At 33.6% G+C, this 72,089-nt stretch overlaps 2 protein-coding genes and 1 long non-coding RNA gene across 3 annotated transcripts; 2 read left to right on the top strand and 1 right to left on the bottom strand.

The window, feature by feature from the left end:
• Positions 1-37,035: 37,035 nt before the first annotated feature.
• Positions 37,036-39,417, top strand: LOC139872115 (caffeoylshikimate esterase-like). The gene is made up of 2 exons (XM_071859932.1): positions 37,036-37,646; positions 38,827-39,417. Exons 1-2 carry the CDS (start codon positions 37,134-37,136, stop codon positions 39,280-39,282), a joined length of 969 nt encoding a protein of 322 aa, XP_071716033.1. The 5' UTR covers positions 37,036-37,133; the 3' UTR covers positions 39,283-39,417.
• Positions 39,418-40,480: 1,063 nt separating this feature from the next.
• Positions 40,481-41,672, top strand: LOC139872536 (caffeoylshikimate esterase-like). Its single transcript, XM_071860426.1, has one exon. The coding sequence runs from the start codon at positions 40,633-40,635 to the stop codon at positions 41,611-41,613; it is 981 nt and encodes a 326-aa protein (XP_071716527.1). The 5' UTR covers positions 40,481-40,632; the 3' UTR covers positions 41,614-41,672.
• A 405-nt stretch (positions 41,673-42,077) lies between these two features.
• Positions 42,078-44,812, bottom strand: LOC139869988 (uncharacterized). Its single transcript, XR_011766513.1, has 3 exons — positions 44,687-44,812; positions 44,070-44,118; positions 42,078-42,291 (listed from the first exon to the last, which is right to left on the bottom strand). It is a non-coding gene; the product is annotated as an uncharacterized lncRNA (long non-coding RNA).
• Between the last annotated feature and the right edge of the window lie 27,277 nt (positions 44,813-72,089).

A 72,089-nucleotide genomic window follows, 5' to 3' on the forward strand; every position in this document is an offset into this window, starting at 1 on the left:
CCGAACACTCATGTAAGTATCACATTAGAATGAAACTAGTTAGTTTAATACATGAGAATCTAGTTACTAGTTTGGTTATTCATCCTTCCCATGTAAACACCCCCATTAACCAACTTTTAAAGACCATTACATGCAAGACCTTGTGGACATCTTCCCTCTCCCTCTTTTCTCCCAAAAGCCGTCGGCCTTGAAGGCCTTTTAGTGGAGTTTTAATTTTTTTTTTTTTTACTACTACATTTACTTGTATTACTCTTCACATTTCAAACACACACTTACATCTCACTTTCTCTCAAACATTTCCTCTCTTATTCTATCAACTTGTAAGTAATATGTTCAAGTTTTTCTTCTTCCTTTCTTGACCAAAACAGAAGCTAAACATAAGCATCATCATCATTCTTTTGTTGTTTGTTACTTGTTCTTGTTTGTTACTTACTTACTAGTTGTTGTTTATGGTTATTTACTTACTAGTTTTCAAGAACCAAACTTGTTAGTTTGTTCTTCATTTATCTTGTATTTACAAGAACACACAAGAACATAAACTTTCTAGTTTATGTTCTACACTTAATATGTTAAAAGATTTTAAGTTCATGGTTGTAGAATCATTACTTGTAAGTCATGTTTGTAAACTTAAAGTTTACATTCTTAAAGATCAAACTTTGGTTTGAATCTTTAAAGTATGAACAACCCATGAACTAGTTACTTATTTACTTAGCTTGTTTCTTTATATTATGCACTTTAAATTCATGTTTGTTGGTTAAGATTGGTCAAGTGTTACTAGTTAACTTTGATCTCATTAATCTTGAACTAAAAGTTAACTTTAAAAAGTTCAAGAACATAGAAGTGTAACTCTTTAGTTATAACTTCATATACTTGTAATGGATCTAAGTTCTATAGCTTATGGTCTACTTATTTTGTCATAAACAAGAGCTTTAAAGCTTACATACTCTTTACAAGATGATAATCTAAGTTTTGTAGCTTATGGTTTCATTGAAGTAAAGATTCAAGTGTTATTACTTAGGATTTAACTTAATAACTTTAGATCAAGACTTTTGAGTCTTGGATCTTCAAGATCAAACTAAGAACTATGTTCTACATCATAAGATCTTGATTAATTAGTTTACTTTCAAGTTGATAGTTCAATATTACTTTTACCTTTCATGTATGTGGTAAATCTAAGACTTTGACGTAACTTTGGTTCATCAAAACACTTGCAACACTTAAGTGAGTTGTGCTTCATGTCTTAGACTTGCACTTGGGTTATGATGGTCAAACCTTGGTGAAAATGATGCAAACACATCAACGAGTCGTACACTTGAAGCTATATGCAACAAGGACGAGAACCGTGATAAGCATCGAGCACCAAGAACCACCGGAACCTACTGACCTTTCTGTTTTCTGTATTCTGGGTCTGATCAGTACGACCTGGGCTACTGTAAACATGATTTTCAGATAGCTCTGTTCTATTAGATAACTTTTCATTTAGGACTCGTCTTAATCCGAGTTACGGTTTAGGATTTATGGCCCTCCGATCGTCACTATGTCCTTTTAACGTTGTGCAGAAAATTCTGACCTACTCGCACTTAGACCGTCGCCACGGTCAAACGAAGAAGAGTTTACTTCTGGGATTTTAACCACAACTAAAGGACTCATATATGGAGCCATGGCCACTGGTCTCACCTTATTTCCGTGGGTATTGATGCCGTGGTGACTGACCGAACTCAGCCTTTGTTTTAAACACTATACTTGAACGAAACTTACTTTACACCTTTTGTTTAATGATGAATGATGATGACCTTTAAGACCTAATTTACATACATTTAAACCTATTGAGACGATTTACTGACTTAGTACTATTTGACTTAGGTTGAGGACCCGTTTGGACAACCTACATACTTGCTTACTTTCCGACTCATACTTTACCGCTACTTTATCATTGTGAGTTATAGCATTCCCTTTTTACTTTAACTTATTTTGGGAACTGAGAATACATGCGCATTTTACGTATTACATACTAGGCACGAGTACTTAAAATTTATATATATGTGGGTTATACAACGGCATAAACATTCCCTTTTGCTCGGTAACGTTTAGTCATTGGTTTTTGAACCGGTGAACGCGAATCTTAAATATGGATCCATAGGGTTTGACATCCCCACTCGGGCTAGTAGCACTAGCATTTAACGAGTGTTTAATACTTCGTAAACAACGCACTTGCCAAGTGTACTTTCAGGGGGTATAAACGTTAAGTTAGTTACCAAGTGCCCACGGTTAACATATACTTTATCATACTGTTTTGAAACGCTCTTTGTAGCACTGAAATCTCGTGGCCTACCTTACATACTGTTATACTTAAACTATAGCTCACCAACCTTTGTGTTGATGTTTTTAAGCATGTTTTTCTCAGGTGCTTAAGGTTGCTTCCGCTGTGTACTAGTCTTGCTATAGACACTCGCTGCTCTAGAGTTATCACCGCATGAACTGTTTATCTTGCATTCATAACTTTAAATACTTTTGAACAATGATTTGTAACTACCTAAGGGTCACGTACTACTACTATTTGCTTCCGTTCATTGAAGCATACTTTTGGATGTAAAACATTTGACGTTGTTTATGACGTCACCTTTTATCATGAATGCAACTTGTTTTGAAAACGCATATAGTATTTGACCTTGTAATGATCCTGCTGTTGATGGTCCGTACATGATGATTTAGTACGGGGCGTCACATTTGGTGTCAGAGCATTGGTTGTAGGGAATTAGGTTGCATTAGTGAGTCTAAGACCGACTCGAGTAGGATTCACTAATAGGACTAATCTACAACTTGCTAGTTTACTTGTTTCTGCTGAACTTACTGCATGATGCGGCTTACTTTTACTGCTATATGTCGTATGCTATTACATGATTTCACTACTGCATGCTATTATCTGCTTTCAATTGCATGATACTTGTCGTTATTGCCATGCTACTTACTGTTACACATGATTTAGACTGTTGGCCTAATACGTACTTGCTTTATGACTTACTGACATGGAAAATTTATTTTTCCTTGTTCAGATGTCGGATATTCCACCTGCAATCATTTTGGGCAGTTCAGACTCGTCAGCCACCCCACCTACTGCTTCTTCCGACACACCGATCCCGTTGCCTACTAGTGACCCTGGCGCTTCATCTTCCGGAGCTAGCAGCCATGCGCCTGCCCCAGTAGTTACTTCTAACAGAACCCAGGACCCTCCGGAGATTCCAGCTCCATCTGCCCCCGAACCCTCGGTGTCACAGCCCCGCTCCGGTGAGATTGTGATTCTCGCGGAATTCGGGGAAGGTCCATTCCGTAACCGGTATCGCCATTGGTGCCGACGCGCCCCTGATGGACGTCTCATTCCGATCGGATCCACCCGTTACCTACAGATGATAGCCGCCCAAGGAGGGCCGCCCGTGCAGTCACCACCACATGATTCGGACGACCCATCATCCGCTGATTCTTCATCCGATGACTCATCCACAGATGACTCGAGTGACGATGACACCGACGAGGAGGACCCTGATGCACCTGTACAGCCACCCTCCACCCCGCTGAAGAAGCGGTATCGCTTCGACGGTACTATTATTCCAGGGATCAACGGAGGACGAGCATTCACTGACGCATTTGGTCGGCGTCGTAGGGTTACTGCCCGTAAGCGGCTTGTGCCGTACCCTGCCAACCCACTAGTGCATAAGGCACCCCGTTACGTACTGACTATTTCTGGAGCTGGACCGTCTACATCTGCACCACCGGCACCACCTGCACCGCCTGCCCCACCATCTCTCACTGTCGAGGAATTGACAAGGGAGGTGGGGATCCTCCGAGCTCGAGTTTCTGAGCTCGAGGACCAGATGTCTCATGTATTGGATTTCCTACACCCACCTTCACCGTAGGGCTTTTGTATTTAGATTTCATTATGTAATCTAGTTGTAGTCTTATGTTTCATTTATGTATTGTACGAACTTATTCAGATGTATGCAACTTATTATTATTAATGGAACTTTGCGTTATTTAATTCTTGCACAGTGTTCTATTTACGTTACTGTATGATTCTGTGGTATTTGTACCTGGATTGCATTACTTAATAAACATGTGATGTGTTGATTCCATGTTGGTTACATATACTGTATTATTACTATTTGAATACTGGATTTTGACTTGAGTCAAAATTTTTGTTTAGAACATCATGGCCAATGGACGATCAACACCTACCACCGCCTAAATCGAAGAGATGATTGCCGAAAGGGTAGCCACAGCCATTGCGGAAATGCAACCCCAAGCTCCACCGCCACCGCCACCGGTTATTCAGCCCGTTCGTAATGGGTGTACGTACAAAGAGTTCCAAAGCTGTAAACCACATAACTTTAGCGGAACCGAGGGGCCAGTTGGTCTCACTAGGTGGTTTGAAAAACTTGAATCTGTATTCCAAGTCAGGAACTATTCCGAGTCCAACAAAACCAAATTTGCTTCGTGTACACTGGCGGATGGCGCCCTCACTTGGTGGAACACAATGGCACAAGCAAGGGGTATCGATGAGGCGTTTGCTACGCCATGGGAAGAGTTTAAGTGTGCCATGATTGAGGAATATTGTCCGAGAACCGAGATACAAAAGATGGAGATGGAATTCATGCAGTTAAAGGCCGTTGGGAACGACCTTGATGGTTACAACAGGAGGTTTTTGGAATTAGCCCTGATGTGTCCGACAATGGTCACCCCGGAATTCAAGCGAATGGAAAGGTACTTCTGGGGACTTCCTAAGAGCATTAAGGGAAACGTCACATCGTCCAAACCACCCAATGTCCCGAAGGCAATGCGCATGGCGCATACTTTAATGAATCAAATAATCATCGATGAACCGGAGAAGGCTAAGTCTGAAGCGGGTAGTAGTGAGAAGCGCAAATGGGATAACAACAGGGAAGAAACTATGATCAAAACCCGGCGAAACGACATGAGGGTTTTAGGGGAAACAACAACGGTGGAAACACCAATCCGAACACCAACACGAACCCAAACTACAAGGGAACGTTACCACAATGCAAGCGGTGCTACAAGCACCATACTGGATATTGTAATGTTGTTTGCGAAAAGTGCCAACGGACTGGGCATATCGGGAAAGACTGCAAGGTCACCACTTTGAATGGTAAGCCGAACACCAATGGACCGAAAAAGTGCTACGAATGCGGACAGACGGGCCATTTCAGAAATGCGTGTCCCAACAAAAGAAAGGATGGCGGACCACCCCGTGGACGAGCTTTTAATGTTAATGCAAGGGATGCACGCGATAACCCCGACTTGGTGACAGGTATATTCACTATCAACAATTTATTAGCTTCTGTCCTATTTGATACTGGTGCCGATAGAAGTTATATATGTAGACATTTTTGCGATAAGATTAATTGGTCATTAGTCCCTTTAAAGGAGAGTATGCTTGTAGAAGTAGCCAACGGTAAACTTGAAAAAGTTGACCACATTAGTCGAGGAGCTATTATCAACATAGCTGGTGCAGATTTCGAAATTGATTTGATACCCATCAAATTGGGAAGTTTTGACGTGACCGTCGGTATGGATTGGTTGAGCAAGATAAGGGCCGATATTATCTGTGGAGATAAAGCTCTTCGTATACCACAAGGAGACGGTGAGCCACTGATCATCTACGGAGAGAGATGTACCTCGAAGCTGAACCTCATTAGTTGCGTGAAAGCGTAAAAGATTATGAAGAAGGGACGTCTTGATGTCCTAGCGCATGTGAAAACAGTAGAAACTGAGGTGAAGAGCGTGAACGGCGTTCGAATTGTGAACGAATTTTCCGATGTCTTCCCTGAAGAATTGCCTGGATTACCGCCGCCGAGAGCAGTAGAGTTTCAAATCGATTTAGTGCCAGGAGCTGCACCTGTAGCTCGCGCACCTTATAGACTCGCACCTTCCGAGATGCAAGAATTACAGAGTCAACTACAAGAGCTGTTAGATCGAGGATTTATCCAACCAAGTTTCTCGCCTTGGGGCGCACCGGTTCTATTTGTGAAGAAGAAGGATGGATCCTTCTGTATGTGTATCGACTACCGTGAACTCAACAAATTGATAATCAAGAATCGGTATCCTCTTCCCAGAATTGACGATCTTTTTGATCAACTACAAGGATCGAGCGTTTACTCTAAGATCAATTTGCGATCCGGTTATCACCAGTTGAGGGTGAAGGAAAGTGATGTAATGAAGACTGCATTCAGAACCCGTTATGGTCATTATGAGTTTCTCGTGATGCCATTCGGTTTAACCAATGCACCTGCCATGTTCATGGACCTCATGAATCGTGTCTGCAAGCCATACTTGGATAAGTTCATTATCGTCTTCATAGATGATATCCTCATCTACTCTAAGAGCGAAGAAGAGCATGAGCAACACCTCCGATTAGTACTTGAACTCTTAAGACAAGAGCAACTTTACGCCAAATTCTCCAAGTGTGAATTTTGGTTGAAGGAAGTCCAATTTCTGGGTCATGTTGTGAGCGACCAGGGTATCAAAGTTGATCCCGCCAAGATTGAAGCTATCAGCAAGTGGGAGACCCCTACTACTCCAACTCACATTCGCCAATTTCTAGGTCTCGCCGGTTACTACCGAAGGTTTATCGAAGGTTTCTCTCTGATTGCGCGTCCTTTGATAGCACTGACTCACAAAGGGAAGAAGTTCATTTGGGAACCCGCACACGAATCAACATTTCAAACTTTGAAGAAAAAGTTGACCACCGCACCTATCTTATCACTTCCTGAGGGCAGTGAAGACTTTGTTGTTTATTGCGATGCTTCGAAAAGTGGTTTTGGTTGTGTACTGATGCAACGATCAAAGGTTATCGCTTATGCCTCCCGACAACTGAAGATTCACGAACGGAACTACACTACCCACGATCTTGAACTTGGAGCCGTTGTCTTTGCGCTCAAATTATGGAGACACTATCTTTATGGAACGAAAAGTACTATCTTCACCGACCACAAGAGTCTCCAACACATCTTCGATCAGAAGCAACTGAATATGAGACAACGTCGATGGATCGAGACACTAAACGACTATGATTGTGAACTTCGTTATCATCCTGGTAAGGCCAATGTTGTAGCTGACGCTTTAAGCCGAAAGGAGAGGACAGCACCTCTTCGTGTTAGGGCTCTGAACATCACCATTCATTCGAATCTCAACAGTCAGATCAGAGTAGCCCAAGATGAGGCTCTCAAGGAGGAGAATATATCTCACGAACATTTGAACATACTTGTCTCTTGATTCGAGGTTAAGGAGACTGGACTCCGATGTTTTGCTGGAAGAATTTGGGTACCTCTTTATGGAGATCTATGGAACCTTATACTTGATGAAGCACACAAATCGAGATATTCGATTCATCCCGGCGCGGTCAAAATGTACCACGATCTTAAAGAACAGTATTGGTGGCCGAATCTTAAGAAAGACGTTGCAACTTATGTTGGTAAGTGTTTGACTTGCTCGAAGGTTAAAGCCGAGCATCAGAGATCTTCTGGGTTACTTCAACAATCGGAAATCCCACAATGGAAGTGGGAAAGGATCACGATGGATTTCATTACTAAGCTGCCGAAGACGGTGGGCGGATACGATACTATTTGGGTTATTGTTGACCGCCTTACCAAATCTGCACACTTCTTGGCTATGAAGGAAACAGATACAATGGAGAGACTTGCTCAATTATACATCAAGGAGGTTGTATCTCGTCATGGTGACCTTTATCGATCATCTCGAATCGCAATCCCCGTTTTGCTTCCAGATTTTGGCGTTCTTTGCAAGAAGCCATGGGAACCCATCTCGACATGAGTACTGCTTATCACCCACAGACCGACGGGCAAAGTAAACGAACAATTCAGATCTTGGAAGACATGTTGTGTGCATGTGTCATTGATTTCGGAAAGGCCTGGGAAAGGCATTTGCCACTCGCCGAATTTTCTTACAACAACAGTTATCACTCGAGTATTAATGCCGCACCTTTTGAAGCATTGTATGGCCGCAAGTGCCGATCTCCTATTTGTTGGGCCGAAGTAGGCGAAAAGCAAATCACCGAACCCGAGGTAGTCCACGAAACAACGGAGAAGATTGCTCAGACTCAGGCGAGACTTAAGACTGCCCGCGATCGTCAAAAGAGTTATGCTGATCTTAAACGTAAAGACTTTGAATTCAATGTTGGTGATCGTGTAATGTTGAAGGTTGCACCTTGGAAGGGTGTGATTCGTTTTGGAAAGCGTGGAAAGTTGAACCCACAATACATTGGTCCTTTTGAAATCTTAGAACGTGTTGGACCCGTTGCTTACTATTTGGATTTACTAGCACAATTGAGCTCAGTTCATCCTACCTTCCACGTGTCAAACTTGAAGAAGTGTCTTGCTACACCTGAACTTATCATACCACTTGAGGAACTTATAATTGACGACAAACTCCACTTCGTGGAAGAGCCTGTTGAAATTATGGACCGTGAGGTCAAAAGTTTGAAATGCAACAAGATTCCGATTGTACGAGTACGATGGAATGCCAAGCGAGGACCTGAGTTTACTTGGGAGCGAGAGGATCAAATGATGCGGAAGTATCCTCACCTTTTCCCGACTCCTCCATCTACCTCAGCTTAAAATTTCGGGACGAAATTTTCTTTAACAGGTGGGAAATGTAACGACCCTGGATTTTCCAACGTTTATTTATTAATAATTATTATTATTAATACGTGTGATTAAACGAATGTATGTTATTACATTTACTTGTTACCATGATTGATCATACTTGACTTTAAATGCCCGAAACGTCTTTGTGACACACATACATTATACGAATAATATTTTTGAATATTATTTACATTCATGATTAAGTTTTATTAATCATTTCGATTAACTATGGTTATTAGTTAATTACTTGGGCTTTTAATTGTACATGGGCTTAGAAGCCCACCCTACCCATATTAATGGACTTAATTAGCCCAACACTCATGTAAGTATCACATTAGAATGAAACTAGTTAGTTTAATACATGAGAATCTAGTTACTAGTTTGGTTATTCATCCTTCCCATGTAAACACCCCCATTAACCAACTTTTAAAGACCATTACATGCAAGACCTTGTGGACATCTTCCCTCTCCTTCTTTTCTCCCAAAAGCCGTCGGCCTTGAAGGCCTTTTAGTGGAGTTTTAATTTTTTTTTTTTTACTACTACATTTACTTGTATTACTCTTCACATTTCAAACACACACACTTACCTCTCACTTTCTATCAAACATTTCCTCTCTTATTCTCTCAACTTGTAAGTAATATGTTCAAGTTTTTCTTCTTCCTTTCTTGACCAAAACTGAAGCTAAACATAAGCATCATCATCATCATTCTTTTGTTGTTTGTTACTTGTTCTTGTTTGTTACTTACTTACTAGTTGTTGTTTATGGTTATTTACTTACTAGTTTTCAAGAACCAAACTTGTTAGTTTGTTCTTCATTTATCTTGTATTTACAAGAACACACAAGAACATAAACTTTCTAGTTTATGTTCTACACTTAATATGTTAAAAGATTTTAAGTTCATGGTTGTAGAATCATTACTTGTAAGTCATGTTTGTAAACTTAAAGTTTACATTCTTAAAGATCAAACTTTGGTTTGAATCTTTAAAGTATGAACAACCCATGAACTAGTTACTTGTTTACTTAGCTTGTTTCTTTATATTATGCACTTTAAATTCATGTTTTTTGGCTAATATTGGTCAAGTGTTACTAGTTAACTTTGATCTCATTAATCTTGAACTAAAAGTTAACTTTAAAAAGTTCAAGAACATAGAAGTGTAACTCTTTAGTTATAACTTCATATACTTGTAATGGATCTAAGTTCTATAGCTTATGGTCTACTTATTTTGTCATAAACAAGAGCTTTAAAGCTTACATACTCTTTACAAGATGATAATCTAAGTTTTGTAGCTTATGGTTTCATTAAAGTAAAGATTCAAGTGTTATTACTTAGGATTTAACTTAATAACTTTAGATCAAGACTTTTGAGTCTTGGATCTTCAAGATCAAACTAAGAACTATGTTTTACATCATAAGATCTTGATTAGTTAGTTTACTTTCAAGTTGATAGTTCAATATTACTTTTACCTTTCATGTATGTGGTAAATCTAAGACTTTGACGTAACTTTGGTTCATCAAAACACTTGCAACACTTAAGTGAATTGTGCTTCATGTCTTAGACTTACACTTGGGTTATGATGGTCAAACCTTGGTGAAAATGATGAAAACACATCAACGAGTCGTACACTTGAAGCTATATGCATCAAGGACGATAACCGTGATAAGCATCGAGCACCAAGAACCACCGGAACCTACTGACCTTTCTGTTTTCTGTATTCTGGGTCTGATCAGTATGACCTGGGCTACTGTAAACATGATTTTCAGATATTTCTGTTCGAATAGATAACTTTTCATTTAGGACTCGTCTTAATCCGAGTTACGGTTTAGGATTTATGGCCCTCCGATCGTCACTATGTCCTTTTAACGTTGTGCAGAAAATTCTGACCTACTCGCACTTAGACCGTCACCATGGTCAAACGAAGACGAGTTTGCTTCTGGGATTTTTACCACAACTAAAGGACTCATATATGGAGCTATGGCCACTGGTCTCACCTTATTTCAGTGGGTATTGAGGCCGTGGTGACTGACCGAACTCAGCCTTTGTTTTAAACACTATACTTGAACGAAACTTACTTTACACCTTTTGTTTAATGATGAATGATGATGACCTTTAAGACCTAATTTACATACATTTAAACCTATTGAGATGATTTACTAACTTAGTACTGTTTGACTTAGGTTGAGGACCTGTTTGGACAACCTACATACTTGCTTACTTTCCGACTCATACTTTACCACTACTTTATCATTGTGAGTTATAGCATTCCCTTTTTACTTTAACTTATTTTGGGAACTGAGAATACATGCGTATTTTATATTTTACATACTAGGCACGAGTACTTAAACTTTATATATGTGTGGGTTATACAACGGCATAAACATTCCCTTTAGCTCGGTAACGTTTAGTCATTGGTTTTTGAACTGGTGAACGCGAATCTTAAATATGGATCCATAGGGTTTGACATCCCCTCTCGGGCTAGTAGCACTAGCATTTAACGAGTGTTTAATACTTCATAAATATACGCACTTGCCAAGTGTACTTTCAGGGGGTATAAACGTTAAGTTAGTTACCAAGTGCCCACGGTTAACATATACTTTATCATACTGTTTTGAAACGCTCTTTGTAGCACTGAAATCTCGTGGCCTACCTTACATACTGTTATACTTAAACTATAGCTCACCAACCTTTGTGTTGACATTTTTAAGCATGTTTTTCTCAGGTGCTTAAGGTTGCTTCTGATGTGTACTAGTCTTGCTGTAGACACCCGCTGCTCTAGAGTTATCACCGCATGAACTGTTTATCTTGCATTCATAACTTTAAATACTTTTGAACAATGATTTGTAACGACCTAAGGGTCACGTACTACTACTATTTGCTTCCGTTCATTGAAGCATACTTTTGGATGTAAAACATTTGACGTTGTTTATGACGTCACCTTTTATCATGAATGCAACTTGTTTTGAAAACGCATATAGTATTTGACCTTGTAATGATCCTGTTGTTGATGGTCCGTACATGATGATTTAGTACGGGGCGTCACAATACATGTAAGCTTTTGTCCCTTAGTGCCACGTAAGGGGACAAAAAGACATGTTAGTGCCACGATGTTTTATCCTTGTCCTTCTATTCCGAAAAGTTGTATAAGTGTTGCCATTATTTTAGTATTGTCTCCTTTATACCCTGCTTTCCTTTTCTGGCCGTTATGCCATGCCAGGGTTGTACCGTCCTGCCACAGGTGTCCTTTCTGCTTTAGTGTCGCCATAGTATATTTTTAGCCTTGTCCAAATCCCTTTGGACGAATACATCATTCATTGATTTTATAGTGAGGTTTTGACCTCTATATGATACGTTTTGTAAACATTGCATTCTTTTAAAAAGGCATACTGTGACGACCCGAAAATTTCCGACCAAATTTAAACTTAATCTTAATATGAACTAGACATGATAAGCAAAGTCTGTAATATTGAGTCTCAAGAAATTTGAACTGTTTCAAATATGCATTTGACTTTCGACCGTTCTCGACGAATCACGAACAATTAATTGTAAACAGTTATGTGTGTATATGTATAAATATATAAATGGAAATTGGAAAAATAATTTGAAACATTATATGTTGTATTTAAAATTAATTATGTAAAATAAAATAAAAATAAGATATTATAATAATTAGTATTTAAAGCATAACTATATATAAATAAAGTATATTAAAAATAAATATTAAATGATAGTAATAATCGTTTGATGTTTCGATTGATATTAAGCAAACTAAATTCAAACTTATATGATTTTAAAATACACGGTGATCCGAAAATGAGTTCTATAAATTTTAGGCATACTAAAAATGTATTTAGGATCTAGTTATTAAATTTTAACATTTTTTTTATATTTTACCCAAAAATGAGAGGGACAGTTGATGTAATTTTCATTTAACCAATTTAGAATCGAATTTTATACAATAATGACCAAAATAAATAAATAAAGTTAATTTAAAAATATGGGATCTTTCTGAACACTTTTTATTCACCACTTGATTAACAACGGAGTACAAAATTCAGTCCGCAAGTAGCGACGGCTAACATTTTGGCACGTTTATGTTCATAATATTATTATAATTATTATTATATTATTATTTATTAATTATTAAAGTGACTTTACATATATATAAATCACATATTCCGTATATGTTAAATGAGTAAGAGCACTTGCAAACTTTGATCAAATTTAAATCAACCAAATCACTACACGTATTATATTCTTGATTCAATCAATCTTTTATCTTGTTGCAAGTGAATTGTTATTATGCATGCTTTATCATATTCTACATCTAATATATTGATTGATGATAGATGACATATAACTAATCGGGACCAGGATGTGTTCCTTTTTCTTTCCTCACTTACTTCAATCACCACTAGCTTTCCATATATATATTATATACATAAACTTATATGGATTAGAAACTTCACCAAAAACCAATTGATTGCTAAGTTTTCTGCCTTCTACCATTATGCTCGACCATCCCCTCCATCATCTAAATCATCACATTACACCATCTCTCTTCTACTCTTTTGCGAGAACCATCACAACCTCACTTCTCTTCTCTTTTTATTTTGGATCGTGAACCACCACCATAACCGTCGGTCACCACCGGGAACCTTCAAAAATCGAAACCACCTCGACCTCACACCCTCGTTGGATTATCACCACCACCAGAGCACCCTCCTCCATCTTTTCCAAATTAAAACCCATTTTGACATCTAACCACCAACCTTCATTTTCATTTTGGTTTATTGTAGTGAACCACCTTTATATTTTTTTTTTTTGTTTCACGAATGCAACCACCATACACGACTATTGTAAAATGATGTTTTCATCACTACTCGACAACCTCAGTTCACCAACACCTTACAAACCCGTCACCCCACATCCAACAAAATCACCACCACAAAACACCATCACACTCTCTTGTTTACGTTACCTTCGTTTCTGTTTCAACGTGACCCACCACCAAATTACTCTTTCTTTTTGCTTGCTGTTGCTATCGATTTTAAAGGAATAAAAAGAGAAAAGGTTGTCGGCCTAGGATTCCCTTTAGGTTATAATATTATTATTATTATAATACAGTAATGGTTATGTTGGGAAGCATGAGGGAATCATCCCTTTTGGTGTTTGGATCGACTAGCAAGGAGTCAAGAAAGTGGTACATAGGATTCCACTTACTAATTATTTAATTATACCGAGTATCATTAACATATCCGGGAATTTGTCTGTTATGATTTTATTATGGAAAAGGTACGTACACCTTGGATTCTAATGTCAACAAAACATTGAAACAACTCCCTTATTATAAATACAAATGGAGCCAGATACTAATGGGCCATTTATATTTTAATTAAACTTACAATAAGGATTGCATATTGGACCGAATGTTTGTACACCATGGTTACTCGTCTGTTGTGCTTGTACATAATCGGTACACATGATGTGATAAGATGATGATAACCGTTATGATTATGATAGTTATGATTATAAAATAGTGATTCACGAGTTTAAAACGTATGATGATACAAGTCGATGTGATGATAGGATGATTAGGTTATAATGAGATAGATGTTATGATCATGAGGTTAATGATGATTATATGACGATTCTCCTATGAGAATGATGGTGATGATAAACGTAAACGATGATGATAGAGATTCGACGATGAAATGAAGAAGAAAATAATGAACCAGGCTGACTTATTATTAGGGTTTCGTTAATGAAGAAGAATAAGAAGAAGGAGAAGAGAGGGTTTCAATCATTGTTGCTGCTACGGAGTATTTAATTTTCGAAACCATCGAACTATTATTGCTTTGAAATTTTATCTATGAGCCGTCACCTATTTTGATTACAAAATGGGTCAATTAAAATGAGTCTAGATCGGTTTATACTATTACCGAGTAATGGACTGCAAGATTAAAACCCAATTACCCACAATCAATTCATCTCAAAAGTGTTATTGGGCTGAGGTTATGCTGTGGGCCGAATATGATTGGGTTGCTCAGGTTTGGAACAGGAAACGAGTTATATAAATTAGATTGAGTGTTAATTTAGAAAAACTGAAATGGAGGAATGGTTAAGGGTGGTTGCGTGGAGCGAGAGGTCGTGGGTTCGAGCTCTGTCTACGGCATTTTGTTTTTTTTAAGAAAAGCTTTTGAGGTAGTTAAGTTATATTATTATTGTCATTATTATTATTATTATTGTTGTTATTATTATTATTACTATACTAACATAAATATTATACTTATTATCATTAAAATGAGTATTATGATTATCATTACTATTATTATTATTATTATTAATACCATTATTAGTATTATCATTAAATATTTATTTTTTAAAATTATTATTATTAACAAAAGTATTTTTATTAAAATTATCATTTTCATTATTATTATAAGTATGATTATCATTAAAAATTATTATTATTGTTATTATCAACATTACCACTAATATTACTATCATTATAAGTATTATTATTTTTAGAATCATAATTATCATTATTATTATCATTATTATGTATATTTACTAATATTATTATTATAAAATAATACAACTTTTTATTTAATATTACTAATATTATTTTATCAAATGATTTCTTAGTTATATAAACATTATAGTTAATACATATAACATATCTATATTAACATTTTATATTAAATACTAATTATTTAGTTAAAATACATAAAATAGAAATATTTAAATTATTTATTGATAAAACATATAATTTATTAAAATAACAATTAAATCACTAAATAAAATATAAAATTATTCGATTATCATTACATATGTTAATTTACATAATTAAATATAGGTTCGTGAATCCGAGGTCAACCCTACACTTGTTCAATGTAGTCATATGTATTTTTACTACAAAATACAGTATGGTGAGTTTCATTTGCTCCCTTTTTACTCATTACATTTTTGGGGCTGAGAATACATGCAAATGCTTTATTAACTGTTTTACAATATTTATATGCATGAGTTCATTTGATTCCCTTTTACTCTTTATATTTTTGGGACTGAGAATACATGCGTTACTTTTACAACTGCTTTATTAAATACTTTGGAAATACATTTTGAACTATGAATACATAAAATGCTTTTATAAATGTTTGACGAGATAGACACAAGCAAAACATTCCTCAAATGAATTATTATGCAGACAGAAGTTCTGCGGATTATGATTGAATTATGTGGACATGATAATTGCCACCATTGAATTATGTGGACATGATAATTGCCACCATTGAATTATGTGGACATGATAATTGCCACCAATTGATATGAATGTTATGTATCGAGAGAATGATTTTATACACAGGTTATGTGTATGTTATTTTTGTGCACGAGGTAAGTGTACGGTTACTAAGATTTATGAAAGATGATTTCATACACGAGAAAAGTGTACTGTATTTAAAAGATATCGCATGAACATTACATGGGGTATAGGATTCGGGCCCATTTGTACCATGCAGCATTTAAATCTTGTGGTCTATCAAAATGATGAATTTTATTGTTTTATGATAAACCTATGAACTCACCAACCTTTTGGTTGACACTTTAAAGAATGTTTATTCTCAGGTATGAAAGAAATCTTCCGCTGTGCATTTGCTCATATTACATGGAGTCGTTCATGGCATATAGAGGTCAGAACCTCACAATGGGACCAACTATTGAAGACTTCGTCCAGATAGATTAGGACGGGGCACTTCAGTTGGTATCAGAGCGGTGGTCTTAGCGAACCAGGTCTTGCATTAGTGTGTCTAACATGTAGTTGTTAGGATGCACTAGTGAGTCTGGACTTCGACCTAGTAGTTGTTAGGATGCATTAATAAGTCTAGACTTAAACCTGGGCTGTATGTTAAAAAGTTTTGCTTATCATTTCTTGTCGAAAAATATCTACCTATCTTTGTCAGTCTCGACACGTCTTTTTGCAATTATTGAATAGACAGTGTACAGACAAATTCACATCCTATCACATTAAATCTTGTCTGACACGTTTCCTAAATTCCCTCCGTAATCTACGGGATCTTCTGTACTATATATAGGTATTCTATGTAAAAATAAAATCATCCGATATTCGAAAATCATTTCATATCGAAAACCCTTTATCTAACCGTACAAGATGGAACTCGCCACTAGTTCAAGTTCCTCGGATTTCGATATGGAGTTTCACTTAAGCTCCAAAAGTAGTGTCACTAGAATGAATCAACTAATCAGCCTTCCTTAGTTCATCTGAGGAATTCGTATTTGACTTAATCAATGGAGATGAGAAGAAGACAATTCTTTTCACCAACCAAATTTCCCTCTTGGTGAAGAACCTGAAGCAATTACCGGTGAACCTATTCGAAACACCATTTCCACCCTTACTCCCAGGATACCTCGTCACGATTATATTCTATCAAAAATTCTAAACCTTATTCATCCGCTCGTTCCGACCGAAAATCATCCCGGGATAATAGAAGAAGTCAACGAACTTCGCACCCGAGTTGTATTCTTGAAAAATATGGTGCAAAACTTACCAGCTTCAGCAACAACACCAACACCAGTACCACCAACAACCCAAGTTTCAACATCACATGTCTTAATATCTCATTCTGTACCTGGAGCATAATCATCGTTCTACGTATCGTTTTATCTATTTTATTTTCGTTTTACATAGCGATTATGTAATCTCTAATGTTTTAGAGATTATATATTCTAGTTCTAACGGTAAATCAAATGAGTTTAATATTATACTGACTCATTAAATCCATGATTACATCTGAAGAAAATATATATGTATATATATTTTTATAAAGATTGTAATTGAAAATTCTTTTGTACAAACTATTAATGATGAGAATATTTTAACGGGTAGGTAATACCCGAGGAATATTTAGATTTCACATTAAAAATTATATTGTACATTCTTCAATTCAGATTCAGCGGTCAATAGTAATACTACCCAAATCCGCACATATACGTATCCGTTCACCAAAGAACAACTATTTTCATTCAAATTCAATTTCATATTCGGATTTTGACCAATCAAAATTCAAGTCAAGATTTAACAGAAGACATCACTTTTAAATTCCTACATCTTTCAAAGCCATACTTTAAATTCAAAACTGTGTCAGATTCATTGGCGTGTTATTACCGAAAATAACTTAACAATACCTTTCCAAAATTAGCCAATTTTGTCACAGCTCCAGTAAATCAACTTCGACTTTCATTCGGATTAGTCTTATTATAAATTTGATATATAAGTTTGCCACTTGATTTTATCCTAAACAATCATTCGTATCTCGACGATTACAATCAGCTTTTAATCATCTAAAAACACAATTCTCTTGAAACCTCTCGAATTGATAACCGATGATTCAGATATAGTAACATTAAATGCAGAGGAAACAGAAAAATTGTAAATGGTCTAAATGGCCAAAAGTTTGATGATAAAGAATAGAGTGTTGGAAACGCTCAATAGAAAATTGATACTGGAAATTCGATTATGCAAAATTATGAAGAAGACTATGGACAAATCACAAGGATTAAACCTGTACTTAAAGAATCCAGATGATTCTATATCTGACGAAATCTCTAGCGAATATCTTGCTCCTTAGTTATTCAAAATCCTTGCGGAAGAATTTTCTTCAGTAACCTTCGATCTTAGAAATTCCAAAATATCATCATAAATATCTTCGATATTTCTGAGGATATTTTCATAAGTACTTTTGTCCGAAATTATCTACCTCTTCGTGTTTCCTGTATTCCATTATATTGGAAACTTCTGTAATATCTAAGTATAAATTATGAATAAATTATGGGAAGTGTTGGGAATTGAAGCATGAGTTAGTATAATATAATGACGCTTGGCCAACGTGATTATATTACAGTAAGTCATGCTGAGTTTCTAATGGGACGTGATGATTCATAGATCATAACGTCATCATGTGCCATGTTACATGACTCTTTCATTCTGCTTAATTTCTGAACATATCAAGAAAATATATTCTTGATAGTTCTATTCTCAGTGACTCTGGTAATTTGACAAATCAAATAGTGCTACTACGTTCTTTCTTGTTTAGAACATTAAAGTTCATTCGAAACTTCATAATTACGAATTCTGGGCCGTTACTCTCTTTACTAAAGGTCGAGAAGAGAATAAAAAGGCAAAGAGCTCCGAAACATAAGGGAAGATATAAAACTCGACAACAACATAGAAATCACAAACCATGTACATTACTACGAATAGCCATATAAAGACACGGGAGAATTAAAAATACTATAACCCCAAGGTAATAGTAGAAGTGAATAGATTCCTCCAGTGAGAGTTGGAATAGAAGAATGATCGTTGCGATAGTCAGAAGGAGGTTAAGAACCAGAGTTGGATTAAGCATATTTACAATCATTGAAAGTATGGATCGAGAAAGAAGGTATTGGAGTGGTGAAAATAATGGAACGGAAAAAGTTTAATTTATAGTGAAAATATCAGACAAAGCAATCGAGGCAAATAATCGCATTTAACTAAAGAGATCCTAATTTCCTTATTCACCGAAGAATCAAATCTTATAGATTTCGAAGATTTTCCTTTAAATCCCTTGAATTCCGGAATTCAATTGAGACAACGTCAAAAGTTAAGACGCACCTTATTTTCTAAATTCAACCATGACTAGTCAAAAGCTATGATGAAACTTGTCTTTATCATTTCACTAGTTAGTGATAACTTCATTCGTACTCTTCGAGTAATCGAATTGTTTTATCCATATTACTCAATGATGATAAAACTCTATTTATCAACTCATATTCGTCATGAAAACATTTTTACTATTAGCCATGATCACCACACTCAAATTTTGGGACGAAATTTCTTTAACGGGTAGGTACTGTGACGACCCGAAAATTTCCGACCAAATTTAAACTTAATCTTAATATGAACTCGACATGATAAGCAAAGTCTGTAATATTGAGTCTCAAGAAATTTGAACTGTTTTAAATATGCATTTGACTTTCGACCGTTCTCGACGAATCACGAACAATTAATTGTAAACAGTTATGTGTGTATATGTATAAATATATAAATGGAAATTGGAAAAATAATTTGAAACATTATATGTTGTATTTAAAATTAATTATGTAAAATAAAATAAAAATAAGATATTATAATAATTAGTATTTAAAGCATAACTATATATAAATAAAGTATATTAAAAATAAATATTAAATGATAGTAATACTCGTTTGAAGTTTCGATTGATATTAAGCAAACTAAATTCAAACTTATATGATTTTAAAATACACGGTGATCCGAAAATGAGTTCTATAAATTTTAGGCATACTAAAAATGTATTTAGGATCTAGTTATTAAATTTTAACATTTTTTTTATATTTTACCCAAAAATGAGAGGGACAGTTGATGTAATTTTCATTTAACCAATTTAGAATCGAATTTTATACAATAATGACCAAAATAAATAAATAAAGTTAATTTAAAAATATGGGATCTTTCTGAACACTTTTTATTCACCACTTGATTAACAACGGAGTACAAAATTCAGTCCGCAAGTAGCGACGGCTAACATTTTGGCACGTTTATGTTCATAATATTATTATAATTATTATTATATTATTATTTATTAATTATTAAAGTGACTTTACATATATATAAATCACATATTCCGTATATGTTAAATGAGTAAGAGCACTTGCAAACTTTGATCAAATTTAAATCAACCAAATCACTACACGTATTATATTCTTGATTCAATCAATCTTTTATCTTGTTGCAAGTGAATTGTTATTATGCATGCTTTATCATATTCTACATCTAATATATTGATTGATGATAGATGACATATAACTAATCGGGACCAGGATGTGTTCCTTTTTCTTTCCTCACTTACTTCAATCACCACTAGCTTTCCATATATATATTATATACATAAACTTATATGGATCAGAAACTTCACCAAAAACCAATTGATTGCTAAGTTTTCTGCCTTCTACCATTATGCTCGACCATCCCCTCCATCATCTAAATCGTCACATTACACCATCTCTCTTCTACTCTTTTGCGAGAACCATCACAACCTCACTTCTCTTCTCTTTTTATTTTGGATCGTGAACCACCATCATAACCGTCGGTCACCACCGGGAACCTTCAAAAATCGAAACCACCTCGACCTCACACCCTCGTTGGATTATCACCACCACCGGAGCACCCTCCTCCATCTTTTCTAAATTAAAACCCATTTCGACATCTAACCACCAACCATCATTTTCATTTTGGTTTATTGTAGTGAACCACCTTTATATTTTTTTTTTGTTTCACGAATGCAACCACCATACACGATTATTGTAAAATGATGTTTTCATCACCACTCGACAACCTCAGTTCACCAACACCTTACAAACCCGTCACCCCACATCCAACAAAATCACCACCACAAAACACCATCACACTCTCTTGTTTACGTTACCTTCGTTTCTGTTTCAACGTGACCCACCACCAAATTACTCTTTCTTTTCGCTTGCTGTTGCTATCGATTTTAAAGGAATAAAAAGAGAAAAGGTTGTCGGCCTAGGATTCCCTTTAGGTTATAATATTATTATTTTTATAATACATTAATGGTTATGTTGGGAAGCATGAGGGAATCATCCCTTTTGGTGTTTGGATCGACTAGCAAGGAGTCAAGAAAGTGGTACATAGGATTCCACTTACTAATTATTTAATTATACCGAGTATCATTAACATATCCGGGAATTTGTCTGTTATGATTTTATTATGGAAAAGGTACGTACACCTTGGATTCTAATGTAAACAAAACATTGAAACAACTCCCTTATTATAAATACAAATGGAGCCAGATACTAATGGGCCATTTATATTTTAATTAAACTTACAATAAGGATTGCATATTGGACCGAATGTTTGTACACCATGGTTACTCGTCTGTTGTGCTTGTACATAATCGGTACACATGATGTGATAAGATGATGATAACCGTTATGATTATGATAGTTATGATTATAAAATAGTGATTCACGAGTTTAAAACGTATGATGATACAAGTCGATGTGATGATAGGATGATTAGGTTATAATGAGATAGATGTTATGATCATGAGGTTAATGATGATTATATGACGATTCTCCTATGAGAATGATGGTGATGATAAACGTAAACGATGATGATAGAGATTCGACGATGAAATGAAGAAGAAAATAATGAACCAGGCTGACTTATTATTAGGGTTTCGTTAATGAAGAAGAATAAGAAGAAGGAGAAGAGAGGGTTTCAATCATTGTTGCTGCTACGGAGTATTTATTTTTCGAAACCATCGAACTATTATTGCTTTGAAATTTTATCTATGAGCCGTCACCTATTTTGATTACAAAATGGGTCAATTAAAATGAGTCTAGATCAGTTTATACTATTGCCGAGTAATGGACTGCAAGATTAAAACCCAATTACCCACAATCAATTCATCTCAAAAGTGTTATTGGGCTGAGGTTATGCTGTGGGCCGAATATGATTGGGTTGCTCAGGTTTGGAACAGGAAACGAGTTATATAAATTAGATTGAGTATTAATTTAGAAAAACTGAAATGGAGGAATGGTTAAGGGTGGTTGCGTGGAGCGAGAGGTCGTGGGTTCGAGCTCTGTCTACGGCATTTTGTTTTTTTTAAGAAAAGATTTTGAGGTAGTTAAGTTATATTATTATTGTCATTATTATTATTATTATTGTTGTTATTATTATTATTACTATACTAACATAAATATTATACTTATTATCATTAAAATGAGTATTATGATTATCATTACTATTATTATTATTATTATTATTATTATTATTATTATTATTATTATTATTATTATTATTATTATTAATACCATTATTAGTATTATCATTAAAATATTTATTTTTTAAAATTATTATTATTAACAAAAGTATTTTTATTAAAATTACCATTTTCATTATTATTATAAGTATGATTATCATTAAAAACTATTATTATTGTTATTATCAACATTACCACTAATATTACTATCATTATAAGTATTATTATTTTTAGAATCATAATTATCATTATTATTATCATTATTATGTATATTTACTAATATTATTATTATAAAATAATACAACTTTTTATTTAATATTACTAATATTATTTTATTAAATGATTTCTTAGTTATATAAACATTATAGTTAATACATATAACATATCTATATTAACATTTTATATTAAATACTAATTATTTAGTTAAAATACATAAAATAGAAATATTTAAATTATTTATTGATAAAACATATAATTTATTAAAATAACAATTAAATCACTAAATAAAATATAAAATTATTCGATTATCATTACATATGTTAATTTACATAATTAAATATAGGTTCGTGAATCCGAGGTCAACCCTACACTTGTTCAATGTAGTCATATGTATTTTTACTACAAAATACAGTATGGTGAGTTTCATTTGCTCCCTTTTTACTCATTACATTTTTAGGGCTGAGAATACATGCAAATACTTTATTAACTGTTTTACAATATTTATATGCATGAGTTCATTTGATTCCCTTTTACTCTTTATATTTTTGGGACTGAGAATACATGCGTTACTTTTACAACTGCTTTATTAAATACTTTGGAAATACATTTTGAACTGTGAATAAATAAAATGCTTTTATAAATGTTTGACGAGATAGACACAAGCAAAACATTCCTCGAATGAATTATTATGCAGACAGAAGTTCTGCGGATTATGATTGAATTATGTGGACATGATAATTGCCACCATTGAATTATGTGGATATGATAATTGCCACCATTGAATTATGTGGACATGATAATTGCCACCAATTGATATGAATGTTATGTATCGAGAGAATGATTTTATACACAGGTTATGTGTATGTTATTTTTGTGCACGAGGTATGTGTACGGTTACTAAGCTTTATGAAAGATGATTTCATACACGAGAAAAGTGTACTGTATTTAAAAGATATCGCATGAACATTACATGGGGTATAGGATTCGGGCCCATTTGTACCATGCAGCATTTAAATCTTGTGGTCTATCAAAATGATAAATTTTATTGTTTTATGATAAACCTATGAACTCACCAACCTTTTGGTTGACACTTTAAAGCATGTTTATTCTCAGGTATGAAAGAAATCTTCCGCTGTGCATTTGCTCATATTACATGGAGTCGTTCATGGCATATAGAGGTCAGAACCTCGCAATGGGACCAACTATTGAAGACTTCGTCCAGATGGATTAGGACGGGGCACTTCACATACCATAAATGAATATCTAATTCCAAGGTCTTTGACATCTGATGATTTCTACATATATAAACAATCACCGTAAATAATAGTTTACAATACTACATCCGTTGGCAATGCAGTCAAAATAAGATACATGGTGATGATTTTGTTGAATGCAAAGTTTTCTCGAATAAAGCATGTATGACTCCATGCACATAGCTTGTATAACGTATAAGCAAACAGCGAAAGACTTCTAGAAACCTGAGAATAAACATGCTTAAAAGTGTCAACACAAAGGTTGGTGAGTTCATAGTTTTAATGTTGCGTATAATCTGTTTATAAAGGTGAATCACAAGTTTTCAGTTGTTTCATCCAGAAACGTTTATCAAAATATTCTACGAAATTGAGCAACCTGGTAACTAAACTTAACGTATATATAATTTATACCCTTTGTATAATCATCTTAATAATACACGCAAACCAACGTGTACGCTTCTCAAATAGCATACGTCCGTTAAAAGGCTAGTGCTCTAGATCGGACGGGGATATCAAGCCCTATGGATCCATATACAACTATTCGCGCCCACCGGTTCTTATAACCGGCAGCTACTAGTTACCAAAGCTAAGGGATTTTCGGTTCAAACTTAGTGTAGAATTAAGTATGTACTTGTATCCATTGCGTTTAAAATAAAGTGCATGTATTCTCAGCCCAAAAATGTAAATTGCAAAGCAATTAAAAATGGAGCAAATGAAACTCACCTTAGCAGCACATAAGGTCATTCACCGAAATGTGACCGAAACTCGGAATGCAAAATAATCATAGATCTCAACCTAGAGAACATATGTTGGTCAATACATGTCTAACAAGCTAGTTCGGGTCATAGTGTATCACAATCCTAATGCTCGATACCGATATGTAAAAGTTAACAAAAGTCATTTCAAAAGTCAACCTGACCCAACATGATCTTTAAATCTATACATGTTTATTAACATAGTATAAGTCTTGATAATTGAACGAATTTATAGTTTATCAAACTCAAAATATTATTTATTTCAGGAGCTATATTATATTTGAATTATCATGGCAATCGAATATGATTTTCATATAGTTTTCCAATACTTGAAAAAAATCAGATTATAGTGTTTATAAAGCTTTAAAACATGATAAGACAGTCAACTTTGACAATTGTTCAACAAGACGAGATGTGTCTTATATAGGAATTCATTTACTCGATTAGTAATATTTAAAAATTCAATTTATTAATCTCATAGACAAGTTGTTTAAATATTAATTTACAGTTTCAAACACAATTTCAATTAACGTTAACCATAATTCAGTTGACCATATCTTTTAATCCGTTCATCGAAATCACTCGATTTCTAAATGAAAAGTTAATAATTTTTCGCCAGCTTTCCAAAAACATGCATATCATATACTTTATATCCGTAGCATATGTATCAAATTCGTGATGCATCATAAACTATCTAACGACAAAATTAAAGCATACTAGCATGCATAAACATATATACTCGAGCACTAGACATGGATACACTATTAATATATAAAAGATAAGATATGAATGCTTATGTATCAATATTGTGATTTAATATTGCATAAAAGTACGTAGACACAACAGAGATGATAAACACTAGGTTTGACTTGCGAACAATACCCATGAACATTACCCATAACTTCCATAGCTATAACCCATAGTTTCCTTAGCTTTGACTCATTTGAAAACTTAGTTTGAAATCATTTGAGCAGTACTTCGTCGTAGTATTTTATGTATAATACTAATAATAATAATATTAATACTAATGATAATAATAATATGATTAATAATAATAATAATAATACTAATAATAATAATAATAATAATAATAATAATAATAATAATAATAATAATAATAATAATAATAATAATAATAATAATAATAATAATAATAATATAAATAATTATATAACAAAGGGAGTAACATATAGGATATGTGTGTGTGTACGTTGAGCAAACTAGCCAATTTATAGAATGTTTCTAAATCCTGACTACCATGCGATCGCATGGGTTTTATGCCTATTTCTCATGCGATCGCATGGCCCCAAAATCCAGCTCACAATTTTTTGTTGTTTTGTTTGTCGACATATTTTTATAATATATATAATATATATAAATTATATTAATTAATTATATATTATATTATATTTACGTGCATAGTTGACTTTTAATTTTTAGTCCGATGACTCGTACATTTACGCTCGACTAATGTCTCAGTTCCGATTTCTCGAATGCATTTTCGTAGCTTAGAAAACTTGTACTTTACGTTTCGTGATTCGTACCTTTGTCAAAATATAATCTTAAATTATCAATAAACTATATTATTCAAAGTATAACTTATACATTTTAGTAATTTGGTCATTTGCTTCTATAAATCAACTCATCGTTGTTTATTAAAATATATTTAATAATATCGAAACGTTTTATATCTAATTCAATTCTATGCATTATCACATTGTAAAATATATATTTTCGTTTAAAAAAATATAAATTTGTATATAATATTTATTTATTAAACGGAACAATAAATGGGTGTTACTATTGTTTACAAAAATAATTTCAAACCTTAATATATATATATATATATATATATATATATATATATATATATATATATATACACACACAATATATATAAATACTTTTTCTATACACGTTGCAAGTTATTTATATATCAAATACAGTCAAAAAGGAAAGATTTCTTAAATCAAGGTGGACCTCTTAACAAAGACTTATCACAATACTTACGGGATTTATAATTGTTGAAATATCTGCTAATCCAATCGTTCGTATTATCTTCTAATTCCGTAGATGAATATATTAAGCATATATTGAGACAAATACGTTTAATCTAAAATATTATACATTTAATACTTTGTTAATTTTTTCAAGTTATAATATCTATATACATACATACATATATATATATATATATATATATATATATTCATATCCATTTGTATATTCGTTCGTGAATCGTCGAGCATAGTCAAAAGGGTAATTGAATGTATGAACATAGTTCCAAAATTTTTGAGACTCAACATTACAAACTTTTCTTATCGTGTCGGAATCATATAAAGATTAAGTTTAAATTTGGTCAAAAATTTTCGGGTTGTCACAGTACCTACCCGTTAAATAAATTTCGTCCCGAAATTTGATTGGGATGGTCATGGCTGACAATAAGTATGTTTTCATGACGCATACGAGCTAAAAATTAGAGTTTTATCTTCATCAAGTAATATAGAATAAACAATTTGATTACACGAAGAGTATAAGTGAAGCTATCACAAAAGAGTGAAATGAATAAATGTAGATTCGTCATATCTTTTGACGTAGATAGGATTGATTTTCGAAGTTCAAGAGATTTGGAGAAAATCTTAATAAGATTTGATTCTTCGGTAATTAAGGAAATTAGGATCCGCTTTAAATGTGATCATCTGTTTTGATTGCTCTGTCGGATATTTTACTATAAATCCACCCCCTTTGTTTCCTTATAATTCACACCTTCTATTCTTTCTCCTTTAATTCATACTTTGAATCATTCGTCAATATGCTCCATCCAGTTCTGATTCTTGATATACTTCTAACCTTCATATCCGTCATTCTTCTTTTCCATCTACCGCCAGAAGAATCTATTCACTTCTACTACACTCTGGGTTTTATAGTGTTTTTAGTTCTCCCATGTCTTTATATTGCTATATGCATCGATATATACGGTTTGTAATTTCTGGGTTGTTGTTGGGTTTTATATCTTCCCTTGTATTTCGATGTCTCTGCTTCTGTCTTTCTGTAATCATTGACATCCACAGTTAATACTCTCTCCAATTTACTGTGATTTATACTTTCATTGATATTTTGAAGCTTCATGCTTTTGTTTTCTCTTCCCGACTTTAGGTCAAGCGGATAATGGTCCAGAATTCTTAGATATGAATTTCGGAATGAACATAATTAATGTTCTAAGAAGGAAATTGTAATAACACGATCTTGATTTTTCAAATTACCAGAATACCTCGAAAAAGACCGAATCATTAAGAAAATATTTCCTTGATATTCTTTAGAGGTTAAATAGAATACCAGAGTCATGTAACATGACACATGATGACGATATGGTCTGTGAATCATCATGTCCCATTTAGAAACTCAGCATGACTTACTGTAATATAATCACATTGATCAAGTGTCATTATATTATACTAACTCATGCTTCAGTTTCCAACACTACTTCAAAAACATTCATATTTTAAACTTGAAGGTTTCAGAATTTAGAAACTAAAATACTTTCTTTTATGATGTAATACAGATAGCGCGAAGAGGTAAATGATTTCAGATAAGGATTGTTATGAAAATATCTTCAGAAATATCGAGGATATTTATAATGAAAGATACGATGGTATCTTAGATTTTCTAATATCAAAGGATGATGAAGAAGATTTATTCGTAAAAGTTTAGAGTCAGGAGTAAGGTATTCATTAATGACTTTAGCAGATACTGAATCATTTAGATTCTTTGAAGGCAGGTTTAGTCTTTGTGATTTGTCCACAGCCTCCTTCATACGTTGCTCAATTCATTTTTTAGTTCCAAACCTTCTCTTTTTCTGAGCTTTGCCAACACACTATTCTTTATCATCAAACTCTTTACTGTTAAGGTCGTTTACAGTTTTTGCTGCTTCATCAGCATTCAAAGTTATCATAACTTAATCGTCGGTTATCAATCTGAGGTGTTTTCAAAAGTTTGAAGGCTTTGCATGAAGATTGGAATTGTCAAAATACATATGATGTTCTAGAATTTTGATTGATACAAATATTTTTCTGGGTTTTATGAATAGAAATGATGTTCTAGCACAGTTTTGAAGTAAAAGTATAGCTTTGAAAGATATAGGAATCTAAGAGTGATGATATCAATTATATCTCGACTTGGATTCTGATATGTTAAAATCAGAATATGTAATTGAATTTGAATGAGTATGGTTATTTTGATTTCTATGAAAGAATATATCTCGTTGTGAAAGTAGTGAGTATCGTTGATGATTTGTTGAATCAGAATCAAAGAATGTAACATATTAATTGTGAATTTATATATCTCTCGGGTATTACCTACCTGTTAAAATATTCTCACCATTAACAGTTTGTACAAAAGAATTTTTCAATTACAATCTTTATGAAAATATACCTACATATATATTTTCTTTAGATGTAATCATGAGTTAACATAATATTAAACTTATCTGGTTTTTGATTATGACTAGAATATAATCTCTAAAACTTTACATATTACATAATTGCCGTAGAATATTTCTCCAATGAAGTTATGAATCAATACTTCATCGGTTATTGTTGTTGGTACTCCTTGTTATCTATGGTGCGTATGACATTGATGTTCGAGGTACAGATTGTGATGTTGAGGCTTGCGGTGTGGATGTTGTTGGTGGTGGTAATGGTACTGTTGGTGTTGATGCGGGTGGCACAGTTGGTGGTTGTGGGGCTTGTGATGCTTGTAAGTTCTGCATCATATTCTCCAAAGCCAATACTCGAGCGCGAAGCTCGTTGACTTCTTCTACTACACCGGGATGATCGGCGGTTTGGACGTGTGGATGAATAAGATCCAGAATTTGAGAGAGTATATAATCATGACGAGATACTCTGGAGATGAGAGAGAAAAAGGTATTACGAACAGGTTCGCCGGTAAGTGCTTCAGGTTCTTCGCCAAGAGGGCAATGTGGTGGATGGAAGTGATCACCTTCTTCTTGTCTCCAATGATTAAGTAAGCTACGAACCCATCCCCAATTCATCCAGAATAGGTGATGGCTGATTGGTTGATCCATTCCGGTTACACTGTCTTCAGAGTTCAGGTGAATATCCATATCGGAATAGCTGTCGGAGTTTAAGGAATTTGAACTAGATACGGGATCCATCTTGTATAATTAGAGAGATAATTTTTGATATGAAATAGATTATAGAATTTAGATTGGTACTCTTCAATACATAATTTATATATGTATATATAATACTAAAATTTCGTAAATTACGGAGAAATTTTCGGAAGATGTCAGGAAAAGTTAACAGTAACAGATATGCTAAGAAATGAATTTTTATCAGTACACTATCTATGCAGTAAATGCAGTAAGACGTGTCTAGACTTAGGAATGATAAGCAGGTAATTTTTGACAAGAAAAGTAAAACTCGGTAAAAACAGATACGGTCATAGTTCAGACTCACTAATGCATCCTAACAATTACCAGTTAAACACACTAATGCAAATTCTGATTCCCTATGACCTCAAGCTCTGATACCAACTGTGATGACCCGTCCAAATTCCTTTGGACGAATACATCATTCATTGATTTCATAGTGAGATTTTGACTTCTATATGATACGTTTTGTAAACATTGCATTCTTTTAAAAAGGCACACCAGAAATGAATATCTAATTCCAAGGTCTTTGACATCTGATGATTTCTACATATATACAATCACCGAAAATAATAGTTTACAATACTACATCCGTTGGCAATGCAGTCAAAATAAGATACATGGTGATGATTTTGTAGAATGCAAAGTTTTCTCGAATAAAGCATGTATGACTCCATGCACATAGCTTGTATAACATATAAGCAATCAGCGGAAGACTTCTAGAAACCTGAGAATAAACATGCTTAAAAGTGTCAACACAAAGGTTGGTGAGTTTATAGTTTTAATGTTGCGTATAATCTGTTTATAAAGGTGAATCACAAGTTTTCAGTTGTTTCATCCAGAAACGTTTATCAAAATATTCTACGAAATTGAGCACCCTGGTAACTAAACTTAACGTATATATAATTTATACCCTTTGTATAATCATCTTAATAATACACGCAAACCAACGTGTACGCTTCTCAAATAGCATACGTCCGTTAAAAGGCTAGTGCTCTAGCTCGGACGGGGATATCAAGCCCTATGGATCCATATACAACTATTCGCGCCCACCGGTTCTTATAACCGGCAGCTACTAGTTATCAAAGCTAAGGAATTTTCGGTTCAAACTCAGTGTAGAATTAAGTATGTACTTGTATCCATTGCATTTAAAATAAAGTGCATGTATTCTCAGCCCAAAAATGTAAATTGCAAAGCAATTAAAAAGGGAGCAAATGAAACTCACCTTAGCAGCACATAAGGTCATTCACCGAAATGTGACCGAAACACGGAATGCAAAATAATCGTAGATCTCAACCTAGAGAATATATGTTGGTCAATACATGTCTAACAAGCTAGGTCAGGTCATAGTGTATCACAATCCTAATGCTCGAGACCGATATGTAAAAGTTAACAAAAGTCATTTCAAAAGTCAACCTGACCCAATATGATCTTTAAATCTATACATGTTTATTAACATAGTATAAGTCTTGATAATTGAACGAATTTATAGTTTATCAAACTCAAAATATTATTTATTTCAGGAGCTATATTATATTTGAATTATCATGGCAATCGAATATGATTTTCATATAGTTTTCTAATACTTAAAAAAAATCAGATTATAGTGTTTATAAAGCTTTAAAACATGATAAGACAGTCAACTTTGACAATTGTTCAACAAGACGAGATGTGTCTTATATAGGAATTCATTTACTCGATTAGTAATATTTAAAAATCCAATTTATTAATCTCATAGACAAGTTGTTTAAATATTAACTTACAGTTTCAAACACAATTTCAATTAACGTTAACCATAATTCAGTTGACCATATCTTTTAATCCGTTCATCGAAATCACTCGATTTCTAAATGAAAAGTTAATAATTTTTCGCCAGCTTTCCAAAAACATGCATATCATATACTTTATATCTGTAGCATATGTATCAAATTCGTGATGCATCATAAACTATCTAACGACAAAATTAAAGCATACTAGCATGCATAAACATATATACTCGAGCACTAGACATGGATACACTATTAATATATAAAAGATAAGATATGAATGCTTACGCATCAATATTGTGATTCAATATTGCAGAAAAGTACGTAGACGCAACAGAGATGATAAACACTAGGTTTGACTTGCGAACAATACCCATGAACATTACCCATAACTTCCATAGCTATAACCCATAGTTTCCTTAGCTTTGACTCATTTGAAAACTTGGTTTGAAATCATTTGAGCAGTACTTTGTCGTAGTATTTTATGTATAATACTAATAATAATAATATTAATACTGCTGATAATAATAATAAGATTAATAATAATATTAATCTTAATAATAATAATAATAATAATAATAATAATAATAATAATAATAATAATAATAATAATACTAATAATAATAATAATAATAATAATATAAATAATTATATAACAAAGGGAGTAACATATAGGATATGTGTGTGTGTGTGTACGTTGAGCAAACTAGCCAATTTATAGAATGTTTCTAAATCCTGACTGCCATGCGATCGCATGGGTTTTATGCCTTTCTCATGCGATCGCATGGCCCCAAAATCCAGCTCACAATTTTTTGTTGTTTTGTTTGTCGACATATTTTTATAATATATATATAATATATATAAATTATATAAATTATCTTAATTAATTATATATTATATTATATTTACGTGCATAGTTGACTTTTAATTTTTAGTCCGATAACTCGTACGTTTACGCTCGACTAATGTCTCAGTTCCGATTTCTCGAATGCATTTTTGTATGCTTAGAAAACTTGTACTTTACGTTTCGTGATTCGTACCTTTGTCAAAATATAATCTTAAATTATCAATAAACTATATTACTCAAAGTATAACTTATACATTTTAGTAATTTGGTCATTTGCTTCTATAAACCAACTCATCGTTGTTTATTAAAATATATTTAATAATATCGAAACGTTTTATATCTAATTCAATTCTATGCATTATCACATTGTAAAATATATATTTTCGTTTAAAAAAATATAAATTTGTATATAATATTTATTTATCAAACGGAACAATAAATGGGTGTTACTATTGTTTACAAAAATAATTTCGAACCTTAAGATATATATATATATATATATATATATATATATATATATATATATATATATATATATATATATATATATATATATATATATATATATATATATAAATACTTTTTCTATACACGTTGCAAGTTATTTATATATCAAATACAGTCAAAAAGGAAAGATTTCTTAAATCAAGGTGGACCTCTTAACAAAGACTTATCACAATACTTACGGGATTTATAATTGTTGAAATATCTGCTAATCCAATCGTTGGTATTATCTTCTAATTCCGTAGATGAATATATTAAACATATATTGAGACAAATACGTTTAATCTAAAATATTATACATTTAATACTTTGTTAACGTTTTCAAGTTATAATATCTATATACATATATATATATATATATATATATATATATATATATATATATATATATATATTTTCATATCCATTTATATATTCGTTCGTGAATCGTCGAGCATAGTCAAAAGGGTAATTGAATGTATGAACATAGTTCCAAAATTTTCGAGACTCAACATTACAAACTTTTCTTATCGTGTCGGAATCATATAAAGATTAAGTTTAAATTTGGTCGAAAATTTTCGGGTTGTCACATATTGGTTACAAGAGTTTATTATCGATTTGTTGGTAGCATTCTCGTGGTATGTGCTTTTGAATTTTGACATGTTTCGAGAAAGACTTCTAGTGGCTTAGCTTAGTCATTCAATCATGAGAAACCACCAGAACCTTCTCTTAAGCGCATGTATACTAAGAAGTAGGGCATAAAATAATAAGTCAATTCAGTCAACAAGATCTGTTCGGATAAGACCGTGATGGTTTCCCAGTAAGTAGCACATCTTGCGGTTTTGATGATGTTTTGAGGTTTATCGCGAGTTGTCATTCACAAAGCTTTGACCGAGTTTAGTGACCATGTGCATTTAGATTTGATGTTCAGTGGTGGTTATTGTATTGTTTCTCAACTGTACAACTATTAAATAGTTGTAAACATTAAAGCCACCACCACCATGCTTCTACGAGAATATGGAACAAACAAATCATCAGAAGAAGTCATCACAGATTCACAGAAACAACTGAAGACGAAAATTATAAGAAACTATGATAACCCATGAGACCACAAGAAAACCCGAGAGATGATGCAAAACACGAGCGATCTGTAAGACCCTAATATTTATTGTACATAGAGTATTATTGGTGTACATCAAGTGTGTGAGGCGTGGTATAAGTTTAAAAGCTGACAGACTGATTTGAACATCGTGCGTGCCACGCACACTGCCTGGCGACAGAGTTTTGCTTTTTCCAATTCAGGTTAAATGAGGGGCTTTTTGGTCATTTCACTTGAGGTCGGATCTGAGGCCTTATCAGCTGGATTGGATCCAACTTTGGATCACTTTCACATCCACAAACACACTCATCCATCTTAGAGAGAGAGGGAGAGTTCTAGAGAGAGAATTGGGGTTTTGGAGAAGAAGAAGCTTGAATTGATCAAAAGCTCGAGTGTTAAAGTTGTTAACCTCGTTCCTAGCTATGTTTTGGTTGTTGTGGTAAGTTCTAACTCCGAATTTCATTGTTTGATTTTGATATTCAAGTTAGGGTTTGAACTTAAATTGTTGAGAAACCCATTTAAACTCATGAAGCGAGTTTAGTGTTGCTAGTAATCGGGTTTATTGTTGTTGTTGTTGAGTTTTGGGTTGAAAATCGACTTGGCCATGATTTGGGACTTATATTTGGGTTTAATCACTAGGCTTGGTGATTATGGAAGTGTTGGAACCCATTTTAGTGTATTTGAAAAACTAATTTTGAATTGAGTCTAAATTAGGGTTTATGGGTGATTTTGAGAATGATAAGTGTTTAACACTTGTGTTTGGGTTTAATTGGCGTATTAGGACCATTTTCACTTGTGTTAGTGATTATTGGTTAGTTTGGGCGCGGTTTGTGCTTGAAAGTGCAATTGGTCGAAATTGCACTAAGTGTCGTTTTGAGTTGGTTTGTAAATCCACTCTAAGCGTGTTACTTGTATTGTGATATTGGAATAGGTACATTCCATTGGCGAGTTGCGGATTATTAGGTAGCATTCATCAAGACGACAAGGTGAGTGTTAATATCCTATGTGCATATGTATGTGTAGGATGGGTGCGGGTCGGGTGAAGTGGTTCTCGGTTATAGAGCTCATTTCACGTATAGGTGGATTTGATGGACTTGCGTATAGGTCCAATTGGCACGGTTGTGAATTTTGGTTGACCACCTTTGGCGAGGTGCATACTTTGTGTGTACGTTATCACATATGCTTGTGATGTGGATTATACAACCCCAACGGCGAAAGGTTGGTATTGAGTTGTGATTGAAGAAGTGGATCACGTGTGGATGCGGATTCACGATGACTCGTGTGGGTCGGTCATCTTATTGAGGTAGTGATCTCGTGTGGTTGCGGATTTACTAAGGCTCGTGTAGTTCGGCCAACCTCGATGTCGTTGTGTTATTGAAGATGGTAGTCTCGTGTGGATGCGCACTTACCAAGGCTCGTGTAGTTCGGCCAATCTTCATTTTGGTATTGTGGTAATTGACTTTTGGGTTAAGGGGTTAACCTTGGGCGTTGTACGCTTTATTGTTGTATATATCGTTGTGTCATTGTGATGTAGCTAACCCTCCGGGTGTAGCTTGTTGGAGTTGTTCACATCGTCGTTGGTGAACTTACTTTGTTGACTTCTTAGCTTTTGTATAGCGTTCGAACGGTATGCTTAGTTAGTTGCCTTATACTTGGATGCTCCGGTATGTGTTGTTTGATTATTTGTGTGGCGTGTCCATTTTATGCATATATATGTATGTAATATATTCTCACTCACTAAGCGTTAGATTACCCTCTCGTTGCTTACATTTTTATAGATTCGCATGGAGGCGGTGGCTCGGGTAAGCGTGATGACTAGTGGACTCGCGTAGGTTGCTTTAGAAGACGTGCTTTTGGATTGATTAGGATTGGGTAGCGTATCCCCAATCGCCATGCTCGGTCTTTATTTTGTGTTAAAAATCTTGTGGTCGAAAACTCGTATTTTGTATGAAAGTCGTAAAACGGCCGATGTGGGCCCAGTGTCGTAAAACTCATTTTATTATTGGAATGTGTTAGTTTTAACTAATATTATATGTTGTGAAAACCGTTTCGTCTAAAAGTGTCGGGAAGTGGGAGATCTTTAAACGAAATTTGGAAAATCCGGACAGAACCCGATGAGCTCTGTGCGCGCCGCGCACCCTTCTGTTATATATAAAAAAAAAAAATTGCGTATTCGGTTGGACAACGGGTTGGGTTGTTACACGATCCGTCCTCATGGCAAAACAAACCTATTGAATCAAGTCATCTAACCGTTCTCAACATTAACGCACAACACTAAACAAATTTTCTAAACATATTATACACTACCACCTATTGTTGTAAAAACCCCGTTTAATCTCCGATTACTCATTTTTAAGAGTAGTCCGTTCCGTTTTTCTAAAATCAGTTTAATTAGTCGGTCAACGTAGATTGATAGTTCAAAATCGAATTTGGTAATCAAAGTTGGTTAAAGTCAAAATTGGTCAACATTTTAACATGAATATAACTAATACTTTAGAGTTTTCGAATATAATGAACAATTTAAAACAATTATGTTAAAGTTTATGTTTATGTTTATGGTTTTCTTGTATATTTATACATAAATTTTTAAAATATATCATTTAATTGTGTAAAGTACAATTCGATTAATCTCCAAATTGCCGATTAATCCTTTCAAAGTCCCGACCGATTAATCCCCGAATAGCGAATTTTGCAACCTTGCTACCACCTATGGATTCATTTTAAAGCGCGCCAAATCTTAAAAACATTGTCGTGAAAGCCAAAAACACCTACTTCCAAATCAAACACCTACCAACCACGATCCGGTGTCACCTGATAGCAGAAAATCTTTCAATAAATATATTATAATAATCATAACCAAATAATTAAATTGAGTAGATAATAATAACAATAATATATAATATACTTACTCCTCTTAGTCAACACATCCTCGAGATCCACTAAATTTTAATCCCAAAGTTTGTAACTTGACCCATTTTTAGCACCTTTCCGATCAAAAACCATGCCAACGTTCTACTGGGGCGATACACCCGAAGAAGAATTCTACAAATCACAAGGTATCCGTAACTCCAAATCATATTTCCAAACACCTTATGACGCCAAAATCTTCACCCAATCATGGCTTCCTATAGACCCGACCCGACCCGTTAAAGCTGTTGTTTTCATGACCCATGGATACACATCCGACTCCACCTGGTGTTTTCAGAATATATGCATCGCGTATGCCAAATGGGGGTACGCGGTCTATGCAGCTGACCTCATTGGTCATGGTCGCTCAGATGGACTTCATGGATACATTGGTGACATGGACAAAGCTGCTGCCACGTCATTATCTTACTTCATTAGTGTTCGTAAAAGCGATGAGTACTCTAATCTCCCAGCATTTCTTTTTGGTGAATCCATGGGAGCGTTGATTACTATGCTTATGTATTTCCAATCAGATCCTGACACGTGGACCTGCTTGATCTTCTCGTCTCCCCTTTTCGTCTTGCCTGAAGGCATGGTTCCCTCTAAGGTGAGTTTAAACTGGAGTTGACCATATATCGTTCTACACTTATTTATAATGATTTATTAATAAATAAAAAAAACTTTTTTATAATGATTTATTAATATCAATCTGTTATGTCGATTTATTTTTACAGGTCTCTTGATAGATTTATGACATGTTTAATAGAAATAACTGGTAGAAGTTTTAGATGACAGAATTGCGTTATTTACTACCCTTTCATAGTATAAAACTTTTGAAAACTATATCCCATTAGGACCACAAATAACGGAGAGTGTGACGTGGAGTCAGTTGATGCTCGGTAAAAAAAAATGGGTTTTTGACCATAACTTGTCGATGTAACGAAGTGAAGTTAAATAACGGTGAACGTTAAATTTGAGTTAGTGAAAAGATTTTGGTTGATGTGGTAAAATATAAATGAAAGTTGGGTATAAAAGAAATAAATTAATAATATATATACACGTGTGTTAAATTCTGATTGGTCTGTAAAATATCTGACTCCTAAAATAGATTCAGCCAGTCCGCTGAATAAATCTCCTCAGATCTGACGCCGCGATAGGGGCGTCAGAGGGCGTAAAAAATCTCAAATCCTCGTCAAATTGAGCTGGTAAAGCGGCTTTATTTGTGGTCTAATAACATTTTGGATACGCACCATGACTCAATCCCTCTGTTTAGGCATCAAAGGAGCTATTTGGGTAATGGAATAATCCATAGGCAAATAATTGTTTTGCGAGTTATAAATTATAAAGAATTTTCTAGGTAAACGGTTAAAATTTTCCCATTTAAGGTTACCCAAAATAGCCTATCGGTTAGGTTCTCTCACAAAAGGTCCCAGGTTCAAACTTCACTAACAACATATATATCTTAGAGTGACCGGAAAAAATGGTCATAAATGGTCATGGAATAACACAATTAGGCCATCTTATCTACTAAAAACTAGATAACTACATAGAATACTTTTTTCTTTTGAATCTCTACTTCCCCGAGTAGATGAAGTCGTCCCTCCCTATGACTTTAGTGGAATTGGGTATTGTTGTTGTTGTTCTTCTTCTTCTTGTTCCATATATGAAAATTAAAAACGTTTTCGCCATCTTTTTAAGTACCATCGAAACTTATGAAGTTATAAGCTTGTATGTTGGACTAATATATCTTTGATCTAAATTTAAGTTTCGTTGCTATTCAATTAAAGCTACATTTGACGATGTACGGGCTGTTGTTTGGACTGGCGGATACATGGGCCGCAATGCCAGATTCTAAGTTGGTGACAAAGGCAGTGAGAGATAAGGAGAAACTGAAGATACTAGTAGCTAACCCAAAGCGATATGCAGGGAAAGCAAGGGTGGGGACGATGAGGGAAATCGTCAGGGTCACAAATTACGTGCAAAATAACTTCGAGAAGGTCAATGTACCATTTTTTGCGGCCCATGGGATGTCAGACGGTCTGGCGAGTTATAGCGGGTCGGAAATGTTGTATCAGAACGCTGTAACTGAAAATGAAGATAAAGAGTTGAAGCTGTATGAAGGATTGTATCATTCGTTGATCAATGGGGAACCCGATGAGGATGCTGATCGCGTGTTAGCAGATATGAAAACTTGGATTGATGAGATGGCAATTAAGTTTGGTCCTAAATGTTCAAGTAACTGATATGAGGTAACTCAGTGTCTTTATATATATGTGATATGTCATTGTTGGCTTGTTGCTACCAAGGTCCAAAATTAAAGGAAAATATGTTTACAGATGAGTGTACTGTTGTTAAAGAGTAAATTTGTTATAATAACGCAAATTTTATATCCTCGTATTTGACTTTTTTTCTGAATATTCCTAATTGTGCAACTACTAAAAAAAAATCAATCTTAACATAAAGCTTAACAAAGATGAGTAGCTTAACATGTACGGTAATTTTCAATTCTAAACACAAAGCTTAACATATCTAGCAATACGAGACGGTGCTTGAACCCTCAACGGTTGAAGGCAAATTGGTGGGGTCCTCTAAAGACTTCTTGTATTCGTCGCGAACTTGAAAATTCGAGAATGTTTCAAAGGTAAATGGGAAGGTAGTGAGACCGGATTTGAGAGGGAAGAAAGCTTCATTTGCCGCCGGTCGGGAAGCTTGGACGCCCGTAATTCGCTTTGCTCGACTCGCGATATGTTGTGGTGCCTATGTTTTTGGTGATGCCTATCTGTTTCTCTGTTTTTGTCCCATTTGTTGTTTGTGGGAGGTGATTTTCATCGTGATTTCTAGTTTGTTTAGGTTATTTTGGGTGTTGTTCGTTGTTGGTTTAGTTCTGATCCGGTTTAGCTCGCTGTTGGTATGTTTTTGGTTAGTTTGTTGTTGGTTTTATTCTTTAACTAGGAAGATGTCATATGCCCATTTGGGCTAAATATTTGAGATGGAAAAGAAAAAAAAGAAAAAAGAACAAAAAAGACAAAATCGCTGACATTAGCATGACATCAGCGGTGATGTCATACTGTTACTGTTCACTCGTGGTGGCTGATAAACTTATTGTAAATTGCGAGCCGTTTTGAGTCCCATGTGTATTTGATAAGGTCTTTCATCGATTGTGGAAAGTCCTTTAATTTGGTTTTTATTGTTATTAGTTTTTTTTATACAAAAAATAAATAAAAAAATAAAAATTTCTAGCAATATGAGTTGAGTATTTCAATTAACAGATCAGGGTTTAAGGATAATTTACACACTGGAATATAAATAAATATTTAATATTTATTTATAGTTTTGTGTTAAATTATAAGTTTTATTTTTATTTTTTTTTAAATAAAAACTTGAAATATTTGATTATTTTTTCTATGCTGATCACATATTCATTCAAAGCTTGACATTGCTCAAATAAAAAAATAACAATGATGAGAAGACTTTGAGTAAAACCAAAGTAAAGTATGATCCTCCATTATTGAATTCCATACTTATCTTTTACATTCATTCTTAAATCTCTATCCTATTTTCACTAGTCACAACTTCAACCACCGTCACCAACCATGCCACCACCGCCACAACCACCGCCGTTCTACTGGGGCGACACACCGGAAGAAGAGTACTACAAATCACAAGGCGTAAGTAACACCAAATCATACTTCCAAACACCTTACGACACCAAAATCTTCACTCAATCATGGCTTCCTTTAGACCCAAACCAACCCATCAAAGCCACCGTTTTCATGACCCACGGTTACACCAACGACACCAGCTGGGCCTTCCAAAAAATATGCATCGCTTACGCCTCCTGGGGTTACGCCGTTTTCGCAGCCGATCTTATCGGTCACGGCCTTTCAGACGGTCTTCATGGTTACATAGGTGACATGGACAAAGCGGCTGCCACGTCATTATCTTACTTCATCAGCGTTCGTAAGAGCGACCACTACTCTAACCTCCCAGCGTTCCTGTTTGGTGAATCAATGGGCGCGTTGATCACTATGCTAATGTACTTCCAATCGGATCCTGACACGTGGACCGGGATCATTTTCTCCGCACCACTTTTTGTCGTACCTGAACCCATGATGCCTTCTAAACTACATTTAACTTTGTACGGACTACTTTTTGGACTGGCGGACACGTGGGCTGTGATGCCGGGTCCTAAGGGCCCACCGCCACCAAGGCCGGGGAAACCGAGTATTAAAGCGATGAATCCGAGACGATATGCAGGGAAGGCGAGAGTGGGAACCATGAGAGAGGTTGCACGTGTGACTGAACACGTGCGAAAGAAGTTTGAAGATGTTAAGGTTCCGTTTTTTGCTGGGCATGGGTTGTCGGATCCTATGGCGTGTCATAGTGGGTCGGAGATGTTGTATGAGAAAGCAGTGACTGCGAAGGAGGATAAGGCGTTGAAGTTGTACGAAGGGATGGGGCATTCGTTGATTAATGGAGAGTCGGATGAGGATGCGGATCGTGTGTTGATGGATATGAAAGCGTGGATCGATGAGAAGGCGATTAAGTTTGGCTCTAAAGGTAGTGATAATTGACGAAATCGGACTCAGATTGTCATCGCGATTAAGAGTAATGGTACATTTGGTTAAGTTTTGTGTGTAGTACATTTGGGGTAGCGTGTGTAATGTTCTTCCTATATATGATAAGGTGAGTTAAGTTAGTAATTACTATATTCTGTTATCACTTTTAATTCTACATAAGTTAAAAGCTATGAGTGTAACAACAGTGAAACTCCATTGCACCTTTCATTTCATTCATTTTTCAGTTCATTTTGAGGACACATGGTTTTAGTTCATACATATACACCTACCACTGTAAATTTATTATTTTGTCCAAGATAGATAAAACTAGAAAAAGACCTGCCGCGCGTTGCTGCGGCGCAGTTCTTACTATCTTTTTGGAAGTTTGGTTCTACCTATGGTCACTTGACATCACGTTGTAAAATTACATTCCATATTAGCAGAGTTAACAAAAGAGCACTTTGCTAAAAGGGCAAAAGAGACCTCAAGTAAAGTTACATACATATTGGGAGAGTTAACAAAACAAACTTCATGTAGGTAGTAGTAGTAGTTTCTTCATTGTTGTTTCTATAATTTTTTCTTCTTTTTGTCGTTACCCATGGTATTCTGAGATAGTGCTCTCTTTGTCGTGGTTTGCGTAATGCTTGACATCTGCTTCATGGTAGTCCCCTCTATTGATCTCATTGTATAAACCTGAAACATGTTCATATCTAATATCTTGTTGCTTGTTTCGTAAATAATCAATACAATCTAGTTCAACGCTACAGTATGCGCAGTCCTCACATATTGCTGAAAAAGCCGATCGCATCTTGGAAGTAAACAATATTGATTACATGCCCATGTTGACCATAAGTAAATAGTAAAAGAAACTGTAATGACACATACAAAGGATGCAATTTATTCACGCGCTTAGCAGTCCCACCTTTTCAGTTCAATAATAACATTGTAATCTTGGTGATTCCTATTTTGACAATCAACAACAACAGCCCCTACCCCAATAACACTAAACAGCTCGAATATGAAAATATTTGTAATTTAGAATCATTTACATTTGTGAACATGCATATTTTCAGAAGTATATGTGCTTTTTAATTAGTACAGAGTGAACATGATGAGAAGCAAATAACACACAAACAGAAGATCATGATGAAATTAATTTTTCTAGTATACGTACCATTGTTATTTCGAACCCGACATGAACCGGCAGCTATAATAGCATGCTCTACGTATAATTATCACATAATAACAGTAGTATATTTTATATCTAAACAAACAAAATATAAACAAGTTAACCTACACTAATTAAGTCTTACAAATCACCAATCAAACTTTCTCCTATGTAACGTATTACAGGTGGTTGTGGCATGAACATCAATCCTAGGAAATGATACATGTAGGAGGCTACGAAACATAATGCCAGAACATCTAACATCAACTACAACTAAACTAAGTAAGAGTAATGCAAGAAACACATATATATGAAATTACTCGTAACATAAAACATACATTCAAACTAACAACACCTCAAAAGTATCAGCTTGAAGTAGGGGGTGTGTTGTCCCTATTGGGCTGGGGAGATCACATAGATTTGGCTAAACTGAGATGAACCCAAATTTTAATATTTTATTATTTGCTTATCATTCATCAACAACATTTTCAGTCAAAATTAGTTTAAAAACGATGTGGAACATAATTAGGTCTATGAATATTCTTATATATATGTTATAACTTCAAACATTTATGGGGTCTCCACTTCAAATGGTAAAAAAAAAAACACGGATTAAAGTTTCTAACCGTGGATGATTAGCATTAAAATCTCCTATGACCATAGATTCTCCAACTATATCCATCACTAAGCGGACCCACTGAAGTCCCTGAACACACTTTCACTTTCAGATGTTCACTCCATTTTGTTATTGGTTTCCTCCAACAAAATTTTCACATAACCAATTAAAATTCAACTTCTAATACAACCAAATGAACCAAACTTTAATAAAGTAGAAACCAATTAAAAAGGAAATTTCGATAAATCAATTGACACACATAATACATGATCAGTAATAACACCCTATAAAAACAACACTTGCAAATATGTAAGCAGCCAGGATAGCGTGAAAATGTTAGAGCAGACTCAAATAGAAAGAAAATAACAGCAGGCACAATGCAGTTGACTGAAAATTTCGTAAAACTGTGGAGAAATCTAAACTGATGTCTTGAAGACACCTAACTTGAAACTTCGTTTTCTTATGTACATGAAAGAACTCAATGTTAAAAATGTGTACATAATTCCGTTTGATGGATGTGGAAGACTTGTTGCAACGATCTAAAAGAATTACTTATGAATGTAACTTAGTAGGCTTAATTTGCAAGTAAAGAACATTTATATAACAAAAATTGAAGCTGATAAAGACAGTTAACAAAACAAATAGAAACCGCAATTATACATTTGAAATAATAAACATCCAATTTACCTTTTGCAAGTGAAGACACAAACTACAAATTGAAAAGTCAGCAAAGAATCTGAAAAAAAAAAAGCAACACAAAATACATTATAGGCATCCATATATGCATAACTACTTATAGTTATAAGTTTAAACACTAAAGAGGTAAATGAGTGACCCACCCATATTGATATAAAATTTACAGAGGAAAATAAGAACCAAAAAGGCCTCCAAAAATAATTATCTAAAGAAATAGAAATTGCATTTGTGCAGATGTTACAACCAACCTAAATTAGAACTACAAACAATAGCAAAACAACTCTGGAAAACACCATTAAAAAGCAGATAATCAAAGTACAGCCAAAATCTCCAAAAATAACCCTTCTCAAAAATAACATTTACCTGTCTTTTCCGGGAGTAGCAGAAAATGACGGGAGTAGCAGAAAATGAAACCAACATTTCAAAAAAACAATTCAACGAAAAAAAAAAAAAAAAAAAGATTGTCAATTACGCTGAAATATAGTCATCAAGTATTCATGAATTGCATTACCACAACAATTTCAACTACTCAGTTAAAGATTGTTGAATAAAAACACAAATCAAAATCAAAGAATGATAGGAATCCTATTTTTCTTCAAAAAAATTACCTTGAAAAGAAACTGGAATCGCTTGTAAATAACACGTCGTTGTTGTTGTTTGTATAACTCCACACCTCCATCTTCATATAATTTAAACACATATCACAAAATTAGGTTAGAAAGCACCACCCAAAATAAATGATTGCACACATAAATAAATTGTAAAAACCATGGATTTTCAAACGTATAATTGTTAATAATTTATTATTAATGCTTGCATTTTAATAAATGTATCTTTATACATTTAGTATTTGACTTTACATGTCTCGACTTGTCTTTGTGACACACGTAACTTTCACGAATAATATTTTGGATATTATTTACGTTCCTGATTAATTATTATTAATCATTTTTAATTAGTAGTTAATTACTTGAGCTTTATTTAATTAATTGTTGCATACTTGGACTTGAGCCTTTATTAATGGTTATGGACTTGGAAGCCCACCCTACTTTCTTAATGGACTTGTTACATGTATACTTACACTACTTTTCCATACCATTTAACTTTATTACTTCTTCTAGCTTGCACCATCTCCTCATGCATGAAAGTAGATTTGGACCCTTCCCTTTTGAGCTACAAAAACCGTCGGCCTTTGTATGTGTGGGGAGGGATTCAAATTTTTTTTTGATTACTTATTCACTTGTATACTTCATTCCATATACACACATACTTACACACTTCGATTTTCTCTCATTTTTCTCTCAAATATTGTAAGTAACAAAACTTTTTCTTCTTCTTTTTCTTGTTCCAAAACCGCCATCCATCATCATCAATTACTAGTTGTAGTTTGTTGTTACTTGTTGTTGTTTCTTGTTTATGTTAAAGATCAAGTTTTCTAACTTGTATCTTCATGTAATCTTGGTTACTTCCATCTTTTGTTTGATGAAGAACCAAGAACAAGAATCTAAACTTACTAGTTTATGGTTCTACATTTAAATGTTTTCAAGATTGTTCATAAGTTTCATAATCATACTTGTGTTCATGTTTTGTAGACTTAAATCCTAAGATCCAAACTTTGATTTGAATCTTCATAAGTATGAAACAAACATGAACATAATACTTATACTTTAGTTTAATTCTTTCTTTTGTAAGTACTTTAAAGTTGTGATGTTGTTAATTTGGTCAAGTATTACTAGTTAATCTTGATCTCATATTTCTTGAAACTAAAAGTTAACTTTATAAGTTCAAGAACATGGAAGTATAACTTTCTAGTTATAACTTCAAACACTTGTGTTGGATCTAAGTTTCTATAGCTTATGGTCTTCTAAATTTGTTGTAAACAAGAGCTTATAAGCTTATATACATGTTACAAGTTGAAAATCTAAGTTTCATAACTTATGGTTTCGTTAAAGTGTAAATCCAAGTTTTGTAACTTAGGATCTAACTTAAGAACACTAGATCTAGACTTTCTAGTCTAGGATCTTTAAGATCTAACTAAGAACTAAGTTCTACAACTTAAGATCTTGTTTATTTAGTTTACTTTCAAGTTTATAGTTTAATATTACTAGTAGAACTCATGTATGTGTCGGATCTAAGATCTTGATGTAACTTTGGTTCATCAAACTACTTACAACCCTTAAATGAGTTGTGCTACTTATCTTAGACTTACACTAGTGTTATGATGGTCAAACCTTTGTTAAGATGATGCAAACACATCAACGAGTTGTACACTTGAAGCTATACGCATCAAGGATGAGAACCGTGATGAGCATCAAGCACCAAGAACCCATCGGAACACCTTTCTTACTATTTTCTGGAACTGATCAGACCACCTGGGCTAATGGAAAGTTGATTTTCAGTTAGTTCGGTTCGATTAGATGATTTTCCATTTAGACCTCGTCTTAATCCGAGTTATGGTTTAGGATCTATGGCCTCCCGAAAGTCACTACACCCTATTAACGTTGTGCTGAAATTTCTGACCTACTCGCACTTAAACCGTCACCACGGTCAAAAGAAGACGATTTTGGTTCTGGAAATTGGTCAGCCTCTAGGGGAATCATATACGGAGCCATGGCCACTGGTCTCACCCCATTTCAGTTTGTATAGAGGTCGTGGCGACTGAACGAAGTCAGCCCTTGTTTCAAACCCTAGTCTTGACTTAAAACTTACTTTACACTTTTAGTTTAATGATGAATGATGATGGTACTTAAGACCTAATTTACATACATTTAAATCTTTGGGAATGATTTACTGACTTAGTAACTTTTGACTTAGGTTGAGGACCTTTCGGACCAATCACTTGCTTACTATTCCCGCGTATCGACTTTTACTACTTTCCACTGTGAGTTATAGCACTTTAACTATTTTGGGAACTGAGAATACATGCGCATTTTACGTTTTACATACTAGGCACGAGTACTTAAACTTTATATATGTGTGGGTTATACAACAGCATAAACTTTCCCCTTAGCTCGGTAACGTTTAGTCATTGGTCTTTGAACCGGTGAACGCGAATCTTATATATGGATCCATAGGGTTTGACATCCCCACTCGGGCTAGTAGCGCTAGCATTTAATGGGTGTTTAATACTTCGTAAACTTACGCACTCGCCAAGTGTACTTTTAGGGGGTGTTATTTACGTTAAGTTAGTTACCAAGTGCCTACAGTTGAACATATACTTTTCATACTGTTTTGAAACACTGAAATCTCGTGGCCTACCTTACGTTACTGTTATACTTAAACTATAGCTCACCAACCTTTGTGTTGACATTTTTAAGCATGTTTTTCTCAGGTGCTTAAGGTTTGATTGCTTCCGCTGTAGTTGCCATGCTTTGTAGACTCCTGCTGCGCTTATTAGAGATGTCTTCGCATGAAACGTTTATTTTGCATTCAAACTTTATTACTTTTGAACAATGAACTTGTAACGACCTATGGGTCACGTACTATTATTAATTGCTTCTATTCATAGAAGCATACTATCGGTTGTTAAACATTTGATGTTGGTTAAGACATCACCTTTTCTTATGAATGCAAACTTATTTTAAAACAGCATATAGTGTTTGACCTTGTAATGATCCTGTTATTGATGATCCGTACACGATGGTTTTGTACGGGGCATCACATTTGGTATCAGAGCATTGGTTATAGGGAATTAGGTTACATTAGTGAGTCAAGACCCGACCGAGTAGGATTCACTAATAGGACTAATCTACAACTTGCTAGTTTACTTGTTTCTGCGGAACTTGCTGCATGTTGCTGCTTACTTTTACTGCTATATGACGTATGCTGTTACTTGTTTTCACTACTGCATGCTATTATCTGCTTTCGATTGCATGATACTTGTCGTTATTGCCATGCTATTTACTGCTATAGATAATCTAGACTGTCATAGTTACTTTGCCTAATACGTCCCACCTGTTATCATTTTGGAGAGCAAATCAGACTCCTCCTTACCCTCCAGCGACTCCGGCGCTTCGTCCTCCGGAGCCAGTAGCCATGCACCCGACCCGGTGATCATCTCAGACGGACATGAGGATCCACCGGAGATTTCAGCTCCACTCATCCCAGGACCCTCAGAGCCACAACACCATTCCAGTGGTGCTGTGATTCCTGGGGAATATGGGGACGTTTCGTTCTGTATTAAGCATAATCATTGGGCTAGACGCCTACCTGATGGACACGTCGTTTCGATTCCACCCAGCAGATACCGACTGATGACTACCGACCGAGCACATCCACCTTCCGATGATTCCGATGACTCATCATCTGACGACTCAACATCCGACGATTCCAGCGACGATGATTCCGACGAGGACCTTGAGGAGGCACCCGTGCAGCCACCCTCTACCCCGCCGAAGAAGCGGTATCGTTTCGACGGTACTGTTATTCCAGGGGTTAACGGAGGTAGGTCATTCGTTAACGCACGTGGACTGAAGGTTAGAGTTACCGCTCGTAAGCGGCTTGTGCCGTATCCTGCTGATTCATTCATACGTAAGGCTCCCCGTTATGCAGAATCTACTTCTGGTGCTGGACCGTCTGCACCACCAGCTCCACCAGCATCATCTGCACCACCTGCACCATCAGCACCGCCAGCTCCACCAGCCTCTCCCTCTGTCGAGGCACTGACGGGGGAGGTGGATACCCTCCATGCTCGGGTAACTGAGCTCGAGGACCAGGTGTCCCACATGATGGACATCCTTTACCCATCATCACCATAGGGCTTTTGTATTAGATTTATTTATGTAATCTCGTTTGTAGTTTCATGTTTCACTCATGTATTGTACGAATCTTATGCGAATGTATGCAACTTTTTATTAATGAATGGAACTTAGTGTTGTTTAATCTTTGTACGGTGTTCTATTTACGTTACTGTATGATGATTTTGTGGTATCTGAATCTATTTGCGTTACTTAAGTAACATGTGTTGTGTTGATTCCCTGTTGGTTACCATATACTGTATTATTATTATTTGAATACTGGATTTTGACTTGAGTCAAAAATTTTGACTTGAGCCACAGCTTTAGCGGAAATGAACCCCCAAGCCCCACCAGTTAACCAGCCCATTCGTAATGGGTGTACTTATAAGGAATTTCAAAGCTGCAAGCCCCACAACTTTAGTGGTACTGAGGGGCCAGTTGGTCTCACTAGGTGGTTTGAGAAATTAGAATCGGTGTTCCGTGTAAGCAACTGCTCAGAGACGAACAAAACCAAGTATGCCTCATGTACGCTGTCGGACGGCGCACTAACCTGGTGGAACACACTTGCTCAAGCTAAGGGTATTGATGAGGCGTATGCTACCCCGTGAGAGGAATTTAAGGGGGCTATGATTGAAGAGTACTGCCCCAGAACAGAGATACAGAAGATGGAAACTGAGTTTTGGGGACTGAAAGTGGTAGGAAACGATATTGATGGCTACAACCGTAGGTATCTGGAATTAGCTCTGATGTGTCTCACGATGGTTACCCCGGAGTTTAAGCGAATGGAAAGGTACTTGTGGGGACTTCCTAAGACCATTAAGGGAAATGTTACCTCTTCAAAACCAGCTGATGTCCTGGAAGCAATGCGCATGGCACACACCTTAATGAACCAAATTATCAGCGATGAACCGGAAAAGGCAAAATCCGAATCGGGGGATAGCAGTGAGAAGCGTAAGTGGGACAACAACAAGGGGAGAGTCTATGATCAAAACCCGGCTAAGCGACATGAAGGTTTCAAGGGAAACAACCCCAACCCGAACACTAGCTCTGTAGAGACCCGTCCTAATCCATCTGGACGAATACATTACATTTGGTTACATCGCGAGGTACTTGACCTCTATATGATACATTTTACAAACATTGCATTCGTTTTTAAAAGACAAACTTTCATTACATCGAAAGTTGACGGCATGCATATCATTTCATAATATTTCCAACTATATTTGACTTAGTAATAATCTTGATGAAATCGACGACTCGAATGCAACGTCTTTTGAAATATGTCATGAATGACTCCAAGTAATATCTCTAATATGAGCAAATGCACAGCGAAAGATTTCTTTCATACCTGAGAATAAACATGCTTTAAAGTGTCAACCAAAAGGTTGGTGAGTTCATTAGTTTATCATAATCATTCATTTTTATCATTTTAATAGACCACAAGATTTTCATTTCCATTTCTCATAAATATACGTCCCATGCATAGAGACAAAAATATCATTCATATGAACTGAACACCTGGTAACCGACATTAACAAGATGCATATAAGAATATCCCCTATCATTTTGGAAAATCCTTCGGACATGATAAAAACAACATCGAAGTACTAAAGCATCCGGTACTTTGGATGGGGTTCGTTAGGCCCAATAGATCTATCTTTAGGATTCACGTCAATTAGTAGACTGGTTTACTAATTCTTAGGTTACCAAGTAAAAAGGGACATATTCGGCTTCGATCATTCAACCATATAATGTAGTTTCGATTACTTGTGTCTATTTCGTAAAACATTTATAAAAACAGCGCATGAATTCTCAGTCCCAAAATATATATATATATATTGCAAAAGCATTTAAAAAGGGAGCAAATGAAACTCACCATACTGTATTTTGTAGTAAAAATACATATGACGTGTGACGATCGCTCCAAATCCATATGGACGAACACGTCATTCATTGATTTCATTGCGAGGTATTTGACCTCTATGTGATACATTTTGTAACATTGTATTCGTTTGAAAAGGTATTTCATAAATGAATATATAAATTCCAGGTTTTTAACATCTGATGATTCCTACGTATAGACAATCACCATTTAAATGGTTTACAATAATACATCTGTTGACAATACAGTCAAAATAAGATACATGGTAATGGTTTGGTGAATGCAAATTTCTTGTATATAGCATGTATGACTCCAAGCACATATCTTGTATCACGTATAAGCAAACAGCGGAAGACTTCTAGAAACTTGAGAATAAACATGCTTCAAGTGTCAACACAAAGGTTGGTGAGTTCATAGTTTTAATATTACACATAATCCGTATATCAATGTGGATTACAAAAGTTCAGTTGTTTTATTCAAAACGTTTATCAATAGGTTTTACATAAAAGGTGGATCACAAGATTTCAGTTGTTTCATTCGAAACGTTTATCAATCGGTTCTACAAAATTGAGCACCCTGGTAACTAAACTTTAATGTTTATATAATTTGTACCCTTTGTATAATCATCTTAATAATACACGCAAACCAACGTGTACGCTTCTCAAATAGCATACGTCCGTTAAAAGGCTAGCGCTCTAGCTCGGACGGGGATATCAAGCCCTATGGATTCATATACTACTACTCGCGCCCACCAGTTCTTATAACTGGCAGTTAACAGTTACCAAAGCTAAGGGATTTTCGGTTCAAACTCAGTGTAGAATTTAGTATGTACTTGTATCCATTGCGTTTAAAATAAAGTGCATGTATTCTCAGCCCAAAAATATAGATTGCAAAAGCAATTAAAAAGGAATCAATGAAACTCACGCATATAGATATTGTAAAACAGTTATTAAATCATTTGCATGTATTCTCAGCCCAAAAACATAAAGAGTAAAAGGGAGCAAATGAAACTCACGCATATAAATATTGTATATCGGTTAATAAAGCATTTGCATGTATTCTCAGCCCAAAAATGTAGAGAGTAAAAGGGATCTTATGAAACTCACGCATATAAATCTAGTATTTTCAGTATTTATAAACAGTCGCATGTATTCTCAGCCCAAAAATATATTGAGTAAAAGGGATCATATGAAACTCACGCATATAAACCTAGTATTTTCAGTATTTATAAACAGTCGCATGTATTCTCAGCCCAAAAATATATTGAGTAAAAGGGATCATATGAAACTCACGCATATAGATATTGTAAAACAGTTATTAAATCATTTGCATGTATTCTCAGCCCAAAAACATAAAGAGTAAAAGGGAGCAAATGAAACTCACGCATATAAATATTGTATATCGGTTAATAAAGCATTTGCATGTATTCTCAGCCCAAAAATGTAGAGAGTAAAAGGGATCTTATGAAACTCACAGTTTAATATTGATATACAATATTGCAGGAAAGCACGTAGACGCATCGGAGATGATAAACACGAGGTTTGATTCACAAAAATACCCCCGAACATTACCCATAATTTCCTTGGCAATAACTCATATTTTCCTTAGCTCTTTCCCGCTCGAAAACATATTTTGAAAATTACTTGGACAGCACTCCGTCGTAATATTTTTTGTACATTATTATTTTTGTATCGCAAAAATAATAACACTAATAATAATAAAAAATAATAAGATTAATAATAATCTTATTAATAATAATAATAATAATAATAATAATAATAAATAATAAATAATATTACGGAGTATATATATATTTGTGTATGTGTGTGATTTAAATCGAGCGAAAACACTGAAATTTATAGATGTGGCCTGAAATCTGGAGTCATGCGACTCGCATGAAAATGGCCTTCTGGCCATGCGACTCGCATGAGGACCAGGGACAGCTCACATTGTTTTGGCTCCTAGCTTGTCGACATAATTAAATATTAATATAATATATATAATTTAAATAATTAATTATATATTATATTAAATTCACGTGCATAGTTGACTTGTAATTTTTGTTCCGATAAGTCGTACGTCATCACTCGACTTATGTCCCGGTTCTGGTTTTTCGAATGTCCTTTCGTACGCTGAGAAAACTTGCATTTTACGTTTCGTGACACGTACCTTTGTCAAGATATAGCCTTAAGTTATCCATAAACTATACCACTCATAGTATATCTTAAACTTTCGAGTATTTTGGTCATTTACTTCTATAAATCATCGTCTCGTTATTTGTTAAAAATACATTTTAAAATAGTGTTTTACTGTAGCAAAGTTACTGTAGCAAAGTCAAATTTTACTGTAGCAAAATCAATATCACTGTAGCAAATAGTGATTTTCGAAAACACTGTAGCATTTTGAGTAATGTGGCAATTTGAAAACACTGTAGCAAATTAGTGTTTAACTGGTTCATCTTAAACGCTTTAGTTAACTTATCTAAATATCAATTGAATCAATAAACGAATGTTACTATCGTTTATTATATATATGTATATATCTTTTTAATATACATAAATCAGTTTTTAAATACACATTGGACGTTATTTATAAATAAATTTTAATAATAAATATTTCAACTTATCATATACATTCAAATAGATATTTAAACCAATAAGTTTAATGTACGGTATCAAACAATTAATACATTGTTACCTTTTCATGTTATAGTATATATGTATCTTTTTACATATAATTGTTCGCGAATCGTCGAAAACAACCGAAGGTATTTAAATATATAAAAGTAATTCAAAAATTTTGAGATTCAGTTTTACAGACTTTGCTTATCGTGTCGGAAATGTTAATCATACAAAGATTAAGTTTAAATTTAGTCGAAATTTCTGGGTCATCACATGACCTACCCGTTAAAGAAATTTCGTCCCGAAATTTGAGTGAGGTCGTCATGGCTAACAATAAAAATGTTTTCATGACGAATATGAGTTGATAAATAGAATTTTATTACCGTTGAGTAATATGGATAAAATAATCCAATTACTCGAAGCGTATAAGAGAAGTTATCGTAATAGAGTGAAATGGAGAATAGAGATTCGTCTTAACTCTTGACGTATTAACGATTGATTTCCATAATTTAAGGAATAGAAAATCTTCATAATCTAAATAAGATTTGATTCTTCGGAATTTAAGGAAATTAAGATTTCTTTTGATTAAATGCGTAATTTGCTTCGATTGCTATGTTTGATATTTCGCTATAAATTGACCTCTTCCGTTTCATTATTTTCATCACTCTTACATCTTCTTCCTCATTTCCTATTTTCAAAAGATTGTAAAAAAATGCTTCATCCAGTTCTGATTCTTGATATACTCCTAACTTTCATATCTGTCATTCTTCTTTTTCATCTACCACCGGAGGAAGTTATTTTCTTCTACCATTACCTTGGGGTTATAGTATTTTTCATTCTCCCGTGTCTTTATATTGCTATACGCATTGATATACACGGTTTGTAATTTCTGGGTAGTTGTTGGGTTTTATATCTTCCCTTATATTTCGATGTCTCTGCTTCTGTCTTTCCATAATTATTGACATCCACAGTCAATACTCTCTCCAATTTACTTATATATACTCTCATTGATATTTTGAAGCTTCATGCTTTTGTTTTATCTTCCCGACTTTAAATCAAGCGAATAATGGTCCAGAATTCGTAGGTATGAATTTCGGAATGAACATAATTAATGTTTTAAAAAAAAAACGGTAATAGCACAATCTGACTTGTCAAATTACCAGAATACCTCGAAAAAGACCGAATCATTAAGAAAATATTTTCTTGATAGTTTAGAGGTTAAATAGAATGAAAGAGTTATGTAATATGGTTTATGATGAGGGTATGATCTGTGAACCTTTATCACGTTCCATTAGAAACTCAGCATGACTTACTGTAATATAATCACGTTGATCAAGTGTCATTATATTATACTAATTCATGCTTCAGTTCCCAATACTACTTCAAAACATTCAAATTTTAAACTTGAAGGTTTCAGAATTTAGAAACTAAAATAGTTTCTTTTATGATGTAATACAGATAGCGCGAAGAGATGAATGATTTCAGATAAGAATGCTTATGAAAATATCTTCAGAAATATCGAGGATATTTAAAAGATACGATGATATCTTAGAATTTCTAATATCGAAGAATGATGAAGAAGATTTGTTCGTAACGGATTTTGAGTTAGTAGCAAGGTATTCGTTAATGACTTCAGCAGATACTGAATCATTTGTATTCTTTGAAGGCAGGTTTAGTCTTTGTGATTTATCCACAGCCCTCCTTCATACTTTGCTCAATCCGTTTTCCAGTTTCAAACCCTTTTTTTTTTCTCAGCTTTACCCTCATATTATTCTTTATCATCAAACTTTTGACTGTTAAGGTCGTTTACAGTTTTTGCTGCTTCATCAGCATTGTTCTAATTTCAGAGAACTAGTTTCATAGTTTGGGGTGTTTTTCAAAAACTTCACATTCGAAGTATGTAATTCGAGGAGGTAGACGTTATATGTACACATATAACTGTTGGCGTAGACGTGCTGCAAGATTTCAAAATACTGATTGCAAATTCCCGATAGTTGGAATGGCAACTATTGTTACAAGATGTGGATGAGTACATGATAGGGTTTCAATGTATATATAGTGATTTCCGGAGAGTTTCAAATAGCAGAGTGACGGAGTCGCTGGTACATTTACTGCTAATATGGTGGAACATAAAAGGTTCCCCAGTAACAAAAACGTATATGCCAAAGTTATAAGTCTGAAAGGTCGTCGTTGATTAGTTGAATGGGTGATAATACTGGATACTTTTAAAAAGGAATTGCAAGGTTATTTTCAGTAATGATAATGCCGAAGGATTTATCAAAGATACGTGTTAAAGTTTTACTTAGGTTTCGAGAGCTTTCCAGATATATGATTATAATTACAAATCTTTATTCTCGTAGATATCGTGTAGTTGGTTTGTCTTCTCGTTTGTTCATTAGTTGAAGTGTTTCCAAGAATTTCGATGGGTTTGAACGCAAAATGTAATCATATGATGTTCTAGTACTGTTCTGAATTCAAAGCATGGTTTTCGAAGCATGGTTTTGAAAGATGTAGGAATCTAAGAGTGATGTTTTTCGTTTAATCTTGACTTGGATTCTGATCAATCGAAATCAGAATATGAAATTGAATGAAAATGGTTATTCTGCGATGAACAGATACGTATATCTATAGGTTTGAGCAGTATAGTTAATGATTGCTGAATCAGAATTGAAGAATGTATAGTGTAACATATTAATGTGGAATTTATATATTTCTAGGGTATTACCTACCCGTTAAAATATTCTCATCATTAACAGTTTGTACAAAAGGATTTTCAATTACAATCTTTATGAAAATATATGTATGTATATTTCCTTCAGATGTAATATAGATTTAATGAGTTATTAAACTCATTTGGTTTTCGGTTAGAACTAGAAACGAATAATCTCTTCTATATTAAAGATTACATAATCGTCGCAGGATATTTCTCCAATGAAGTTATGAATTAATACTTCATCGTTTATGGTTATTAGTATTCTTCGGTGCCTACGGTGCGTATGAGGTTGATACTCGTGGGGCAGATTGTGAGGTTAAGGTTTACGGTGCGGATGTTGTTGTTGGTGGTACTGGTACTGTTGTTGGTTGTGCTGCTGGTTCTGGTGGTGCTACCGGTGCTGCCTGTGATGCCTGCAAATTGTGCATCATATTCTCCAAAGCCACAACTCGAGCGCGAAGCTCGTTAACTTCTTCTATTATTCCGGGATGATTGGCGGTTGGTACGAGAGGATGAATAAAGTTTAAAATTCTAGTTATCATATAATCGTTGCGAAATATCCTGGAAATTAGGGTAAAGATAGTGTTTCGAACGGGTTCGCCGGTAAGTGCCTCAGGTTCCTCACCAAGAGGTGAATTCGGTTGGTGGAAAGGATCGCCTTCCTCTTGTCTCCATTGATTAAGTTGATTACGAACCCATCCCCAATTCATCCAGAATTGGTGATGACTGATTGGTTGATTCATTCCGGTTACACTGCTTTCGGAACTCAGGTGGAAATTCATATCGGAATCCGAAGAACTCGAATTACTTGCAGAATTCATCTTACACGGTTAGATAAATAATTTTCGATGTGAAATGATTTTCGGATATCGGATGATATTTTAATTACATAGAATACCTTTATATAGTACAAAGGATCCGCAAATTACGGAGAAACTTTCGGAAACTGTCAAGTAAAGGTAACAGTAACAGATACGCTAAGATATTCATTTTGTCTATACACTAGTCATGCAATCCATGCAATAAGGTGTGTCTAGACTACAAATGATAAGCAGGTAATTTTCCACACAAGGAATGATAAGCAGGTAATTTCTAACAAAAAAAATTATAAGCAACAACTTTTATCATGCAGACATGGTCGAAGTCCAGACTCACTAATGTATCCTAACAATAACCGGTTAGACACACTAATGCAAATTCTGGTTCGCTAAGACCAACGCTCTGATACCAACTGTGACGATCGCTCCAAATCCATATGGACGAACACGTCATTCATTGATTTCATTGCGAGGTATTTGACCTCTATGTGATACATTTTGTAACATTGTATTCGTTTGAAAAGGTATTTCATAAATGAATATATAAATTCCAGGTTTTTAACATCTGATGATTCCTACGTATAGACAATCACCATTTAAATGGTTTACAATAATACATCTGTTGACAATACAGTCAAAATAAGATACATGGTAATGGTTTGGTGAATGCAAATTTCTTGTATATAGCATGTATGACTCCAAGCACATATCTTGTATCACGTATAAGCAAACAGCGGAAGACTTCTAGAAATCTGAGAATAAACATGCTTCAAGTGTCAACACAAAGGTTGGTGAGTTCATAGTTTTAATATTACACATAATCCGTATATCAATGTGGATTACAAAAGTTCAGTTGTTTTATTCAAAACGTTTATCAATAGGTTTTACATAAAAGGTGGATCACAAGATTTCAGTTGTTTCATTCGAAACGTTTATCAATCGGTTCTACAAAATTGAGCACCCTGGTAACTAAACTTTAATGTTTATATAATTTGTACCCTTTGTATAATCATCTTAATAATACACGCAAACCAACGTGTACGCTTCTCAAATAGCATACGTCCGTTAAAAGGCTAGCGCTCTAGCTCGGATGGGGATATCAAGCCCTATGGATCCATATACTACTACTCGCGCCCACCAGTTCTTATAACTGGCAGTTAACAGTTACCAAAGCTAAGGGATTTTCGGTTCAAACTCAGTGTAGAATTTAGTATGTACTTGTATCCATTGCGTTTAAAATAAAGTGCATGTATTCTCAGCCCAAAAATATAGATTGCAAAAGCAATTAAAAAGGAATCAATGAAACTCACGCATATAGATATTGTAAAACAGTTATTAAATCATTTGCATGTATTCTCAGCCCAAAAACATAAAGAGTAAAAGGGAGCAAATGAAACTCACGCATATAAATATTGTATATCGGTTAATAAAGCATTTGCATGTATTCTCAGCCCAAAAATGTAGAGAGTAAAAGGGATCTTATGAAACTCACGCATATAAATCTAGTATTTTCAGTATTTATAAACAGTCGCATGTATTCTCAGCCCAAAAATATATTGAGTAAAAGGGATCATATGAAACTCACGCATATAAACCTAGTATTTTCAGTATTTATAAACAGTCGCATGTATTCTCAGCCCAAAAATATATTGAGTAAAAGGGATCATATGAAACTCACGCATATAGATATTGTAAAACAGTTATTAAATCATTTGCATGTATTCTCAGCCCAAAAACATAAAGAGTAAAAGGGAGCAAATGAAACTCACGCATATAAATATTGTATATCGGTTAATAAAGCATTTGCATGTATTCTCAGCCCAAAAATGTAGAGAGTAAAAGGGATCTTATGAAACTCACAGTTTAATATTGATATACAATATTGCAGGAAAGCACGTAGACGCATCGGAGATGATAAACACGAGGTTTGATTCACAAAAATACCCCCGAACATTACCCATAATTTCCTTGGCAATAACTCATATTTTCCTTAGCTCTTTCTCGCTCGAAAACATATTTTGAAAATTACTTGGACAGCACTCCGTCGTAATATTTTTTGTACATTATTATTTTTGTATCGCAAAAATAATAACACTAATAATAATAAAAAATAATAAGATTAATAATAATCTTATTAATAATAATAATAATAATAATAATAATAAATAATAAATAATATTACGGAGTATATATATATTTGTGTATGTGTGTGATTTAAATCGAGCGAAAACACTGAAATTTATAGATGTGGCCTGAAATCTGGAGTCATGCGACTCGCATGGAAATGGCCTTCTGGCCATGCGACTCGCATGAGGACCAGGGACAGTTCACATTGTTTTGGCTCCTAGCTTGTCGACATAATTAAATATTAATATAATATATATAATTTAAATAATTAATTATATATTATATTAAATTCACGTGCATAGTTAACTTGTAATTTTTGTTCCGATAAGTCGTACGTCATCACTCGACTTATGTCCCGGTTCTGGTTTTTCGAATGTCCTTTCGTACGCTGAGAAAACTTGCATTTTACGTTTCGTGACACGTACCTTTGTCAAGATATAGCCTTAAGTTATCCATAAACTATACCACTCATAGTATATCTTAAACTTTCGAGTATTTTGGTCATTTACTTCTATAAATCATCGTCTCGTTATTTGTTAAAAATACATTTTAAAATAGTGTTTTACTGTAGCAAAGTTACTGTAGCAAAGTCAAATTTTACTATAGCAATTCACTGTAGCAAAATCAATATCACTGTAGCAAATAGTGATTTTCGAAAACACTGTAGCATTTTGAGTAATGTGGCAATTTGAAAACACTGTAGCAAATTAGTGTTTAACTGGTTCATCTTAAACGCTTTAGTTAACTTATCTAAATATCAATTGAATCAATAAACGAATGTTACTATCGTTTATTATATATATGTATATATCTTTTTAATATACATAAATCAGTTTTTAAATACACATTGGACGTTATTTATAAATAAATTTTAATAATAAATATTTCAACTTATCATATACATTCAAATAGATATTTAAACCAATAAGTTTAATGTACGGTATCAAACAATTAATACATTGTTACCTTTTCATGTTATAGTATATATGTATCTTTTTACATATAATTGTTCGCGAATCGTCGAAAACAACCGAAGGTATTTAAATATATAAAAGTAATTCAAAAATTTTGAGATTCAGTTTTACAGACTTTGCTTATCGTGTCGGAAATGTTAATCATACAAAGATTAAGTTTAAATTTAGTCGAAATTTCTGGGTCATCACATGACGTCAGTTAAACAAGTGTAGGGTTGGTCTCGGATTCACGAACCTATATCATTCGTTTATATATATTAAACCATGTACTTGTAATTTAACAAATATATATATATATATATATATATATATATATATATATATATATATATATATATATATATATATATATATATATATATATATATATATATATATATATAAATTTATTAGTTATATCTTATTTATATTATTAATACGTATATGTTTTATATATTCATTTTGTAAAGAAAAAAAAATATAAATTTTGTTATGATAAAGATCTTTGTAATTACATAATAATATTACTCATGATAATATAAATAATACTCATGTTAATATCAGCAATTCTATTATTTATAAAAAGATACTAATATTAATATTTACGAAAATAATAATAATTTGTATTGTAATGATAATGATAATAAACCTTTTCATTATAATGATAATAATATTAAAGTTTTAAAATTAACAATAATATCGTAAGTAATACTCATAATAATAATAATGGATATGATACTTATGTTTATGATAATAATAATAAATACAATTATGATACTTATAATAATAAATATAATACTAATAATAATAATAACAATAATAATCACAATAATAACAATAATAAACATAATAATAAACATAATAATAACTAATAATAATAACAATAATAAAATAAAAAAATAAAAGTGTATACCCTCAGCAAACTTTTTCTAAAAAGAAATGTCCTAGACGAGACTCGAACCCGCAACCTCTCGAAACCCAAACAACCCTCTCAACCATTCTACCACTTCAGCTTTTCTGTTATTATTTGTAACCCATACTTATTTAACCTCTTTTCTGCCTCGTCCCAATTTAATCATGGCCCAACAACATTAATCCTAACCGGCCCAAGTGCTTCTATTTTTAATGATTCGTTTAACAGCCCAATCCAACAACGAAACAAGCCTACTAAATCTAAAACAACCCTATTAAGTGATTTGTTATATGCTGGAATAAGAACTGATGATCAACCGAAGAAAAAAAAATAGCAGTTTCATTGTATCTTCATTAATTCATCATACGTATACCATCTTCAGCATGTAAGTGTTAATCATCATCATGTATCATTTTTATTATCATAAATACCATCATCTAACTCTCATCATCATTCAATTTACGGTTTCTTCATGATCATCATTATCATGTTCTTTATTCATCTTCATCCTCAACGTCAACATAATCATCATCATCATCCATAAAAACAGAAAAGCAATAACAGTTGTGGTGGGTTTAGATGGAATTTTAAAATGAACAATAGAAAAGAAATAAATAGTCATTGATGGTGATTTCTTGTGATGGTAATCGTACAGAAGCTGGTGATAGGAACAGATGTAATAGCGTAGCAATTTAGTTGCAGTTTTAATTATCATCTTCTTCGCTTGAATAGTGGTAATAACAAATAATAACCGTTGTTTATGGTTTACGAATGAAGATGATTAACCGGTGGTGAAGTGGTGGTGGCTTGAGGTGTTTTACAACAGGTGAAAGAGAAACAAGAAAAAGAAGTCGCATATGATGCTTGGTGTCGAGCAGCAAAAAAAAAATATAGAGGTTTGAATGATGTCTGTGATTAAACTGAAAGAAATTCATAAACAATAGTTTAAAGAAAAATTCACGAGTGGTTGTTTGAGGTGTTCAATGATGGTGGAAGGTGGTTGTAGCAAAGGTGGCGTATGGTGGCGGTTAGGAGCCGAAGGTGGTAACAGGTCGTGAGGTCTAATGTGATGGTGATTCATGATGGAGTTTGAAGAGAGAGAGAGAGGATGAAAGAGGAGAACATGGCGGTTTAAGGGTCGGGTGTCGGAGGTGATGGTGGCCGGTTGTAGGAGAAGGTAGCGTAGGTTCCCGGTGGTCACGAAGGAGAAGAAGATGGATTAAGAATGATAGATGATCTAGCCTAAATGTTGTATGTAATACATGTATAGATAATATAATTTAGATATTAATTAAAAATCAAAAACAACTGTGCATCTCAATCATAGATTTCATTCACGGATATAGTTAGACTATTCTTGCCGACAGTTTACACGGGGCGTGTCCATTGCTAAACATTTACGGATAATTTAATTCAGAAAAATCCCATATTTTAAGATTAAGTCCATTTATTTATTTCAGTCATTACCTGTTTGAAACCTGATCAAAAAGATTCGATAATTATTTATTTTCTGTTCCAATTTATATGTACGGAGTACAAAAAACTTAGATTGAAAAGGTAATATTTTTTTTTATCAAAACTGTTATCTTTTTAATCAAATTTTGGACCAACTTTTATTTTAAAACTTCATATATATATATATATATATATATATATATATATATATATATATATATATATATATATATATATATATATATATATATATATATATATATATATATGACCTATTTTAAATATAATTAAACGTCAACTGAAAGTTACAGACATTTACCATTTAAGCTCAAAATTAAGTATATTTAATATACACTATGTATATATATAAACAGTTTTAAATAACAACATTTACTACGCAATTAAATATATACAAAATAATTAAATTAAATATAACAATATATATATATACAAGAAATATACATATATTATATATATAAAATAATAGTTTTTATTACAATGTATTTTATTTTACATATTTATTTGTAACAATAAATGCATATAATAGTTTATTAATGTTCATGTTATTATGTATATTATACATATATTTATATATACATATATTTATATATATCCACATATTTACAAGCAATGATTCGTGAATCATCGAAAATAGTCAAATGTCAAATGATTTCCTATAACTGTTCCAAAAATTTTAAGACTCGACTTTGCAGACTTTGCTTATCATATCGAAATCATATATGTTTAAAGTTTAAATTTGGTCGGAAATTCCCGGGTCGTCACAGTACCTACCCGTTAAAGAAATTTCGTCCCAAAATTTGAGTGAGGTGGTCATGGCTAACAATAAAAATGTTTTCATGACGAATATGAGTTGATAAGTAGAGTTTTATTATCATTGAATAATATGGATAAATTTGATTATTCGAAGAGCACGAATGAAGCTATCATAAAAGAATGAAATGAGTAAAGTAAAGTTTTGTCATTTAACTTTTGATGTAGTCAGGTTTGAATTCTGGAATTCAAGGGATTAAAGAAAATCTTCAAAATCTAAAAGATTTGATTCTTCGGCGAGTAAGGAAATTAAGATCTCTATAATTAAATACGGTGATCTGCCTCGATTACTCCGTCTGATATTTCCACTATAAATTTAAGCTCTTTCGTTCAATTATTCTCACCATTCCTATACTTCCTTTCTTAGTTCATATATCCAAAAGATTGTGAAAATGCTTAATCCCGTTCTAATCCTTGATATTTTCTAATTATCATTTCTGTCATCCTTCTTTTCAATCTTCCATCAGAAAAATCTGTTTACTTCTACTATTACCTTGGGGTGATACTATTCTTAATTATACCGTGTCTTTATATTGCTATTCGTATTAACATTCATGGTTTGTAATTTCTGCGTTGTTGTTAGGTTTTATATCTTCCCTTATATTTTGATGTCCCTGCTTCTGTCTCCAATAATCATTGTCATCCACAGTTAATGCTTTTTCCTATTTACTGCGATTTATACCCCCATTTACACTTTGAAGCTTTATGCTCTGTTTTCTCTTCTATCCATTAAGCACATCAAGTAATGGTCCAGAATTCGTAATTATGAAGTTTTGAATGAACATGACTAATGTTCAAAGAGAGAGATTGTAATAGCACGATCTTGATTTGGTTAGGTTACCAGAATTCAAGAGAAAAGATAGAACTATCAAGAAAATATGTTCTTGATATGTTTATTGATTAGGTAGAATGTAAGAGTCGTGTAACATGGCACATGATGATGTTATGATCTGTGAATCATCACGTTCTATTAGAAACTCAACATGACTTACTGTAATATAATCATGTTGATCAAGTGTCATTATATTATACTAACTCATGCATCAGTTCTCAACACTACTTCAATATCATTCTTATTTTAAACTCGAAAGTTTACAGAATATAAAAACTAAACAGTTTCCTTTATGATGTAATATAGATAGCACGAAGAGATAAATAATTTCGGACGGGAATATTTATGAAAATATCCTCAGAAATATCAAAGATATTTATGATGATATTTTGGAATTTCTAAGATCGAAGGTTGATGAAGAAAGATTTTTCGCAAGATTTTAATATGAATCCGGAGCAAGATATTCGCTAAAGATTTCATCAGAAACAGAATCATCAGGATTATTTGAAGGCAGATTTAGTCTTTATGATTTGTTCAAAGTCTCCTTCATGGTTTGCTCAATCCGTTTTCCAGTTCCAAATTTTCTTAGTCTATGAGCTTTTTCAACACACTACTCTTTATCATCAAACTTTCAACTGTTAAGGTCGTTTACAGTTTGTGCTGCTTCATTCAGCTTTTTCAACTTTAGAGTATTGATTCGTAGACTGGGTGCCTTTTAGAGTTTCAGAATGGAAGGTCATAATTCTTAAGAGATAAAGGTTATATGTATACATATAACTGTTGATGTAGACATGCTGCGAGATTTCAAAATACTGATTGCTTATTCCCAGTGATTGATGTGGTAATTCTCGTTAAGATGTGGATGAATATATGAATAGGTTTTAACGAACAAATATAATGGTTCTTCGGAGAGACTTAAATCAATGAGTAATGAAACTGCTGGTAAGTTTACTGCTAATGTGGTGAAATATAAACGATTCTTCGGTAACGGTGATGAAAGGCAAACTTATATATCAAGTTATAATAGAGTTTACTCGAATGAAAGTCGAAGTTGATTTGCTGAAGCTGTGACAAAATTTGGCTAATTTGAAAAGGGATTGCAAAGTTATTTTCGGTAATAACAACGCCAAAAAAGCTAGCACAGATACGTGTTAAATGTTTACTCAGGTTCCGAATGTTTTTAGGTGCATAACTATATGCATCAATCTTTTCTTCCGTAGATGAAGTGCGGTTGATTCATCCTCCTGATTGAGGTGTTTTCAAGAATCATGAAAGGTTTGAACGCAGATTATAATTGTCAAGATACAAATGGGGTAAAATGAAGTCAAGTGGCAAACTTGAAGAATTGTTTAGTTTCATATGTTATAATCAATATTTTAATTCATTTTAATTGTCCAATGTTGATAGTCCACATTTAGCAGTCCAATAATTCATATATAGTTTAATATATAATATTCGAATTAATTAATACGTATCGTGACCCGTGTACATGTCTCAGACTCGATCACAACTCAAAGTATATATATATTATTATAGAATCAACCTCAACCCTGTATAGCTAATTCTATCATTACTGCATATAGAGTGTCTATGGTTATTCCAAATAATATATATAGATGCGTCGATATGATATGTCAAAACCTTGTATACGTGTCCCGATATTTAAAGTGCGTAAAATAAATAACAGAAATTAAATGACGATAAATAAAGTGCGTAAAGTAAATAACAGAAATTAAATGACGATAAATAAAATTGCGATAATTAAATTGCGATAAATAAACTGCGATAAATAAAATGTAATCAGTTAGCTAGGAATAGTTAGCTGGAAAAAGTTAGCGTGGATTCTTAACAAAAATTTTTTTTTCTCATAGTTATTTCGTTTATTTCTAACAAATTTTATTTTGTCAAATGTTTTCTTCATTATGCCACTTGTTGGATTCTGATAAGTCAAAATTCAAATATGAAATTGAATGAAAATGGTTATTCTGCGGTGAACGGATACGTATATCTGTGGGTGTAAGTAGGATAGTAAATGACTGTTGAATCAGATTCAAAGAATGTACAGTGTAACTTATTAATGTGAAATCTAAATATTTGTTAGGTATTACCTACCCGTTAAAATATTTTCACCATTAATCGTTTGTACAAAAGAATTTTTAATTACAATCTTTATGAAAATATACTTACATATATATTCTCTTCAGATGTAATCATGGACTTAATGAGTCAATATGATATTAAACTCATTTGATTTACCGTTAGAACAAGAATATATAATCTCTAGAATATTAGAGATTACATAATCGTCATGTCATACGAAGATAAATGATGTAGAACGTTATGTAGAACGATGATTATGCTCGAAGTATATATTGTGATGTTGAGGCGTGTGATGTTGAAACTTGGGTTGTTGGTGGTACTGTTGGTGCCAGTGATGTTGCTGAAGCTAGTAGGTTTTGCACCACGTTTTTCCAAATTGATTACTCGAGCGCGAAGCTCGTTGACTTCTTTCATTATTCTGGGATGATTGTCGGTCGGAACGAGCGGATGAATAAGGTTTAGAATCTGAGTTATGATATAGTCGTGGTGAGATATTCGGGAAATGAGGGTGAAAATGGTGTTACGAACAGGTTCGCCGGTAAGTGCTTCAGGTTCTTCAAATTCGGTTAGTGGAAGGGATCGCCTTCTGCGCGTCTCCATTGATTAAGTCGACTACGAACTCATCAGATGAATTGGGGATGGCTGATTGGTTGATTCATTCTGGTGACGCTGCTTCCGGAGCTTAGGTGAATATCCATATCGGAATAGCTGTCGGAATCCGAGGAATTCGAACTGATTAAGGGATTTATATCGTACGATCCGATGAAGGATTTTCGATAAGAAATAGGTTATAGGATGTAGATTAGTACCCTGTAGTACATAATTTACATATGCATATATAATACTAAAATCCCATAAGTTACGGAGGAATCTACGGAAGCTGTCAGGAAAAGTCTATAGTAACAGATACGCTAAGATATGAATTTTTTCTATACACTATCGATGCACTAAATGCAGTAAGACATGTCTAGACTTAAGATGATAAGCAAGTGATTCCCTAAGAATGATAAACAGGTAATTTTCGACACGAAATGATAAGCAAAACTTTTGACATGCAGACACGGTCGAAGTCCAGACCCACTAATGCATCTAAACAACTATCAGTTAGACACACTAATGCAAGACCTGGTTCGCTAAGACCACCGCTCTGATACCAACTGTAGAGACCCGTCCTAATCCATCTGGACGAATACATTACATTTGGTCACATCGCGAGGTACTTGACCTCTATATGATACATTTTACAAACATTGCATTCGTTTTTAAAAGACAAACTTTCATTACATCGAAAGTTGACGGCATGCATATCATTTCATAATATTTCCAACTATATTTGACTTAGTAATAATCTTGATGAACTCGACGACTCGAATGCAACGTCTTTTGAAATATGTCATGAATGACTCCAAGTAATATCTCTAATATGAGCAAATACACAGCGGAAGATTTCTTGCATACCTGAGAATAAACATGCTTTAAAGTGTCAACCAAAAGGTTGGTGAGTTCATTAGTTTATCATAATCATTCATTTTTATCATTTTAATAGACCACAAGATTTTTATTTTCATTTCTCATAAATATACGTCCCATGCATAGAGACAAAAATATCATTCATATGGATTGAACACCTGGTAACCGACATTAACAAGATACATATAAGAATATCCCCTATCATTCCGGGAAATCCTTCGGACATGATAAAAACAACATCGAAGTACTAAAGCATTCGGTACTTTGGATGGGGTTCGTTAGGCCCAATAGATCTATCTTTAGGATTCGCGTCAATTAGTAGACTGGTTTACTAATTCTTAGGTTACCAAGTAAAAAGGGGCATATTCGGCTTCGATCATTCAACCATATAATGTAGTTTTGATTACTTGTGTCTATTTCATAAAACATTTATAAAAACAGCGCATGTATTCTCAGTCCCAAAAATATATATTGCAAAAACATTTAAAAAGGGAGCAAATGAAACTCACCATACTGTATTTTGTAGTAAAAATACATATGACGTCAGTTAAACAAGTGTAGGCTTGGCCTCGGATTCACGAACCTATATCATTCGTTTATATATATTAAACCATGTACTTGTAATTTAACAAATATATATATATATATATATATATATATATATATATATATATATATATATATATATATATATATATATATATATATATATATATAAATTTATTAGTTATATCTTATTTATATTATTAATATGTATATGTTTTATATATTCATTTTGTAAAGAAAAAAAATATAAATTTTGTTATGATAAAGATCTTTGTAATTACATAATAATATTACTCATGATAATATAAATAATACTCATGTTAAAATCAACAATTCTATTATTTATAAAAAGATACTAATATTAATATTTACGAAAATAATAATAATTTGTATTGTAATGATAATGATAATAAACCTTTTCATTATAATGATAATAATATTAAAGTTTTAAAATTAACAATAATATCATAAGTAATACTCATAATAATAATAATGGATATGATACTTATGTTTATGATAATAATAATAAATACAATTATGATACTTATAATAATAAATATAATACTAATAATAATAATAACAATAATAATCACAATAATAACAATAATAAACATAATAATAAACATAATAATAACTAATAATAATAACAATGATAAAATAAAAAAATAAAAGTGTATAGCCTCTCCAAGCTTTTTCTAAAAAGAAATGTCCAAACGAGACTCGAACCCGCAACCTCTCGAAACCCAAACAACCCTCTCAACCATTCTACCACTTCAGCTTTTCTGTTATTATTTGTAACCCATACTTATTTAACCTCTTTTCTGCCTCGTCCCAATTTAATCATGGCCCAACAACATTAATCCTAACCGGCCCAAGTGCTTCTATTTTTAATGATTCGTTTAACAGCCCAATCCAACAACGAAACAAGCCTACTAAATCTAAAACAACCCTATTAAGTGATTTGTTATATGCTGGAATAAGAACTGATGATCAACCGAAGAAAAAAAAATAACAGTTTCATTGTATCTTCATTAATTCATCATACGTATACCATCTTCAGCATGTAAGTGTTAATCATCATCATGTATCATTTTTATTATCATAAATACCATCATCTAACTCTCATCATCATTCAATTTACGGTTTCTTCATGATTATCATTATCATGTTCTTTATTCATCTTCATCCTCAATGTCAACATAATCATCATCATCATCCATAAAAACAGAAAAGCAATAACAGTTGTGGTGGGTTTAGATGGAATTTTAAAACGAACAATAGAAAAGAAATAAATAGTCATTGATGGTGATTTCTTGTGATGGTAATCGTACAGAAGCTGGTGATAGGAACAGATGTAATAGCGTAGCAATTTAGTTGTAGTTTTAATTATCATCTTCTTCGCTTGAATAGTGGTAGTAACAAATAATAACCGTTGTTTATGGTTTAGGAATGAAGATGATTAACCGGTGGTGAAGTGGTGGTGGCTTGAGGTGTTTTACAACAGATGAAAGAGAAACAAGAAAAAGAAGTCGCATATGATGCTTGGTGTCGAGCAGCAAAAAAATATAGAGGTTTGAATGACGTCTGTGATTAAATCGAAAGAAATTCATAAACAATAGTTTAAAGAAAAATTCACGAGTGGTTGTTTGAGGTGTTCAATGATGGTGGAAGGTGGTTGTAGCAAAGGTGGCGTATGGTGTCGGTTAGGAGCCGAAGGTGGTAACAGGTCGTGAGGTCTAATGTGATGGTGATTCATGATGGAGTTTGAAAAGATAGAGGATGAGAGAGGAGAACATGGCGGTTTAAGGGTCAGGTGGCGGTTGTCGGCGGTGATGGTGGCCGGTTGTAGGAGAAGGTAGCGTAGGTTCCCGGTGGTCACGAAGGAGAAGAAGATGGATTAAGAATGATAGATGATCTAGCCTAAATGTTGTATGTAATATATGTATAGATAATATAATTTAGATATTAATTAAAAATCAAAAACAACTGTGGATCTCAATCATAGATTTCATTCACGAATATAGTTAGATTATTCTTGCCGACAGTTTACACAGGGCGTGTCCATTGCTAAACAGTTACGGATAATTTAATTCAGAAAAATCCCATATTTTAAGATTAAGTCCATTTATTTATTTCAGTCATTACCTGTTTGAAACCTGATCAAAAAGATTCGATAATTATTTATTTTCTGTTCCAATTTATATGTACGGAGTACAAAAAACTTAGATTGAAAAGGTAAATTTTTTTTTTTATCAAAACTGTTATCTTTTTAATCAAATTTTGGACCAACTTTTATTTTAAAACTTCATATATATATATATATATATATATATATATATATATATATATATATATATATATATATATATATATATTAGACCTATTTTAAATATAATTAAACGTCAACTGAAAGTTACAGACATTTACCATTTAAGCTCAAAATTAAGTATATTTAATATACACTATGTATATATATAAACAATTTTAAATAACAACATTTACTATGCAATTAAATATATACAAAATAAATAAATTAAATATAACAATATATATATATACAAGAAATATGCATATATTATATATATAAAATAATAGTTTTTATTACAATGTATTTTATTTTACATATTTATTTATAACAATAAATGTATATAATAGTTTATTAATGTTCATGTTATTATATATATTATACATATATTTATATATATCCACATATTTACAAGCAATGGTTCGGGAATCATCGGAAATAGTCAAATGTCAAATGATTTCCTATAACTGTTCCAAAAATTTTAAGAATCAACTTTGCAGACTTTGCTTATCGTATCAAAATCATATATGTTTAAAGTTTAAATTTGGTCGGAAATTTTCGGGTCGTCACAAGCTCGAACTCTAACTACAAGGGTAGTCTGCCACAATGCAAGAGATGCTACAAGCATCACACCGGGTACTGCAACGTGGTCTGCAAAAAATGTAAAAGGACTGGGCATATTGGCAAAGACTGCAAGATCACCAACCTGAATGTGAAGACAAACTCTACTGGACCGAGAAAGTGTTATGAATGCGGACAGACGGGCCACTTCAGAAATGAGTGTCCCAACAAGCGAAAGGACGGCGGACCACCGCGTGGCAGAGCTTTCAACGTAAACGCAAGGGATGCTCGTGAGAACCCCGACTTAATCACAGGTATATTCACTATCAACAATCTATTAGCTTCTGTCCTATTTGATACTGGTGCCGATAGAAGTTATGTATGTAGACACTTTTGCTCTATGATAAATTGGTCGTTAGTTCCTTTAAATGAGAGTATGCTTGTAGAGGTAGCCAATGAAAAACTTGAGAAAGTTGACCAAGTTAGCCGAGGAGCTATTATCAACATAGCTGGCGTGGATTTTGAGATTGACTTGATACCCATTAAGTTGGGAAGCTTTGATGTTATTGTCGGTATGGACTGGTTGACCAAGATAAGGGCCGACATTATCTGTGGAGATAAAGCTCTTCGTATGAAATGTCCCGTTCTTATTGATTAAAAACGTTCCATATTAATTGATTTCGTTGCGAGGTTTTGACCTCTATATGAGACGTTTTTCAAAGACTGCATTCATTTTTAAACAAACCATAACCTTTATTTCATCAATAAAGGTTTAAAAAGCTTTACGTAGATTATCAAATAATGATAATCTAAAATATCCTGTTTACACACGACCATTACATAATGGTTTACAATACAAATATGTTACAACAAAATAAGTTTCTTGAATGCAGTTTTTACACAATATCATACAAGCATGGACTCCAAATCTTGTCCTTATTTAAGTATGCGATAGCGGAAGCTCTTAATAATCACCTGAGAATAAACATGCTTAAAACGTCAACAAAAATGTTGGTGAGTTATAGGTTTAACCTATATATATCAAATCGTAACAATAGACCACAAGATTTCATATTTCAATACAGATCCCATACATAGAGATAAAAATCATTCATATGGTGAACACCTGGTAACCGACAATAACAAGA

The sequence above is a fragment of the Rutidosis leptorrhynchoides genome, chromosome 10 (assembly GCF_046630445.1).
Source record: "Rutidosis leptorrhynchoides isolate AG116_Rl617_1_P2 chromosome 10, CSIRO_AGI_Rlap_v1, whole genome shotgun sequence".
NCBI lineage: Eukaryota > Viridiplantae > Streptophyta > Magnoliopsida > Asterales > Asteraceae > Rutidosis > Rutidosis leptorrhynchoides.

Bases quoted from the DNA above. Each gene is read 5' to 3' on its own strand.
- LOC139872536 (XM_071860426.1), top strand. From the start codon at position 40,633: ATGCCACCACCGCCACAACCACCGCCGTTCTACTGGGGCGACACACCG.
- LOC139872115 (XM_071859932.1), top strand. From the start codon at position 37,134: ATGCCAACGTTCTACTGGGGCGATACACCCGAAGAAGAATTCTACAAA. The intron at 37,647-38,826 runs GTGAGTTTAAAC...ATTCAATTAAAG, and splicing joins AAGGCATGGTTCCCTCTAAG to CTACATTTGACGATGTACGG.